Source organism: Benincasa hispida, chromosome 4 (genome assembly GCF_027475165.1).
Source record: "Benincasa hispida cultivar pf3 chromosome 4, pf3_genome.v1.1, whole genome shotgun sequence".
NCBI lineage: Eukaryota > Viridiplantae > Streptophyta > Magnoliopsida > Cucurbitales > Cucurbitaceae > Benincasa > Benincasa hispida.
In genome coordinates, this window is record NC_143481.1 from 70249088 (window position 1) to 70321176 (window position 72089).

Below are 72089 nucleotides of genomic sequence, written 5' to 3' on the forward strand. Positions count from 1 at the left end.
CAATAGCAACTTGATTGAATCAAACTTCAATAACATCTATATTGATTAACAAAATAAGTTTATTGTTTACAAATCACGAGTTTTAGAACATAAAACACAATAGTCAATGTGTAAAAATCACCCAAAAATTGTTCTTTTAACCATATCTAACTGCCATCTGGTAAGCTTATCCTTCACAATCTTGTTGACATTCGCAATGTGGGCCAGACTCATTATTTGCCTGGAAAACCTATCAATTTCACGTATTTTTAAAGCTTTTGACATCTTAAATTACTCCTGCATGATATGAACATTCAATCTATCAGTTATCAGGTTCTTTAAAAAAAAACAAAACAGTAAGTACACATATTGTTAAAGTCTTGCTATAGTTGTTCTCGCTTGTCTCGCTCTAGCTTATTATTCTTTTGTCGATCTCACTCTAGCTTGTCTCGCTCTTACATATATCGCTCTCACCTATTATACTCTCCCCCATTTCGCTCTTACTACTCTAGCTCTCCTTAGTGTCCATCTCGCTAATCTTGCTCTCGTCTGTATCGCTCTAGCAAAACTCGCTCTCACTATATCTTCTTTGTCCTTAATCCATGCAGAACACATTGAAACCCAAAATAAAAACAGATGTGGTCGATTACTTAACCCCAAAACCCACAAAACATGTCGGTCGATTCCAACCCAATGAAACCTAAACTGACACAACACAACATGCACGACAAAGTTTAAATTCACTTACCCAAGAACTTCGATTGTGGTAGCAGATGGACGATGATTTTGCAAAGCGAGATTGAGCGACACTTCCACACGGTAATTTCGAGCAACACCTTCTGGGATGACCATTACGTTTGAAGAGAGGGAGAGATATCGTATGGGAGACAAAAGGAATGACCATTTTATAATATCATACCGTGATGATGCCAACAGAGGGTCAGTTAACATTTTTTTTCGGAAGAAAAAAGATCATTTGACATTATGGACTCAGATTTTAGGTCATCAGTCCAAATTTCCTACAATGGTTGAAGAGAAACTAAATTCTAAAAATGGTTTAAGAGAAAGCGTAGGCGGCTAGGGTTGAATTGGTATCTATATAAAAAATGCGTCCAATATTTCAAAAAGAATTGAGCGCCACAACATCTTTGTCAGTTTAGAGAAATAATGAAATTCGCTGTGAAGGCATGGAGCAACGGCAAGGCGCGCACCGGATTTCTGCAGCTCGGCAACTGCCCTAACGCCATTGAAACTCCTGCGTTACTTCTCTCTACTCGCAAAGGACTGCCTAATTTCATCTCTCCTGATCTTCTTCCCTCTCTTCCTTCCCCTGATTCTCACCTCCTCCAATTTAGTCCTCTTCACTTGTAAGTATTCTGCAGTATCCATATTCCTTCAGCTCCACTCGTGTTCATTCTGTTTCTAAATTGGAGCGCCTCGCTCTACTTTGTTACATGGATTTTCTTTTCATTTATTCGAGGACGATTCCACGACTAGAAAACTATTCTAGAATTATGAGAATACGACGGGCTAAAGCATGAGATGAGGTGTTCATACTTAGTCAAATCGTGTGGTGCCTTTTGAAATTTTCTAGAGGAATATGTCGTGGCGGTTGCCACTCATAGTACTATGTGTAGCCGTGTAGGAAAGGACGCTTTTGTATGGCAGAGTGGCGGCGGATGCAGAGCGTGTTATCATGGAAGTTCAAATGATAACTAGACTCTTCGGAGATAGTTTATCTATGGATTTTTCTTATAATCCTTTGTATGCGCGAACAGCAGTCAAGTAATTTTTGGAATCCATTTTTTTTATCTGTCTTTGGTCCTTGATTCAGCTTCCGTACGTAAATAAATTTTTAACTCTATATGACTTGTGACGAAAATTTGGTTCTGTTTAGAAGTATAAATTGAGTCCAATTTTTTTACTGGTAGTTGGTTCATAAATTGATTCTGAAAGTTGTTTCTCGATGTTGATGTCTGTTTTTCTTTAAACACTTGTGCTCTTGTTATAGCTGCCTTGTTTCGGATACGATTTTCATTATTCATACCATCTTGTATAAAAAATCGGTGGTCCTTCACTTTGTAGTCAAGAAACAATAAGTTATATTCATTCCATCTTAATGTTTCAGTTATGACATGAAAATTGTTTTTCTTAATTGATAGTGCTTTGTTGTTTGTCACATTGACCATTTGGCCATTTAAATATTAGCTTGGAAGGTCCTTCATCGAAAACAATATCAAGGATTGGAGGGCTCCAACATTTACTTGGTTTACATGAATATGGATTTGTCGCTGTAGCAAGGGATTCTGTTCAGTGCCTTCCAGAATGTGATGCGACAAATAAATTTGGAGCATCTTTTGAGACTACTTGCGGTCGTCGTTTGGTAATGGAATCTCGTCTCTTTTTCATATCAACTTTTGCTATCCCTTCCTTTATAATGTAGTTTGGAAAAAAAAAATATTCTAAGTTCTCTTTGTAATTGTAGATTAGACCTGTTGAGTACATTGAAATGATTTCATCCATGAAACCAGACATTTGGGCATCCTTGGCTGATGAAGTGCCATCATGGGTTTCAGATAAAAGGAATAAAACATCAGTGGATCGGACAGTGAAATGGTTGGATGAATGCATCACTTTGAACTCAGTAAGAACTCTAGAATGTTCCCTTTATGATATTAGTTGTATCAACATCTTGTCTGGTTTTAAACTCTGCTAGATCTAGATGCCTAATGTTGAGAAATGTCAGTCAATGGGCACCATTTATAAGCATTTGGATAAGCAGTATATAATTGCTCTTTCCTAGTGTGCTGTGTGTTTTAAACACAACACGTGGCTAGGCTCAAAGAGAGAAAATAAGTTGGGAAAAACAGCTGATTAGAAATTATACTTATAACTAAAATTATGCTTGTGCAATCCTACATGGAATTTTATAGCATAATAATGATTAGATAGGGGAAACATCATGGAGCCTAGAATGTTGGCTAAAATTTCCAAAGCAAGCTGCTTAAAGGAGGGAAACAAAAATTCTGGCCCCTTTTAGATTGGTAGAAATGACATAATTCTATCCAAATGAGGAAATGGTGAAAAGTTGTGAATTTTTTTGAAACCTGGTAATGTTAGGTGACCATCAGAGATTTTCCAAAATCTGGAGTGGTTGGATGGACAGGCTTTATTTATATTTTTAGGAGTAGATTCTCAAATGTTAAAGGGTTAGGGTGCCTAAAGTCTTCTGTACTAGATGAGCCTATGGGTGAAGTTTTGAGAAAAGGATGGAGCATCTTGAAAAACCTGATTCGATTGTAGTTTCCCATAGTATTTCAGAAGTGGTTGTTAACAAATGCACAGATGAAACCTACATTTTCCTTATCCCGATGGCTTCTAATTCAAGCAGATTCATTCATTTATTTATTTTGTGATTTTAGTAGCTTTTAGTATTTTATTAGCTTTTCCACCTAGGTTTCTGATAAGAGTCCTATGATCGATGTGTTCAAAACTCATTGATGCAAAGGCAATATGGGAATGCTGTCATGACTCATGATCAAGTGATTGTATTTGGTCCTTTTTATATTTTTCTTTTCCTAATCATGTCATGAGTGATAAGGAACAAGCAACTTATTATTATAATGAAGACAGGTGGAGCTGTTTTTGGAGCAATTGTTGGTGGCAATGATATAGAAGAACGCCAAAGATGTGCTGTGGAGGTGGTTAAGCGTAATGTATCAGGTTCATTTGCATGTTTTTTCATATTTAAGGTGAAATAATGTTAATAAGTTCAAGAATCCATACTTGGAAAACTAGTTTTTGAGTGATGTCAATTTCTAGCTCTAGCAGAACTTCTCTAGACTACCAATGTTCTTATAGTCAGTTTGTATCATGTTTCTTAAGACATTCAAATTATTAGCATAACCAATAAAATTTTGAACAGAATATCAAGATTTACATTCCTCATGTTTTCTTTTTATAACATCCTTGGTCCTATCTAGTATGCAAGGAATGATTGTTTTCCCTATGTATTTGGTTCAGTTAAATTTATCATTTCTATCTTAGCTTTTAGCTTCTTCTAATTTCTCAGTTCGAACAAACAATTTTTGGTAGGTTACTGGATTGGAGGTTTTGGGTCTGGAGAAAGCATGGAGGAACGTCCTGCCCTTCTTGATGCTGTTACGGTAAGGATTTGGCTCTACTGTTATTAGGTATTGCCATCCTTTTCTTGCACCAACTAAGAATGTGGATGTTTGTATGTGTACTAATTTATGATTTGAACTTTGAAGCTTAATGTTAGGATACCTCCTAACAAGAGAACTCAAGAACACAAAAACAAACAAACAAAAAGATAGAATTATATTGTAATATCAATGAAGAAATTACAATATACTATAGCCTTTCGAGAGGGCCACTCTCTCCAAATTTCTTACAAGAAAATGCCTACCAAATTCTTCACACCCCTCCTCCTCTCAACCCACTTCCTCTATTTAAATCTAAAATCTCTAACAAACTTACAATCTAATTACTAATATGCCCCTTTTAATATTCTTATTAATAACCTCATATAACTCTAACTAGGTCCCTTACACTTAATAGTAGCAAGTTAGATTTGTTTGTGTAGTCTCTCTGTTAACAATTTGTTGGAGCTTGATCTTGATCTTTGAGGTCTTTACTATTCTCTTTACGTTCACAGTCCTTGATGATTATTTATTCCATAAAAAAAAAAAAAAAAGCAACTGTGCTGTGATCTACATTTTACTTCCGTATCCCTTTGCTTCTCTCTCTGTCTCTGCGTCATTTTCCTTCAGTTTCCATTTCCTTTGTCAACAATTTGTTGGAGCTTGGTCTTGTTTTTGAGGGTTTTTTCTTCTTTTTCTTCTTTTTTTTTTTTTCTGTGTTCTAAGTAGCTCTATCCAAAGCTGTGTTGCCTTGCCTCCACTTTTATTATACATTTTTCTGCCATTTAGTTCCTTTTAGCAAAGTATAATAAACCAAATCGAACTTTTTTGTTCTGAAAAGGAAATGTACTTCTTGTAATTCTTTCATTACTTGCACAGGATGTTTTACCAGAGGAAATGCCACGTATGATCTGTGGGCTTGGACTTCCAGGTATAGTTTTTCAATCTCTTAGGTTGAGCTGCTTGACCAATACATCTTGTTTTGACTTTTGGTTGGATTTCTGTGTCCGGCCTATGGAAGCTGAAAATATATATTTTTAGTATTTTAATGAAACCTAGACGTTTAAGTGATCTTGGTTTTTGGTTTTAGTAGGCCTAAATTTTTGTAGTTGACTAAGAATTTTAGGTTTAATCATTTTTTTCACTCTTAATGCAAACTTGATGATCCTCTCTGTAATTATAGTTTGAGTTTTCTGTTCTCTGGCTACCAGGAAGAGCGCGTTTGTCAAATTAACCTAAATGTCATTATTGTTAATATATATAAATTTATAGTTGTAACTTTAAAGGTTTCAAAACTGTGTAGTTTGAGTTCCTATAGTTATTGATACCATGAATATCATTATTGTAAAATACACATCAAATCAATTATAAGCTCGATAACATAATCACATACTATACAACACAATTAGGTTTTCGTCCTGTGACAAATTATAGGATTAACCGGTCATATAATCTTGGTGTGTCCCCATCCTGGGATGAATCCAAAGGTTTCTATTTTACGTTAGGTTCTTGCATCAAACTTTAATTTATTTATATATATGTTTAATTTGATCTTGCAGAGGAGATCTTGCAGGGCATTGCCACGGGAGTCGATCTCTTTGACTCTGCGTATGTTAATCATTTTGAATGTAGTTTATTTTTCTATGATTGTATCTCTATAAATAGTTCCATTACTGTGTTGCAGGTACATATATCATTTAACCCTTGGAGGCTTTGCTCTCACCTTCCCACTTAATGGAATTGTGGAGAAACAACCTGCCGCGCACCTGAAAGATAAAGCATGTGATATGACAAAGATTAACCTAAGAGCAACACTTTATCGGTAAGTTTTCAATACTTCAGATCTCTATTATTGCTTGAGTATTGATTTGCCAATATTTAATCCTTTTTATTATTTTACTCATGGATCCTAATTTGCATTCTGTATGTATTTGCCAAAAATGATTTATTTCTTTTGTCAGGAAAGATACATCTCCAATTCTTGAGGGGTGTAATTGCTATACTTGCCTGAATCATACGAAGGCTTATATAAATCACTTACTGAATGTCCATGAAATGCTGGCTCAGATACTGCTGGAGTTGTAAGAACGTTTCACAACTTGAATTGTTTACTTGGTCATCTCAATTTTGATTCTCACAGTTATTATTCTCACAGTTATTATTCTCACTACATTGCAGACATAATACTCATCACTATTTAGGATTCTTTCGATCAATCCGAGAAGCAATCAAGGCAGGCAAATTTAAGCAATTTCATCAGACATTTGTTGAGGTGAGGCGTAATCATCTAGCCTTGCCAACATCAGCACTCAGCTGCTGACGAGCTCATCAAACAAGTTATTTCATACTTGAAAAGAATATAATATTTCATTAAATTATGCTATGAATCGATCCATAATATTAACAAGTGTGTACCTTAACTTATTAAAGAAAGGACATTTGTGCGGTTCTCTTGCACAAAAATACCTAACTACTTTAAAAGCATGTTTAACTTAGGTTGCATTGCTTCACAGGTAAGACATTTAATGTTATCGTAAACCAAAACTAAAAAGTAGCTTCATAATATGTTTGGAATATATGAGATGAAGTCTTCATGTACTTGCCATTCATGATACCACTGTTGGGATCCATAAAGTAGGATACCTGGTATTTATGATTTGGATAATTAGTGGCACAGGCTAGGAAAGTAATAGTCAATGAGCATTATGTATAAAGTTTTGAAACAATATAGCACATAAATTATACAACGTACGGTTAACAAGAAAATCCAATGGAAATCCCCATACATTGATCGATCCATCTTGATTGATATGAACATATCCTATGATCAAAGATTTATCTTGCACAGGCATGACATTTACTGTTATTATAAAACAAATCTACAGAGTAGCTGTAGAATAGGTCTGGAATATATGAGTTAAAATCTGCTTGTAGTTGCCCGTCTTAAAACCAGTATTGGGATCGATAAAGTAGGGTACCTGATATTAGACAAGGGAGGTAAAAGTTAATGAGAACCATGTATAAACTATTGAAATAAATATAGCACGTAAGTCATACAATGTAAGATTTAACAAGAAAATCCGATGGAAGTCCACCAAGGATTACATTGATTGATCCCTCTAGATTGATTTGAATATGATCAGTCTCGTGTAAACCTCATTAAAAAAGAAAGAAAAACAACGTGAATAAAGAAGAAACACATTTCACCGCTCGCTTCCTTTTCCATTCTCTCTCATGGGTGGAAATGGATTCTAAACGGGAGGCTTCTATGGAACTTAGTTTAGGATTTTGGTCTGGGATATACGTCTTTGTTTTTCACATAGTTTAGGTGGCGTTCAATGGTTGGAAATAGAAGGCTACTTTTTCTTTTGAGAAAATGTTCTGCTCGGTAGTTTTTTAGTGTAGCAGTTTGATTTTGAACTTGCAAAAATAATTGGAATAATTTAGATCCTGAACTTGCAAGAAGATCAGTTGGAAGTTGACCCTTGAACCTATGAACAAAAAACGATCAATCGGTTTGGCTTTTAACCCATAAGACAATTGTGGAGACTCATCCATGGTTGGGAATCGGAATGTGGCTACTTTAGCTGGTTGACCTTCCATTGATCTTGGCTTGCTTCATGACATTCATGAATTCTTTGTTTGATTCTTTGGGCTTCTTTGGATCCGCTTGACATCATTTTTTTACGATAAGAGTATTTGGAAAGTAGAGTGATATTTCCAAATCACTATAAAAACATTCGTTCTTTTCTTCCTCTTTATCCACAATAAAAACAAGCTTTTTGAATTAGTTTTTAAAAACAGATTTGTTTTCTTGAAACAAAATATCAGTAGAAAGTGAACTATAAAATATGGGGGAAGTAGTGTTTATATCCTTAATTTTCAAAAACTAAAAATCAAATGGTTATAAAATAAAGTTAAACTTTAATTTCAATTGGAGGCATTTATTGTTATGTTTTTTCTAATGGGATGTATGAAAAAAATCATGTTTCTTGAATGACAAATATTCATGACAAATATTCTCTCCGTGTGAATTTTATGACCAGGCAATCTCAATTTTTCATAAAATTCACCACTGGTACTATATGTTTAGGGAGGAACTCGTACAATTAACCGATTAAGAAAGATGAATGAGAAAGACAGAAGTGACGATCAAATACAAATTGGCGTGTGAAAGAGCGGCCTCGGGAGGGTTTGTGTTCAAATCGTTGAAAGAAGAGGAAGGTAAAATATGAACCCATAAAAAAAAAAAAAAAATGGGGAAGGTTATTAATAGGTAGTTGGCTGTGATTTCTACTGGAAGAAAAAAAAGGCAATTGGTTGCATGACTGGAAGAACGTTGTCAAAGAAAACAAGTTGGAAAACAAAATAAATGGAGGCTTTTAATGAGCAAAAATCGAGAAGAAAAAATGAGTAGAAATGGGAACATGGAGAGAGTATTAATTGCGTCTATAGGGTTTGCCAAAAAGGCAGTAATAGAGGTGAAGTCTACAAAATAAATAAATAATAAATTAAATATACCATTAAATGACATGTCAAATAATGAATGAAATGATATGATAATATGGTAGTGCTAAATTTTTTTCATTGGATAGATTGAGCTGATACAATCATTGTACTTAAGAAATATGCAAATCATTCTAAGAAATGAAGAGAGACTAAATTTTCAAAAACCAAAAACATAAAAAGAAATGGTTACCACACGGGTATAATTTCTTACCTTCTGAAAGTTATAGACCTTATTATTAATATTATATATTTGTATGTGACTAATTAACTATATATATATATATATATATTATGGATAATATTTGAGATATCATAGATATATTAAACTATGATATTGATGTCGAATGCTCTTATTTACATATGTATTTGACAAATATTTAAAGCAAATATCAATTTGTACCTTGAATTTTAGCGGTTGTATCAATTTAAATCTTGAACTTTGAGAGTTGTATTAGTTTAAACCCTAAATTATTAAGTGTATCAATTTGCACATTCTTTTAGATTCAGTCTAAACTTATAAATTGTTATAAGTAAACCGATTTAGAACCTGCATTAGGATTATATTTAAAAATTGTCAATGCACAAATTCTTATACGTGTGTAGACTTCTATAAATGTTCATTTAACAAATTGATTATTATAATTTGATTGGACAATTTTCAAATAAATGTTAATTGAGAGTCTAAATTGACTCCCTTGTGTAAGTTTAAAGATTTAATTGATAAAATTACAAATCTTACACGATGTTTATCTAAATAAAACATAATAGAGGGTTTAAATTGATACACTTATCAAAGTTTAGGGTTTAAATTGATACAACCTGAATAGGAGTGATGCTTTTTGGAAATGAGGATTAGCCGGACTTCCGTAATCTTCTCTGAAGAAGCCCCAAAGTTTAAAATTTAAATTGATACAAATCTCAATATTTTAATCATTTAGCTGAATAAAATGTTAGAGTTCGATGGGACTATATAACTTAGATATTCGGAAGGAAAGGTCTCTTAAGAAGCCTGATAAAATTGGAACAGGGTACAAGGAGGAAGCTGGAATACTTTAATTTGAATTTTTGTTTTGGTGGTAAGTTCCAAGACTATTTTCAAGTTGAGGTTTTTCAAAGATATGGAAACGGGATGGTTCTCAATGAAGAGGTGAATGAAACACCCACTAGGGAATAGTTTCATAGACTATTTGAAGTTGGGTTAATCTCAATTCCAATTCTGAGATGGGATCGATCTGTTTCTCAACTCCATTTTTAATTCAGAGCACGTAGGAAAGAATATAACCACCTTCATGAGGTCGACATTCATTCAATTTTGACAACACCTGGGAAAGAATATTACCTTCACATCAGGTACATAGGCACGTACACATGCTCTAATTCTAGGCCAATTAGGAATGCGAGTCACATACACTAATCCTCTCCTTATCCACGCAATTTTCCATATATATAAAGGGAAGGTATCGATTCGACTCTAAAATTCTAAATAACGAGGTGAATAAAATGGCCTTAAGAGCATGCAGAAATTCATCCAGACGAAAATCATAATTATCATAGTAAATAGTAAAGTGAGTTATGTAGTCAGTAGCGAACCTCTTTTGATCCGGAAACGTCAAGAAGTAACTTTGACCGTAGAGATCCTTCTCCCACGTTATGAAGGATGTAAGGAAGCTCCAACTCACATAATGCCTCGCGCACAATTCGAGCATACTGCAAAGTTTAGCAATATTTATTTTACCTCAATACATCAAACTTAAGTATAACAAAATACTATGATACTAGAGTTTATACTCTTAAATATATGTCAGCATTCGTTGATCCATTGACATTCTTCGACCAAGATATAACCAGAGAGTATAATAAGGTTGGAAAAGGTAATATATACAGATAGTGCAATCCAATCCTGCAGTTTGAGAATGGAAGGTATTGTGCCACTTACCTTGATACTCAGCATATTCAGGGGGTATGAATAGAGTACTAACCCAAGCCAACTACTATATAGTTGCAAACTTCCAACCTAATGGACACTAATTCTACCAATAAGAGACCACCAACAGAAAAGAAGAACAAAACAGAGTAATTTAGATGCTGATGACGGGTTATCTCCGCAGCCTAAACTTTAACATTACAATAATGAATCGTAGCTACAGTAAATATGTGGAGGTTATAGATGAAATTGAAAAGGTGAGATAAACACGGTATGCAATATAAAGAGGATATCTCATCAGCCTACCAGATTGTTTTCGTATGAGAAAAGTTCCAGCTTTTTCGGCGGTGGATCTGTCGAGGTCTTTTCCCACAATGTCATTCCTCTGCCAGCCCTAAGAACTGTTGGCATCCACCCCGTAAACAATGTACTACATAACACAAATATTTAGATCACGAAATTAAAAGAGCCAACATGGGTTTCCATATTAAACGACCGCACACAACATCCGTGATATTGGAAAATCGTTTCTTTCCATGCATGTTAAAGATAGTGAAAACCAACATGGGCTTACGACACTGTTTCTTTTCAAGGCTAAAAATAGCCACATAGAAATCTCTTTCAGCTGGGAAACGTTTGATTCATTTCAATGCGAGAGAGAGAGGAAAGAATGCTGTAAGGGGTCCAGTTACCTTCCTAAAAGCCCCGTTGAGGGGTTTCTACCATTTCCATACTGGCGAAAGAGGTATTTCACGATATCACCTACAAGCATAAAATAGAAACCATGCATGTTATAGAATAATCAAATAGCACAGAAGCTGTCCAAGAAAAGTGAAAGATAAGAAGACAAACGCAAGAATATTTTGAAAGCTAAACTATCTAAACAAATATTATCCATGATGTTTAATGGTTTCCGACCGGTATATTGCTCAAGTCACGGTCCAGTTTGCTTCACTTTTCTTATTCATGGAACTTAAAGTCTCCATTTTCTACCATTTTTAACTCATTTTGAGATTTATTAGAGTGATGTCAGGAACAGCTACCATTGCAAGTGGCGATCATTCAATGATCTGGGCTAACAAAAAATGTAGAGTACTATAAAGTGCAGTCCTAAAATTTGAATAATCAGCATTCACACTTGGCTTGGATTAAACTTATATTGTCATACGGACACGTCAACATGCATTTTTTTAAAAAATCTAGGATACGGACACGACAAAGATGTTTATTAAAATATACATTTTTTAAATAGATATAATTTTTATACAAGAAAATTCAAAGTCAATGAATTCATGCATCTATATGCTTTAATAATTAGTTTGATGTATATTGCTTTCAAATTTTTGTCATACATGTGTCTATTTAGTATGCTTAACGAGTGTTTAATGCATGTCCTAACAAAAATTGGATCCTACTTCAATTTTGTAGAACTAGTGTCTAATACATCTATTACACTAATGAATGTTCGATGGAGTGTCCAAATATCCAACACATGCCATATATGAATACACTAACCAAACCAATGTGCTTGTACTCCTTAACTCTTTGTAATATGCCTATTTATATTCTATCTTTATTGCCTGCCAAAATTGCAAAATCAATTGAAAAGATCCTTGGGGTTCTTCTTTGGGAAGGAGCTAAAGAAGATGGAGGAATGCACAATGTTAGTTGGGACAAAACTCAACGTCTAGTGAGAAATTTTACACTTGGCAAATGTTACATGGTCGTGTTAACACTTTGGATCGGCTTGTGAGGAAGTTGTCCTCATTAGTTGGCTCGTTTCGTTGTATTATCTGTCGGAAGGCAATAGAAGACTTGGATCACATTCTTTGGAGAGGTGAGTTTGTGAATTCTGTTAGGAAACTGTTCTTTCAAACTTTTGGCTTTTCCCTTGCTCCGTACAGGGACATCAATGAGTCGATTGGAGAGTTCTCCCCCTTTTTCCGCTGTTATAAAATACTCTTATGCCATAAGCCGCCGGCGTCGAGCTTTCTCCGCCAGCTTCCTTTCATTCGCTTCGCGGGAGCCGCACAGCACATAGGTGGAAGTCAGAGGGGAGAACTAATGTAGCTCCCCCCCCCCCCCCCCACATTTTTTGTGATAAGGGAGGATTTTTATGGTTTGTTGGGGTGTGTTCTATTTTGGGACCTCTGGACGAGATGAACAATAGAGTGTTTAGAGGGTTGGAGAGGAAGTCTAGGGAAGTTTGGCCAGATGTTAGATATCATGTTTCTTTTGAGTTTCGATTTTGAAGATCTTTTGTAATTACTCTTTAGATGTTATTTTGTATAGCTTCCTTTAAGGGGGCATCCGTTTGTGGGGTTGGCTTTTTGCATGCCCTCGCATTCTTTCCCCCCCCCCCCTAATGAACTCCTTATTCATGTGGGTAGATTAGGCATCGGAAACCTCAAGGCTCAAATAGCAAACTAAGGCTCTATTATCAAATGGATTTGGAGATTTTTTTTTGTGAGGAAGGCAGAATATTATAACAGCGAAGTACTACAACTTGGCAGTTAATCAACATTGGCCAATCGTCTTCTGTTGTAGGCTCTTTCAGGGCTTCTTGGAGGTGCATCTCAGCACGAAACAATATTTGGTAAAATCACATATTCGAAGAGTATGAGGCAATGGCAATTTTCTCTCCTTTTGGCATGATGTATGGGTATGACAATGACTTGGCTACCATGAATCCAACGCTCTACAGGCTTTCCAATCATACCAATGCAACTGTGGCTGATATTTGGAATTTCCAAAACAGAATCTGGGGGTTCTGGGTCTTAGACTCCTAAGGATGATGAGATTATGGAATGGGTCTATCTTTCCCATCTTTTACAATCTACTTCTTTAACTGACGTGAATGATTCATGGAATTGGTTCTTAGATTTATCTAAAAATTTCATTGAGCTTTATGATTGTTTTGTGAATCCACAAGGCCATGTTAATACATCCTTATTTGCAGCAATCTGGAAAGGGTTTTATCTCAAGAAGTACACTTCCAAAGGTTTTTCTTTGGAAGCTTAGTGTTGGAATATGTATTATTTCTGAATATTTGTGTCTAAATATTGTCAAAATATTTTCCCATTATTGCCTTTTATTCTTTCCATATTTGTAAGAGCTTCTCCTATATCTCCCTCTCTCCCTCAATCTGCTTGTTTTGCCTCCACCATAGCGAAGACTCCCTTCACCTCTTCTTTACTTGCCCCTATTCAGTTTGGTGCTGGGAAAAACTGCTGTGCTTCTCCAACCTGTCATGGGTTTTGTGCAATGACTTTAAAGGCAATGTGCTGCAACTTCTTGCTGGTATAAATCTCCATAATCCTAGCCGTCTTCTTTGGTGTAATGCAGTAAAATCTCTCTTGGCAGACTTATGGTTTGAAAGGAATCAAAGGATTTTCCACAATAAAGCTCTTGGGTGTCAAGATCGCCTCGATTCTGCCAACCGTCAAGCTTCTTCTTAGAGCATCCTCTCCAAACCGTTCAATGCTTATAGCCTGATGTTTGTTTCTTCTTATTCTAGTACATTTAGTCTTCTCTAATTACAACACCCCCCCCCCCCCCCCCCCCCCCCCCCCCCGCTTATAGGCTTGGTTTCTTGGATTTGTCCCTCACTTTGTTTTCTCTTTAGTGTTCTTTTCTCTTTTTTGGTTCTATTGGATGTGATGAGGGCGCTAAGGGGGTGTCAACCTAGTTGAGATGCCCGGGTGCGTCTCCTAATCCTAAAGTCTTAGTATTTGCTTTGCTTTGCTCATTGTATAACCCTCTTGTACTATGGGCTTTAGCTCATTTCTCTAATTTATAATATAATGATTCGTTTCCTCTAAAAAAAAAAAAAAAAAAAAAAAAAAAGAGCTTCTATATAAGAAGACCTAAATTGCACATATTCAATAGAAATAATGTTTTAATCCTTCAAATTTAAGATGGTATCAAAGTAGGTGGTTTAAAAGATCTTGTATACAAACCCATGCAATGTTATTTCCTCTCTAATTAATATTGATTTCCACTAGTTAGATGATAGATCTTCTAGAAGTGAAAGAGAGTGTTAGATAATATATTATTAATTTTCCTCAGCTAATTTAAGCTTTTAGATCAATCAGTGATTTAAGGGTCCGCTCCATTCACAAATCACACATACTCCATGGAATATAAGAAGTTGATATTAGTATCTGATAGCAGTGGGTACTCGCAAGAAAACTGATCAATGGATAAAAATGGATATGATGGCAACTTTCCATACTTTAGCAAGGAAATTAACGATAACCCCATTGTTAAAATTTGGGACTCAGAATTCAAAATGGATGAGTTGACATACACGATAACATACATGAAAAACAAGAACGATTACAACCAAAAATGAGAATTAAAGCATTTGAAAAGTCGAGTGGATATTGTAACAATCAAAAGCTTAATCACTTACCACTTTCATACAGTGAAGTATTGGTATTTGGATCAATAAGAAAAGGAAACCTGCATTTACAAGTTTTACTTGAGAATAAATATGTTAAAAAAAATAAAAGCATATCATCGCTTCTTATGATATTTTATAGTTGGTTAAAATCCTAAATAAAGTCGCAGAATAAAACCATGCCTCCTACACAATTGAAGGAACTAAAAAAGCTGATTCAAGAAGCGTTAATTACAAAATGTATATTTTGTTGGTTAAGATCGGTAAATAAAGTGGAAGAATGGAACCATTTCTTCTTATTAAAATGTGTATAATTGCAAAAGCAATAGCATAAGCCAAAAAAAAAAAAAAAAAAAAAAAAAGAAAAAGAATTAGCTACAAGCAATTTCATTGCATTCCTTGTCCAATTTCCACCTTATAAATTCATCTTTGTCATTCTAACTGGATCTCCTAAATCACGGCCTTGAGTACATGCTCCAAAAAATTTCCACCTGCCTATTGAAATTGTGCACATTCGTAGCTGCTCTATGATCTTCCCAGCATTTAAATGAAACAAATCACTGAACTTAGCTTTCTCTTTGATCATATGAATCTATTTTGGAGTAAATCTATTGCGGGCATTCAAAGATTCAAATTATCTAGATTCTCAAAAAACAAAAGGCCTAAGTGTCAAAACCAACAACACATGAACTAGTCAAAATGGACAATTGCTGCACCATGCAATGCTCAACATTAAAGAACTCACAGCATTGCTGAACCGGTGAACTCAACAGTAGGGACTCAGAGGCTACTATAATTTAAACTCGTGATTTCAAAGGCATTTGGGCTTACAAGTTATCCTTCGACTGATTCAAGGTAGTTCATTTGAAACTCTACATTAGTAGGTCGGAAAAGAAATAGACAACTGGTTAACTTTTATGTTAACATTTTAACATACCTTTTATCAGAATTCATTCATTCTTTATGGCACCTTAAAATGATCTTGAATAAACTGAAATATGGACTAAATAGAAAGAACCACGTACTGCTCTTTGCCACCACATTTCTTAACTATGTTCCGGTGTCTAATGGAACCCTTAGGACAAGGATAAACCTGCATAATATGCTGGTAAGTTTTGAGCAGCTAATACATTGAGCTAATAGTTTGACGCAAGGCATTAACTGTAGACTTAATATTCAAAGCAAACAGAAAATGATAGTTTGACACAAGATTGCAGGGATCAGTATTGAAGTCAATTAAATCTAATCATTTCCTTAACTTGACCTAATAATGAGTAAAATTTACAAATATCAATTTAGAAAGATGTGGTGTCAACTGACATATATATAAATTGTTACATGTCAGCTAGCACCTCACTCCCACCAATTTAGTTTTGAATTGGGATTTCTTTTGACAAGAGACTTGGGACTTCAAACTGTAACTCAGTGAGAAGGAATAGACCTCAGGACCCCACAAAGAACCAGAGGAGGAACAAGCCTGAATCATCAATAAATAACTCTATAGAAACTCCAGCGAATGATTCTAACTAGGAAGTTCAGGCAAACATATCTTCAATAGCATTGAATCATGCTGCTTTCACATTTAAAAAGAAAAAGAGGAGAGAGAGAAAGAGGAGGAGGAAAGCCTGCTGTAAGACAGTTAAGATGGAGTATCTCAAAAGATAAAATTTGTTCCTGCTGATGGAGAAAACTAACTAAAATGCAACTTCCATAACCTTCCTGAATCTTTATTCTCAGTCGAATAATATGACAGAACATCATAAAGCTGATAAGCAGGAAAGATAACTAGATAAGAAAGTATGCACACGCAGCCACTTATCCTTCTCAAATTGGATTGCATCAGATGGTCACACATAGCATATACAACATCAGTGATAAAAATTAAGCAACTTCTTTTAGAAGTAAAAGAAATCAGAAAGATTGTTGTACAAGTGGTGATAGAGAAACTTGATACTGAAATAATTGAATCATTGAGCTACAAGAAGTAATTAAAACCAGTTTCTTATGCATCTTTTTCATCAGTGAAGTAAAAGCGTGATATCAAACCATATTCTAAGAAAACAGTCTACTATCAAAGCAAAACCAATTGAATTTGCATGAAATAGATCTTCTTTAAGGTATCGGGACGATTTTAAAACAGTCAAAAATGGACTAGAGATGTCTATAAAGTATAAAGGTCAGCCAAATTCATTTCATACCTCCACTAAAAGATCCAGTTCAGTCAAGGCCTCTCGAACCCTCCTGCAAAAGGGGCATGCCTCTGCCGACAAGTAATATTTGAAATGAGAGAACTTGGTAAATACTGCTGCTCATTAGCTAAGATTAAGATCTCCAGAAAAAACTTGGAGTAGCACATAAGTTTATAACACTTCTTTCTAGAATTCCACGATAGTACATTTCAAAACTGCATTCCTTATAATTTATAACTAATTCAATAAGCCACTTTGACTCGGGATATCTTCCTTCCATAAAAATCATCCTCCTTAGTGAGTAACATAAATTTTATTTCAATATAATCTTTGCTTTCTATCAACATTGCATTCCATAAATATTAAACCCCAAGATATAAGAAGAAAATGTTATTTGGGCTTCCGACATAAGATAACTCCAAAGTTAGAAACAGACATTACCAAATTCATAGAGTTGCAAAGGCAACGTAGGTTCCAAATTAATATTCCTATTGCTGTGAGAATTATCCGACAATGTTCTTGAGCCCCATGGAAGCCTTGCCAATGTAGATAAGGAAGATGTGGCTACCTGCTCTTTAGTAACAAAATGAGAGATGTCATAGAAGGATACTAGATTACTTGCAAGCTATTCGGAGTTCATGATTGAGAAAAGCAGGCAAACGCTTGTAGCAACAAATAAAAAGGTGGAGAGAATATGAGCATTTGCATGACCAGATAAATACTTGTTTTACCCTAAACATGTCATTAGTTACCAGGTTAAAGTTTCGCTGATGCTAGAACATAATGGTATCATTAGTTACTAGGTTAAAGCGTTAGGGAAAGCTTGAGATTCCAATTACAGAACATAATGAAGAACATTTCAGTGCAGATAGGCTATATCTAGTTAATCCTATGTGTGAATATCAGTCTGTCATCTACATGCAATTATGTAATAATCAGTAACAGAATAGTCGTGTGTAAAACTGTCGGTTCTACTTATTTGCATTGATATAATATATAATCTTAGCAACATAACGAGAACTGTACCAGCCTAAAATATGTTCCAGAAATAAATTAAGTACTGTAGAACTAACTATGAAAAAGAGGATATCAACAGTTATTGTAGAAATAAAGATGAAACACAAAATTAAAGAAACGCATTGAGCGGGAAAAAAAAAAAAAAAAGAGAGAGAGAGAGAGAGAACAATCCAGAGAGGTGGTTATGAATTAAATAAAGAGCGAAAAATTATTGCCTCCAAAGTGAAATTCCTCTCTCTCGAAGGATCTCCTCCCTACAATTGAAAAAGAAAATGAAGATGAAGATTATAAACGTGAGGAGGTAAAGTTAAAGGAAACGAGAGATAATGATTTTTGAGGCCGTTCTCTGGACTATAAGAAATCGAATGAAGAGTACAAGAAACACGCGACAGTTATTGGACTCTTTCGGTGGATATCAACATTAAGTAATCAAGACAAATTCAACGGAAACGCTAACTGATAATCATATAAACGTGCAAAATTATATGCGCACACACATATACAATTTACTCACAGCGAAAAGCTTGAGCAAGGGGCAGAGAAAAGATAGAAAACTTGTAGAAAGATTGCTTCCATTGCTGGAAACTGCATTAGTTTCGGGCGAATGCTGAGTTAGAGGTTCTTCAGTTTCGGCGCCTAAGCGAACAGAGTTGGCGTGAAACCTGCGTCTGCGTGAAGAGATGCTAGAAAAATGAGCAGAAATCGGGAAGAGATTCCGATTCAGAAGGACGGAAGTGGCAGCTTGGTTGAAGCTCTGTTGGGAATGAACGATTGTAGAGCAGTGCAGAGAGGGAGAAAATGGGGGAGCGAAAGAAAACGATGACATTCTAATTGTAATTGCTTAACCTTCAAACTGAAACCTTGCCTGCTTGGCTTCAAACCTCAACTGCCGTACTCTTTTAGCACTAGTATTTTTCTACTTTCTTTGTTTTTTTTTTCTTTTTAGTTCAAATCGTATTACTTGAGTTTTTAGTTTATTTTCGCCTCTATAAATAAACACTTTCAACTTTGATTCATTTTTATCTTTGTATTTAAGAGTATTCAAAAAATTCGAGCATTCGAAAAAAATCAATTAATCCAACTCAAAGTGATGCGGTTTGAATTGGATAATCAACTTTAAATTGAGTCTCAAAGTGATGCAGTTTGAATTGGATAATCAATTCTGAATTGAGTATCAAAGTGATGCAGTTTGAATTGGATAATCAACTCTGAATTGAGTCTCAAATTGATGCACTTTGAATTGGATTATCAACTTTGAATGCGGTTTGAATTGGATTATCAACTTTGAATGCGGTTTGAATTGGATTATCACCTCTGAATTGGGTATAGGTTCAAATAAATGAAAATTTTATGGGTTGAATTTGTTCATGTCCTAATATAACTCAAACTAATCTAAACTTATTATTAACTTTAAAATGTATACTTTTTGTTACTTATAATACAATTATTTATACATATATTCATTTTAGTTTTATTTGATTGCATTGTTTTTTGAATAATTTATTCTCCAATAACTTTTAAAAATAGTTTCTTAGCATTTTGAAAAGAAAATTTTCATTATATAAACTGAAATTGAGTTATTAATCTTAATTCAATATATGAACATAATTAAATCAAATTTTTACATATTTCATATTTAGGTTCATTTTTAATAAGAGTTATTTGTGTTGAAGAAAATTTACAATCAAAACCATTGGATTTGGTCTAAAAAATTCTTCAATCCAATCAAACTCAATCCATGCACACTCTGCCTGTACTTTCAAAATCTTTATTTTGGTTCTCATACTTTCAACTTCAATTAATTATAGTCCTTAAATTTTCAAAAAGTCTCCATTTTAATCTTTAAGAAATGAAATGCAAATGAAAATAAAGGAACCAAGATGGTCACTCTTTCAAACTACAAAGATCAAAATAGTAAAAAGAACAAAATCAACTAAAACCCAAAATATAAGGACCAAAGTAATATTTAAACATTTCTTTTTTCTCTCTTTTTATCAATAAATACTTTTTAGCATTTAATATTCTCATCTCATCATTCACTATCATCACATACACATATATATAAGAAAAAGTAAAACAAATATGTAACAAATTATGATCGAATAATTTGATGGAATGCACAAAGATACTTTTTTATATTTTCATTTTAAATTTAATTCTAGCAAGTTTAATAAATATGTTGAACGTAGATCTTAAGAGCAAATTAGTTAAATAATAAAAATAATTTTCATGTGAAAGAATGTAGATGGTAGGTATATTTTCAGAAGTGGAAATAGATGCTATTTATCGTTTTTCTAAGAATCAATCATACAAAAAATTTTAAAGAAAAAATATTAGACGTTAGATTGTACCTATCTATTGTGCCGTGCACTCAAAAATTGTAATAGATAAAAAAAAAATACTATTTTATTTTAGTATGTAAAGATAAGAAGAGCATGAAATTAGAATGTCGTTACTTAAATATTAGTAGAGTCAAATGAGAATCATATATTTATTTTCATGGTTGACATTTGATTAGGAGTCTACTTTTTGCAATGGCTTTTGGATGGTCACACTCACGGTTTGTTGCATCCGATGCTCAACCATTTATTTAGTCCGCACCAATGGCATATTCAATTTGTTGCATGAATAGTAATTCATTAATAATGTTTAATCAATACTTGGTATTTAATGGTCGTGAATAATATTGGATGATTCCAATTCTTTTATTTTAGGATGATATACAAATTTAGAGGCAATACTCATTCGCAATATGTACTAGTTTTAAATTAAATATCTAAATGTTCCTGTATGTTTGAAGAAATAAATAAGTTGGAGCAATTGAAATGGAAAAGGAGATAGAAGAAAGGAATTGTAAATTGAATCGTACTTTGAAAAGGGGAAAAATCAAAGTGAACAATCAATGAAAAAAGGAACTCAAGGAAAAGAGCTAAGCTAAGCAATTTCCCTCCCAAACAAAAAACCATTGGAAAGAAATTAGAATAATATATACAAACAAAATCAAATCCAAAAAGCAAAAGGTCTAAGAAAAAATCTCATAGGTCTTGAATGAAAGAATAATCTGTCGAAGTCCACCAACTGGGGTCAGCACCGCTATTGCTAATCCAACGATGGTCGCCGTCTGCAAATTAACCATGAAAATATATTATTAAATTAATAAAATAGCTTCCAATGGTTCTCAGTACGACTAACTTACCCAAGATGCAATCCAATGGAAGCTCCATGGTTTGGGGCGTTTGATCAGCAACCACATGATGCAAGGCACCTTTATTCAATTCAATTCTTGGTTATTTTCAATTTTATTATTATTTTTTTCAATAATATATATAAAAACTTACGAAATATGAGGTGGCAGCAAACACTAGTCCACCGAAGAATCCAAGTAATCCTCCAAAGAATGGAATGCACATCCCCACAAATCCTACTAGCGCTGTGCAATGCCAATATTCCAATCAATTCTTTTTTATATACAAATATTACTTTTTTTTTTTAATTATTATTACTTACCAACATAACTGCTACGAGCAATTAGTCGCAGTGTTCGACTTGGCTTGAACTCGTACTTTTGTACTAGAGCCGATTCTATGGTATCGAACACCGGCATTGCAAATACCTGTGGTATAGGATAGAGCAAAGGGATGTGATTGAACGATTAGTTATAGGCAATCCTAATCAATTAGGTACAAAATTGTAGTATTTGACCTGATAGCTTCCAATGACGTGGAGAAAGACCATGAAGTTGGCAGCAGCAATGAGCCAATTAGGCTTCTCCAGAGAAACAAGAACGTCGTCTTCAACAGCGATCCCAAAGGCCCAATATCCTGAAACAGAAACGGAGATGTAGCAGATGGCAACAATGATGTAAGCCACCAAAACCCCGCGCCACATGGGGATCTTGGAGGGCGTCTCTTCGGTTGAAGGAATGGTGGCTTGTATTTCTAGAGCCACGCTGTGCCCCGCGAAGGCGAACGCGATCGTCCCGATTCCATTCAAGGCATCGAAGGTCCGGCTTGCGGTGGTGTGGGATCGAACCCCATAGGTGACATGGTGGATGTGGTGGTCGGCTGTTCCTTTGATGAATGATGCAACGCAAGCTACCATGGAGTAGGCGAAGGACATGATTGCAGCAAGAAGGGAAACTCCTTTCAAGGAATTGAAATTGGGGCTTTGGGACATTACTAACTGAAACGCCGTGAAGAAGAGGATGAAGTAGGTTTGTCGGATTTTATTGAACACCTCTGGAAACATAAGGTCGAATGACTTCTTCAACGACTTCCCGCCGGTGACTGTGTACACAATGGTGGAAGCCACTTGAACTGTGAGTTGAAGAGGCATTATAGTCCAATAACCCAGCTTTGGCCCGAACGCATACATCCCAAGTTCATGGTAACGGTCAAATCGCCGCCCGGGAGCCGCCTCGTGCAACTCCACCAGTTGCCACAACGAGTAGAACGTGATTATCCACGACATCACAATGGCTGTCACTCCAGGAGCCCTATATATATATATATAATTATATAATTATAATTAAATAACACCTCAAACTTCAATTAACTTAAATCATTTCATGAAGGATGATAAAAATATACTCTTTCAACTTTGACAAAATGACAAAGTTAAGAATATTATTATTTATAAAAATTTAAAAAAAAAAAAAAAAAGTGTATAAAGAAAAGGAAATAAACAAACCATCCAAGCTGAGAGAGGGCAAATGGCAGGCCGAGAACGCCGGCGCCGACCATGGCGGTGACATTGTGAAAAGCGGAGTACCACCATTTGGCTTTCCTGGAGGCCGTGATGGGCAACCAGTTGCTGAGCTGGGATTGGGGCTTGTCTTCTTCAGGCGGTGCAGTCGTAGTCGTGGCCTCGGTCGTAGGCGTAGTGGTGGAACCCACCGGCTCAATATTGTCAACACGGACGATGTCGTTGTTCTCTGGTTCCATTTTAAAGCTGAGGAAAGGAGGAAAGGAGGATGGTGATGGTTGAATTGTGATGGAAGATTGAGGCATGGGGGTGTGTATATATATACAAATATGTGTGTAGTGGGCGAGACAAAAGGAGTGAAAGTGGATAAAACATTGATTTGGAGATCCTAGAATCACGTTGGTCTTTTGAACCATTCCTCATTTTCCACGATCTCAAATCTATATGTATCATCACATGTTTCAGATCCTAAAGCGAAGCCTTTGGGAACTCAGATAAGGATAATTGTCTCTTTTCCCTCGTTGGTCCTTCAAAAGTTTTCTTCACCATGCATTCCTTTTCCTCATCTCTCTCACGTTTTTTTTCTTTTTTTTCTTCACATCTTTTTCTACCATAAACAATCATTTTTCTCCTAAATGTCTCTCTTTTCTTTCAACCCTAATTTCTCTGATTACATAATGATATAAGATGTCATGCATAAATGGGGGCCGACCTTAAGGCAACCCAAATTTTATATTTTGCTTTACTTTTATAAAACATTTTTTTTTTTTTTTTTTTTTGCATCTGCTAATTAATCCCATTGTTTCTACAATAATCTATATTATTTATTTACAATTTTGTCAATTTTATGATCAAATGGTTCGGCTTAAGAAATTTTGGAAGTTTTCGTAAGAAATGGATTTTTCTAATTTTCTGAAGCAAAAAATTAACCTCTTCATTTCCTTACATACTTTTAAGTCATTTAATTTCATTCATATTGATCTTACCAAACTGTTTGGACCCTAACTAAAATAATTTTTTGTTAATTTAGGTTGTGAATGTCGTTTTCTGATATTTGATATGTTGCAAATTTTGTGTAAGTTAGGTTATTTTTCTATGATCTTATGTTTTTCTTAATCTATGTTATTCTATACGTTGATTAGTGAAAGCACTTATATTTAAATAATTTCTTATGTATTTTATTTTATTTTAAACACGTGCAGTGCACGTTAAATATATTAGTTTTAATTTAAATTATAAAATAGTATAAAATGATAATATAATTTTATTTTATAAAATGAAAATGTTAGTTTTTAATCTAATTTTTATTTATATAAACGTTTTATAAATTGACTTTGTTTCTAAAAAAAAATCTTGGAATTAGCTGAATAATTTTCTTTTTAGTTTAAATGAATTTTAAATTATTGATTACAAATTTAAATAACAAAGAAGAATCTACCCAAAAATTGACTTTGTTTCTAAAAAAAAATTGGTTTTTATATTACATTTTGATTTTCTTTTTTTAGTTTTTTAAAGAAAAGGAAAGAAAAAATTGATATCTTTCCAAAATATATACTTCTTTTGATTCAATCTTCCCAAAATAAAATTTTAAAACCTATAGAATATTTTCGTCCAAACTCATAAATCATAAACCTAAATTTGAAATACAAATGTTGAAATAGAACTTTGAGCAACAAAGAAATAATCTATTAAATATGAAAATTTATTGAATGTTTATCATCTTACATAAATAATTATTTAACTAAAGATTTTTATACTAAATAGATAATAATAATAATAATAAATAGGTACTTAAATGTGGAGTTTAAAAAGTTTGTAAAGAAAAAAGTTTAATTTAAAAAATTAGAAATCAAGTAGATTTAATTTTGCATAAAATATGTCATTATGGTTCAAGTAAAAACTGATCACATTTTTTTAAACAACAAATAATCATAAAAATTTAGAATTCAATAATAAATATATAACATAATAATTGAAACTGAATCTAAATTAAAATTTTGAAATAGATCAAATTTAGCAAAGTTTTCATTTTCATTTTCACGATTTTATTATTTTCTCAATTTGAATCTTCAATTTGAATTTTTTAAAAAACTACCTTTTTAAAAATTCGTGATGCCTCGATGTTTAATATATATATAAAATTTTGTAATCATTCTTCATTAGTCAATTTTTTTATTTATGTTTGGATGGTTTGTTTATCATAATACTTTCAATTTTTAATTTAAACCAAAATATTGTTTTTTAATTTGAGAAAATCTAAAATCTTATGTTTTGTAAGAGTATATTCTTAATTTCAACTTTATTTCAAACAAAATCGTGTTTTTTTTTATAAAGAGGTAAAATCTAAACTATTATCATTTGTCTTAAGAACATGAATGTTTAGTCCGGACCACGAAATGTTTAGTCTCATTATATAACGCCGTTTATAATATAGACTTGCATTTCACCATGATGACCATAATTACATGACCTGAATCATGAGTGAGTTATGAACTTCTGCCTATGAGGGCGGTCAAGATTCGTCTAATGGGGAGCTGGAAACACAGCTACACAAGATGAAATTCACTCCTTCCTCGAGACAGATGTAAGTAGATAAATTGCTCCCTTAAGGGTTGATTCCGGGTATTGAACAATGTGGCGCCACACCCTCTCCTGGCCCGAGAGGGGTTTAGTCATAATTGGACTATAATCTATTGTTCATTAGAGGGATCAGTGGTACTTAAGGAGTTAGATGTAATTACAGGGGCAAAACGATAAGTTGACACAACTGTACTTACGAACAATTTGTGAAGGCTCATCATACTATTGATTGGATATATCCAATGGACATGAAAATATATCTGTAGTGCGAAGAATATAACTATCGGTCTTTAGTAGAGTGCCCGACAGTTAACAGATGGTGAATAATGTAATTAAAAAGTTTAATTAATTATTCATGTACCATTGGAGCTTCAAACTACAGGTCAATGAGATCCCTTTGGTAGCTCAATAGAATTTAGTTGAGAAACAGTTTTTGGATTAATTTGATTGTTCTTCAGTTACAATAACCGAAATTGATCTCCCCACTATCGTACGATTCAGAAGAAATTTCTAGCCAATTATCATATAACCGACTAATTAAATAAATAATGAATATAATCATATTATATTCTTAACCTATAGTGTAATATCATATATCTACTATAGTAATTTCTCCTCCACTTGATATAAATCATATTTATATCAAATTTTCTCTAAAATAATGTATCTCATACATTTAGTCAATTATATCATATATATAATTAAACCAGTTTAATTATGTCATATATAATCGAACTTCCTCTTGTTAATTTGAACATTTCAAACTAACCCAAAAACTGATTCTCAACTTTATCCAAGCTACCAAAGGGACCCTATGGACTTATGGCTCGAAACTCCAACAGTACATGAATAGCTAACTAAACTCTTTAGCCACGAGATCCACCATCTGTTAACTGATAGACATTCCACTAAAGACCAACAACTGAATTCAGATATATTTCTGTGTCCATCAGATATAACCAATCATGAGTATGATGACCCCTCATAGATGCTCGTAATTACAATTGGGCCAATTTACTATTTTGCCCCTGTAGTTACATCTCACTTCTTAAGTACCACTGATTCCTCTAATGAACAATACTGTTGGGATTGGTGTCCTAATTCTCCTGAAGTCTCGTTGTTTTATAAAGATACACATTGTTCAATGAATAAAATAAGTGTTATTTAATTCTGACATTTACTCATATCCAATAAACAAAGCTCCTTGGTTATCTTATGTGTACTTATGCATGTATATGTGATATACAAGTGGATCATGCCTTAACTGATAACCTAAATAGGTATGTAGTATAAGGATTAAGGTGGGATACCTGATTCTTATGACATTACGAATACGATACGCTTTGTAGAGGTTTGCAAATGTTGTAAACTACTACAGATGGTTGATTCTGACCATTCATGTGGAGACGTTGAGTGGGGGTGTCCTATACAAAGAGTTTGTATAAGACCTGGACCACGAGATGACTAGACTCTGTATATAATGTCGTTGATACTAAAGACTTACATCTCACCTAAACAACCATAGGTGACACGACCTCAATCCTGAGTGTTTTGGGAACTCCTGAAGGCGGTCTTTTGATTAGTATGGGTGGCCAGATTGCCAACTCAACATGCCTACCTTTTTGGGGACTTGTTTGATCTGGGAGCTGGGAACTCAATCCACAAGATGGAATTCACTCCTTTCCTGAAGCAGGGATAAGTAGAGAGATTGCTCCCTTAAGGGCTGATTTCGGGGCTTGAACATAGTGGCCACAACTTCTCTTTGGAAGAGAAGACTCAGTCATAGTAGGACTATGACTTATGTTCAATAGAGGAATCAGTGGTACTTAAGGAGATAGATGTAATTATAGGGGCATAACGGTTATTGGCCCATCTGTACTTACGAGCGATCTGTGAAAGGTTGTCGCACTGCTCATTGGTTAAGATGGACACATAATATATCTATAGTAAGGAGAGTTCAGGTTGTCGATCTTTAGTGGAGTGCCTAGCAGTTAACGAATGGTGGATCCCGTGAATAAAGAGTTTAATCAGTTCTTCACATACCGTTGGAGCTTCGAGCTACAGGTCCATGAGGTCCTCTTGGTAGCTCAATAGATTCAGTTGAGGATTAGTTCTTGGTGTTGATTTGAAATGTTCAAATTTACAAGAGGTATTTTGATTATATATGATATAATCGGTTTGATGTATGAGATAAATCTAGTGGAGGATTGATGCAAATGAGATTTACATTAAATACCATGGAATAGAAAAAGAACTATGGTTTATATGTTTTATGAGATGAAATATTAAAACTATAGATTATAAATATAGTATGATAAGTTGGTTATCATTTATGTTTATAATAATATTAATTATTGGATAATTAATTCTTTTTCTTTTAAATAACCAAAGTAATGGGTAATTATTGAATCATGGTAACCGTGAGTTTAAAAGGAAAATGGTTTTCCTATTATGAAAAGAAGTTTTTACAAAAGATTGAAATTCTTTTTGAGTTTTCTCTTTGCACAAAAGAAACTCGCGTAGTCGTCAAGTAAATTCAAATTTACTAAATGACGGCTGGGCGAGCTAAATAATAGTGCAGTATTTACTAAACAATCGTTGGCCCAAAATAAATGATCGTGTAGAGTCTGTAGGCGATAGAGTGAGCTAAATGATGAACTAAACGATCGCTTAGCTTTATTTGAATGATTGGGCATCGGCCTATACGATGGGTCTCCGCCATCTCCCACCTGCCCAGTTGTGGACGCGATCGGTGTTTCCTCCTTCGTCTGCCTTATACCAAGTCCGAACAGAGCCCACCCTCTGGATTCTCACACCGAGAATACCAAGATAGCCTTATTGGTGGTGTCAGACTCAACTCGACACCGTTGAGTTTTTCTAGGGGCCGTTCGTGGTGCTGTGGAGGCCGTTTGCTGTTGCAGAGGAGTTCATGACCGAGGCGATCGTTAAGGAGTTCGTGACCGAGCGCGATGTGTTCGTGCGGTATTGCAGTCGTGTAGATCGGGCGTTTGAGGCTGCTGTTTTTTGAGTGTTTGTGCGTAACCGAGCATGGAGACGCTTCTGCCATTGTGCGTAGAGTTTGATCTCTTTATACATTTGTATTATTTATGCTGTAATTTCTGCATTTGAATTGTTTAACCGTTTGTTTTGAAGTCGATTGTAAATATATATTCATTCATGATTGTAATTTGGACTAGTCTTGTTCCGCTGCTCATGGAAATCTCGCTTCTGATTTTCTTCAAATATAACATAGTCCAACTATGTGTGAACACCTCTCGGGCCAAGAGAAAGTATGTGGTGCCACATCGTTCAAGCCCTGGAATCATCCCTTAAGAGAGCTATCTATTTACTTACCCTTGCTCTGGGGAAGGCGTGAATTCCATCTTGTGTAGCTGAGTTCCCAGCTCCCAAATCAGACGAGTCTCCAAAATGGTAGGTTTGAATTGGCGACCTAGGCATCTTGTGTAGCTGAGTTCCCAGTTCCCAAATCTTGTGTAGCTCGCATGTCCCCAACACGAATGATCAGGATCAGACCCTCTGTGACAAGTCACAACACTTGTGACCATTCCACAAAGCGGGCCGAATCCGTAGCGTTACCAGGATAAAGTTTTCCTCCTATATCCATATACTACAGACCATTTTGGTTATCACTCAAGACATGATCCACTTGTATGTCACCAAATACATGTTTAAGTTACATGCAGATAACCAGGGATTTTATGTTTATTGGTTTGTGGTAAAGCAAATAAAATATACAACTGAGCAAAATCAAGATGTGAAGTAAATATCATATATTATACAACACAAGCGTTCGTACAAACTGTAACATCCACACCTTTTTATTTATTTATTAATAATGTAAAAATTTTTCCTTTTCAATAATTGTCCTTAGTTGAAGGGCATGTTTGGAATTCTGAATTTAAAGTATAAATGCGAGGATTTAAGTGTTGTCGTGGAATTTATTCAAAAATTATTTAATTTGAAAAGTTATGGCAAGAATTCATTATTTTTGGAAAAAGGAAAGGAATTAAATGGTATAAAGTGGATTAAGGAAAGGATTTAATTAGAGTTATACTATTTTCCTTTTATTATTATTATTATTATTTTTTTAAAAAAATAATAATAAAAAAGCACATCTACCCTTCTCCCTCACGCAGACCTCTCGCTCGAACGGCCCCCTCCATTCGCCGCACGAGTCGATCGCCACACCTGCACCCTCTCTTCGCCGCACGAGTTGGCCGTCGCACCTGTACCCTCTCTTCACCACACGAGCCGACCGTCGCGCCTCCCTTCGCCGCATGAGTCGGACTGCTGCCGCTCCCGTTTTGGACCACCGCCCTGTGCCATTTTCGCCCAGGTCAGAGCCCAGCCACCGGATCTGCACGTCCGCCACCCCGCTGCGGCCCTCCGTTCGCCGTCCGCCACCACTGTCACCTTTGAGTTCGCCGGATCTGGCAGTTTTAAGTAAGCCTTTTGTGAAGTTGGGTGGAAGTTTGGGCCCCATTAAGTTTGGAATGAAGGTTAACTTATTCGAATTATTTTTGGCCTTTGTTTTGAATCGAGGAAACTATTAGAGTGGATGTCCAGCGTGTTCGAGATCGTTCGACAAGAGTTTTGGTAAGGATTATAGTCTTTATTGTTGGTTTGTGGGCACGCTCTGATTTCTAAACTAAGTTTGACTTAACCCTTGTATCTTTAAGGTTCTAAGTTGTCGTCCTTTGGGGAGTTAAAATCTGTTGGAAGGAGATTTTGGAGTGGTTGTTAACCAAGTTCCTTGGGTAAACTATTGGGTATTGTGGTTTTGAATCTGAGTTGTCGCAATTATTTTTGGACTGAAACTTAATGGTTGTATTCATATGGTAGGGTCGTTTCTTCAAGCTGCAGCCACCGTTTGGTTGTTTGAGTTTATCTGTGGATTTTCGATTAAGGTAAGTAATCTTACTACTGGAACTGCCCATGGGCCAGGCTTTAATTGTATGCTAGCATGATAAGCGCATGTTATGGTAAATGTTAGCATATTGATTGACAGTATGACCTGAATCAAAATATGTTCTGGCACGAATTCTGATTTGTTTACATACACACCTAAGTACTTGATCATTAGTATGTGATAGTATGTGTTTTCATATGTCGATGTCTGATCTGCTGGTGTTGAGGCATACTTGTATGTTGTGGATTTATGATGTAAGTTAGGCATGGATGATGTATAATATGTTGTTAAGAAATATGTGTATGTGATGAAGCCATGGTATCAAGGATTTTTATGTATGTTTTAGAACTGTACAATGTTGAATCTTAGCACGTTAAGACTGTGTGAATATCCTTATTGATTAGTTAGATGCTCACTAGTTTGTGTTTCCTTCTGGATTCACCAATTTTGTGTTTCCTTCGGGATTCACTAGTTTTGTGTTTCCTTAGGGATTCACCAGTTTGTGTTTCCTTTGGGATTCACCAGTTTTGTGTTTCCTTCGGGATTCACCAGTTTTGTGGGCATACTTAACTACAATAGGACAGGACTTAGTCTCTTATTTGTTACATGTATTTATGTGCCATAGGTGGGTATCTAGAGGACATAAATGCCTAGCCTGACCCCAATGGTGGGTTTACTTACTGAGTATTTCATACTCATTCTTTCTTATGTTGATGTTTCAGGTAAGGGTAGAGATGCACCGGCGATGGCGCAGCGGAATTCATGATCGAGCCACTGGGACTAGTTTTTACGCTTCCGCATCATGAGATTTAGAGTTCTTTTCATGTTTCCCTTAATGTTTAGTTTTGATGTTTGAAACTTATTATTAAGAATTGTTTTTCATATGTATTTATTAACCTTTATGATTTATGGGTACCCTATTATTGTTTTTAACGATTGCATTTAATAAATGTCTTTTGAACTTCTCTTGTTTTTAATTAGCATTTATTTCAAATGACTGAGCGTCGTTTTAACTTCTTTGCATGCATTTATTTTAGTAACGGCCTTACCTTGGTCCTAGGGGGTCGGGTCATTACACAAACTGTTTACAAACTATAGGATACAAAACTTTAAGACATCAACCCAACAATCACCCACTTGTCCTAAAGCGAAGTGGGGTGTACATAAAAAATAGTACAAAACAATAAACTAGGGCATAAAAGCCCAGTACAATCTCCCACTTGCCCTAGTCCAGCCGCAGGTGATCCTGTAGACCCATGCTCCGTAGGTGACGCTCAAACATTGTAGCCATGAGAGCCTTCGTAAACGAGTCAATAACATTGTGCTCCAAAGCGATCTTCGTGACGATCACGTCCCCTCAATGCAGTATCTCACGGATCAGATGATACTTCCACTCTATGTGTTTTCCGCGCCTGTGACTCCTCAGCTCCTTGGAGTTCGCCACTGCCCCACTATTATCACAATATAGAGTAATGGTCCTAGACATATCTGGAACAACTTTCAGTTCTGTCAAGAACTTCCTAAGCCAAACGGCTTCTAGCAGTTTCGCAAGTCGCTACATACTCTGCCTCTATAGTGGAGTTGGGGATGCATCGCTGCTTAATGCTTCGCCACACTACAACCCTTCCGTTAAGAGTAAAGACTGACCATGGTATGGACTTACAAGAGTCTTTATCAGTCTGAAAGTCAAAATTCGTGTATCCACTAAGGATCAAATCCCTAGATCTATACACGAGCATGTAGTCCCTCATTCTCCAAAGACACTTGAGGATGTTCTTCACTGCGGTCCAGTGACCCTAGCCTGGGTTAGACTGATACCTACTCACTATGCCCACAGCGTAGCAGATGTCTGGACGAGTACAGAGCATCACATACATCAAACTGCCAACGGCAGACGCATATGGGACCCGTCTCATTTCCTCAACCTCTTGAGGCATTTTAGTGTTTGGGTTGTGCCATAAAGTCTCGTGTCCTGTAGTTTTTAAACAACTTTGTACAAACACTTGTGATGTATAATATAAATGATATTTACTTCACTACTTGACTTTGCACATTTAGATGTTTTTATTTTCCACAAACTAATAAACTTAATATCTCTGGTTGTCTTTATGTAACTTAAGCATGTATGTAGTGACATACAAGTGGATCATGTCTTAAGTGACAACAAAAATAGTCTGAAGTATATGGATATTGGAGGGAAACCTTATCCTAGTAACACTATGGACGCGACCTGCTTTGTGGAATTGTTACAAATGTTGTGACTTGTCATGGATGGTCTAATCCTGATCATTCATGTAGTGGACATGCAAGCAGAGGCGTCCTATACAAAGAGTTTGTATAAGACTTAACCTCGAAGTGTTAATGTCTTGTCATATAACACCGTTCATGACTGAGACTTCACTTCATTAAGATGACCATAGGTAACATGACCTCAATCCTGAGTGAATTAGGAACTCCTGCCATTGAGGGCGGTCCTTTGATTTGCATGGGTGCAAGTGGCCAGAACGCCGACTCAAACCTATCATTTTGGGGATTCGTCTGATTTGGGAGCTAGAAACTTAGCTTCACAAGATGGAGTTCACTCCTTCCCCAAAGTAGGGGTAAGTAGATAGATTGCTCTCCTAAGGGCTGATCACGAGGCTTGAACGATGTGGTGCCACGCACCTTCTCATGCCCCAAGAGGTGTTCACACATAGTAGGACTATGTTGTATTGTTCATTAGAGGGATTAGTGGTACTTAAGGAGGAAGATGTAATTATAGGGGCAAAACGATAAATTGGCCTGCTGTAGTTACGAGCATCTGTGAAGGGTTTCGTACTGGTGATTGGTTATATCCAATGGATATAGAAATATATCTATGGTAAGAAGAGTTCAACTATCGATCTTTAGTGGAATGCCTAGCAGTAACAGATGGTGGATATCGTGACTTAAAAGTTTAGTCAGCTATTCACGTACCGTTGGAGCTTCGAGCCATAGGTCTATAAAGTCCCCTTAGTAGCTTGGATACAAATTGAGAATCAATTTTTGGGTCAGTTTGAACTGTTCAAATTAACAAGAGGGAGTTCGATTATATATGATATAATTGAACGAGTTAATTAAATATGATATAGTTAACTTTATGTATGAGATACATTAATTTGAAGGAAATCGGGTATAAATATGATTTATATCTAGTAGAGAAAAATATTATAATTAATATATGATATTAATTTATATGTTATGAATATGATAAGATCACATTCATTGGACAATTAAAGGAAATGGGAAGGCGTCTCTTTTGTTCTAAATAATGGATGAGTGCATTATAAATAGCTGATGTTGTGTTGATCTCGAAAGGCGCGAACATTGTGTTAAAGAGAGTGTCATCGTTTAGAAAATCAGTGCCTATACGATAGTGACTGCACGATCGCTTACATATACGATATTGCTAAGTGATCGCTTACCGATTACAACGTCGCGCACTATTAACTAAACGATCGTTTAGCTCTCGATATTTACTAAACGATCATATAGACGATCAATTAGTTTTTCCTACGCGATCGTTTGGACGATCGCTCACCCTTTTCCTACACGATCGTTTATACGATCGCTTACCAACGATCACTCACCTTTTTCCTACACGATCGTTTATACGATCGCTTACCTTTTCCTACACGATTGTTTAGATGATCGCTTACTTTTTCCTGCATGATCGTATACCTCACCTAAACGATCCAAGCATCTTGTCTATGCGATAGACGACCTCGTCTCCCACTTGCTTGATTATTGTGTACGGTCTGTCTTCCTCCTTCCCTTTACCAAATCCGAACAAAACCCACACTTTGGATTCTCACTCCAAGAATACTGAGAGCTCTGAGTGGTGTTGTCTTCTCCGTTTCCTTCTGTCCTAGTGGTGATTGTTCGAGGTAGACGGTTGGGTTTTAGACTCGCTTTTGAAGAAGAAATCTTCATCTGGTATGATCTCTTGATCTCTTTAGCATTATGAATGCATATTAGTATGTTTTATGTATATGCGGTAATTCTATCACGATGAATTGGAAAGATCCGCTTCCGTTCATAGGTACTCTTGAGTAAGAGTTCCTTCACTTAGGATACATGTCCTTAGACAAAGTGACTTCATGCCTGAATGGCAGTAGGTCCCTCTTGGAGTTCTGCATCAAGTACTTGAGCAACATCTTGTCAATGTACGATGTCTGAAACAATGCTAGCACTTTGTTCTTACGATCCCGAAAGATCTGTATGCCTAGAACAAACTGAGCCTCTCCCAAATCTTTCATTTGGAATTGGGTCGCTAGCCAGTTCTTAACTGCAGTCAGTAGACCTACATCATTCCCAATGAGTAGTATATCGTCTACATACAACACTAAGAAGACTACTGAAGCGTTGATGATCTTCTTGTAGACATAAGGTTCATCAATGTTTTAGTCAAAGCCATACGACTTGATCGTAGTATCAAACCGTATGTTCCAAGATTTAGATGCCTGTTTCAGCCTGTAAATGGACCGATTCAACTTGCAAAACTTTTGCTCTCGACCTTAGGTTATGAATCCCTCAGGTTGCACCATGTAAATGGTCTCCTTAAGATTGTCATTCAGAAAAGCCGTCCTTACGTCGATTTTCCAGATCTCATAATTATAATAAGCTGCAATGGACAGAAGGATGCAGATCAACTTTAACATGGCAACAGGCGAGAAAGTCTCCTCATAGTCGACTCCCTCTACCTGATTATAACCTTTTACCACAAGTCGAGCCTTGCAGGTTTGTACCTTCCCATCAGCACCTTGTTTGCGCTTGTAGATCCATTTACAACCTATAGCTCTTACCTCATCAGGCTGATCTACAAGATCTCAGACTGAGTTGAAGTACATCGACTCCATCTCGAGATCCATGGCCTTAATCCATTCATCCCGGTCAACATCCTTCATTGCCTTCTGATAAGACAACGGATCCTCAACGTTGCCAACTACTATCATAGCAAGGATTTTCGTGAAACCCAAATATCGAACGGAAGGGTTCGCAACCCTCCCACTTTGTCGAAGTTCCCTTAACTGTTGAGGTGGAACTTGTTGGGGTTGATGCCCTAAAGTCTCGTGTTCTGTAGTTTGTAAATAGTTTGTACGAACGTTTGTATTGTATAATATATGATATTTACTTCACATATTGATTTTGCTCAGTTGTATGTTTTATTTTCTTTACCACAAACCAAAAAACATAAAATTCCTGGTTATCTATATGTAACTTAAGCATGTATGTGGTGACATACAAGTGGATCATGTCTTGAGTGATAACCAAAATAGTCTGTAGTATATGGATATAGAAGGAAAACCTTATCCTGGTAATGCTATGGATGCGGACTGCTTTGTGGAATGGTCACAAATGTTGACTTGTCACGGATGGTTTGATCCTGATCATTCGTGTAGGGGACATGCAAGCGGGGGCGTCCTATACAAATATTTTGTATAAGACCTGACCACGAATTGTTAACGTCTCGTTATATAATACCGTTCATGACAAAGACTTCACTTCACTAGGATGACCATAGGTAACATGACCTCAATCCTGCTCAATCCTGAGTGAGTTGGGAACTTCTACTATTGAGGGCAGTCTTTTGATTTTTATGGGTGTGAGTGGCTAGATCGTCGATTCAAACCTACCATTTTGGGGACTCGTCTGATTTGGGAGTTGGGAACTCAACTACACAAGATGGAATTCAGTCCTTCCCCGAGGCAGGGGTAAGTAGATAGATGGCTCCCTTAAGGGCTGATTCTGGGGCTTGAATGATGTATGTAGAACCTACTAGATGAACTCCCATCAACAACTCTTGCTGATGTAGCAGGCTCTTCAACAACTCTTGTTGAAGTTTCAACAGTTTCATTGGAAAACTCACGCAATACGACTTTACTTTGTGGACTATGCTCCCTTATATGATCATCCTCCAGGAAAGTAGCATTTGTTGAAACAAACACCCTATTTTGGTTGGATCGTGAAAATAACCCCTCGTGTACCTTTGGGGTAGCCTACAAAAAGGTGTTCTCACAACACTCTTGGAGGAAACATAGTTGAGTATGTATACCGTAGTCTCTACTGCGACACCCCACAACGAGTCCGGTAAAAAAGCGTAACTCATCATCGAACAAACCATGTCCAACAAGGTCCTATTTCTCCTCTCTGATACACCATTTTGCTGAGGTGTACTCGATGCTGAGAGTTGGGAAACGATTCCATGTTCTATCAAATAGTCCTGGAATCCCGAGTCCCAAAACTCTCCATGGCAATCCGATCGAAGTGTTTTAATCCATCTATCTAATGCATTTTCAACTTCAGCCTCAAACTCTTTGAACTTTTCAAAGGATTTAAACTTTTGTTGCATAAGATAAACATACCCGTACCTGGAGTAATCATCAATAAAACTAACAAAATACTCAATGCCACCTCGAACTCACACATTCATAGGACCACAAAGGTCAGAATGTTACTAACTCAAGAGGCTCATTGGCTCTACAAACTTTTCTAGTAAAAGGTCGTTTAGTCATCTTACCTTCAAGGTAAGACTCGCACACTGGTAAATAATTTTCTTCTAACTCACTTAGAAGTCCATTCTTTATCAATCTCTCAATCCTATTGAGATTGATGTACCCTAAATGTAGATACCAAAGATGGACATTTTCTTTTGGAGAAATACGTCGACGTTTTGTTTGGGTTACGACAGTTTTAAACAATTTTGTGTTATGGAGGGAATTAATGGCTAACAGCCTTAGCATATATAAATTATATTTCAGATTTGTTGTATAAATAATAACATCATCTTTATGAATAAACACTTTCTCCACATTAAAAGAAATAGTGTATTTACATTGCAATAAACACTTTACAGAAATGAGATTCCTCTTATGTTCAGGGAAAATATATACATCATTCAAAACTAGAAACCTATTCTGTAAAGCTAACTAGAGCCCTGCCACTGCCACAGTTGAGACGACATGTCCAGTGCCTACTCGCATCATCATCTCACCAGCCTCTCGCTATCGCCATGATCTAATCCCCTGAAAAGAAGAACAAACATGGTTAGTCACGCCCGAATCAATTATCCAGGTAGAATCATCATCCTCTACTAAATAAGTTTCAAGTACAAATAAATCATATTTACCTTTATCTGCCTTGGCCTTAGCCTTGGTGGCTTTTTTCTCTTTTAGATAGCGAGGACAGTTCCTCTTCCAGTGTCCATATTGATTGCAATGAAAACACTTTCCTTTTTCAACCGGTGGACGCCTTCTTGGGGCGACAAGTTGTGGGTTAGCAGGCGTATTCCCTTTTCCCTTACCACCCTTCTTCTTCTTCCCCTTTGCAGAGTTAGAAGTAGAAGGTGCAGACTTCGTTCCTAAGGTCGAAACTCTATGGAACGTTCTAGAGGATGAAACAACATTTGCCTCACCCTTCTTTCTCTCCTTACTTTTTAGTAAAGATTGATATGTCTGCAACTCGTTGTAGAGAGTTGTAAAGTTATATTTCACTTTGTTAAGAATCACATTGCTAACAAAGTATAGGAAGCTCTCCGGCAATGAATGTAGGATTATGCTAACCTAGTTGCCCTCATCGATGGTAGACCCATTCAACTCCGCCACATTGAAGTGGACCATCATGTTAAGCACATGTTCACGAATAGAGGTGCCTTCTTCCATTTTGGAGTTGAACATATATTTAAGAGCCTCATGCATAAGCTGTTCAGACGGTTATCCAAAGATCCCCTGCAAGGACTCCATGATCTCACGCGTTGAGACCATAGGCTCATGTTTCTTGGCCAAGACTTCAGAAAAACTTGCCAAGATGTAGGCTCGAGCCTTCTCATTCGCCCATGTCCATTGCTCGTATGCCTCCCGAACATTTTGAGCAGCATTTGAAGCTGGAATAGGAGGATAGACCTCCGTAAGAGCGAACATGAGATCCTCAATGATTAGGATCGTCGTGATCATATGTTTCCATGTCGAAAAATTGTCGCAAGTTAATTTTTCAGCGCTTAGCAAAGCTAACGTGGTATTGGGTTTTATGTCCTAAAAACTCGCAGTTTGTAAAATGATAAACATTTTCTATTATCAATATACTTGTTATTGATCTCATAAATTGTATGAAAGTTTAAATCCAATAAACTAAGACCCATGACTATTGTATGAGTACTTAAACTTTATGTGGAGACATAAGAGTGGATCAAGTTTGAGTAAATAGTCAAAATGATCTATGGCACATGAATGAGATTGGGTACCTTATTCTGGTAATACCATTGGATGCGGCCTACTATGTAGTTATTACAAAGAGTTGTAAAGTGCTACATACGATGTGATCCTAATTCGTACATGTTATGACATGAAAGTGGGGGTGTCCTATGCAATGAGTTTGTATGAGATCAGGACCAAGAAATAAGTCACTCTTACTTTATAACGTTGTTTACTGTTTAAGATTGACTATTTCACCTAGATGACCTAGGTAACTCGATCTTAATCCTGAGCTAACTATGAACTCCTATTTATTTGGGATTGCCCTTAGATTTGCATATTTGAGGGTTGACTCAACAGCGCGGGCTCAATAAGACTCCCATTTCAAGGGTAAGATCGGATAGATAGCTGGGGACATAGGGTGCAAGAAGAAGTTCACACTTACCCAGTTTAGGAATAGGAGAAAGGTTATTCTCTCAAGTACTGAATCCAGGTATTGAACAATGGGCCTTACCCTCTCACTGGGCTGAGAGAGTTTGGTTTGGTGATTGGATCACAAACCAGTTGTTCATTAGAGGATCAGTAGGGACTTAAGGATGGTTTGTTCATTAGATGATCAGTAGGGACTTAAGGAATAAGACGTAATCTTGGGGGTAAAATAGATATTTGACTCAGCCGTTATTACGAACAACCTGTGAAGGGTCGACTTGCTGATTATGATTAAATCATGTGGACATAATATATCTATAGTGAGAGGAATGCAACTATGGGTTTTAGTGGAGTGACTCATTAGTTAACAAATGAGGATTAATTTGGTCGAATGAGTTTAGCCAATTAATCTCGGATCGTTGGAGTCCATGATCTGTAGGTCCGCAAGGTCCCTCTATTAACTCGTAATGGACTAGCTCTAGAATAGCGTGATAAGTTAATTTGAAACGTTCAAATTAGAATTAAGGGAATTAGTAATTATATGAGATATAATTACATGTTTAATTTTAGAACTAAACGGAATAGGAGAATTTTTATATTTAAATATGATTTAAATATATAAAGATGGTATGTGTTAAAATTAATTTAATATTTGATATTAAATTAATTAAATTTTATTTAATAATTAATTTATGAAATTAATTAAATTTTCATTTTTAAAATCAAAATAGATTTATAAAATCAAATTTTGATTTTTAGATAAAATTAGAAAAATTGGAAAACAAAAACACAAAATGGAAACATGGTTTTTTCCATCATCCATCACCAAGTAGCTCACACATAAAACAACATCTTGGCCTTCTCTTCTCCTAGCATGAGCTGCAACTCATGCAACTTTTCTCTTTGCATGTTGATCTGCAATATAATGAAGAGATTGGAGTGAAAATCGGACATGCGATCAAAAGAGTTTTGAGAGAAAAACTGGTTTGAAGAAAGGTTCTTCAACAAGGTTGCAGTAGTGAGCTTTTCTCCTTCATCCCTTGATTCAAGCTTGTTTTGAGTCCCACAACTCAATCTAGAGCACCAAGAGAATAGTGGGGAAGATCTTGAGGTGGTCTACAATAAGATATGGAGAAGATTGCAGCTGGAGAAGGAGTTTTAAAGAAGTTCTACAAGAGGTATGTCTTGAAACCCATTTTTTTTGCAGAAGCATACTTTATATTATGCCAAAATTAGTGAATTTGAGTGCTTAGATGATCATTGTATTTCTGCTGCTGTTGATACAATCTTACACATGGTTGTTGCTATTTTGAAAAAAAGTTGTTGCGGAAAATACAAACAAAACTTTATTAGATTTTGCTAAACCACTTTTAACCAATTAGTTTTGCAAAACAGTTTCAAGTACCCTAAGTGATAAACTTCTATTTTGCAATGATTCCTCAGTGAGGCAGGGCAAACGTCACCGGTGGGGTGATCAGATGCCCCTTCGCTGGGATGAGATATTCTCAACCACTAGGTAGAACCAACTCTTGGAACTGAACTTAACAGCCACCATTTTTTGGTCCAGAACTGTTAACCTTTAACAATTCTGCATAAGTGTGACTCCTCGCTTTCGGTGCCAAAGTCCTGCCCTAATGAGCCCATCGTAGGGAAGAAGCAGATGAGGACAAGAGACTAAGTTACCTTATCCTCTTACAAGAGATCAAATAAAGTAACGCGCAAAATTGTCATCCTTTAGGGGGACACTCCAGGGTGCCTCGAGGCGATGCGTAGTAATTTTATTCAACCTAACGAGGGAGACCGAGGGATATGTTGTAGCACTTCCCGCTCCTATTTACTATGAACACTCTCTCCATCCACCTTGATATTGACCTACCCAAATACCATCCGTTAGGGGGACACGCCAAAGGTGCCTCGAGGACGAGGGTAGATCTCACGGTGTAGACTATTTAGGAGAAACGTGAAAGGTATAAGTGAAGCATCTTATGCCCCAAGTACCTCCCACTGAATGTTCTACCTAGGGGTTCATTAACCTAGACAATTCGACTATTGATTTTAGTCTAAGTCGTCTTTTTAATTCCCGCTCATAAACAACGTTTGACTATGAAATTTGAACAAGTTCAAGTAGTCACATTTAAACACTTTAATGGATTGTCCTTAACTTGCATGCATGCATCAAATCTATCTAATTCACCTTTCCAGGTAAGTTCCCAGGTAAGGGTGCAACAATGAAATTGGAATATCAGAACCTGTCTCTGATACCAATTGTTGAAACTCTTAACGAAGAGCATCCATGAGCGCATTCAGATCTTTCCGATTTCATTGTGACCGAAATTACCACAGACACATTCTATCAAAAAGTTATGCAAATTCACACTAATTAAAGGCATGCTTCGAATAATGAAATACAAAAGAAAGAGTTCTCATACCAGTTGAAGACCCTCTTCAAACGTTGATCTTAGATGCAGCGGAAGAACCTCTACACGAACTGTATCGCCCAGCAAACTGTTGGGGTTGATGCCCTAAAGTCTCGTGTCCTGTAGTTTGTAAACAGTTTGTACAAACGCTTGTGTTGTTAATATATGATATTTACTTCATATCTTGTATTTTTTGCTCAATTGCTTGTTTTATTTGCTTTACCACAAACCAATAAACATAAAATCCCTTGTTATCTATATGTGACTTAAGCATGTATATGGTGACATACAAGTGGATCATATCTTGAGTGATAACCAAAATGGTCTGTAGTATATGGATATAGGAGGGAAACCTTATCCTGGTAACGCTACGGATGCGACCCGCTTTGTGGAATGGTCACAAGTGTTGTGACTTGTCACAAATGATCTAATCCTGATCATTTGTGTTGGGGACATGTGAGCGGAAGCGTCTTATACAAAGAGTTTGTATAAGACCTGACCACGAAGTGTTAATGTCTCGTTATATAACACCGTTCATGACAGAGACTTCACTTCACTAGGATGACCATAGGTAACATGACCTCAATCCTGAGTAAGTTGGGAACTCCTATCATTGAGAACGATCCTTTGATTTGTATGGATGCGAGTGGCCAGGTCGCCGATTCAAACCTACCATTTTGGGGATTCGTCTTATTTGGGAGCTGGGAACTCAACTACATAAGATGGAATTCACTCCTTCCCCGAGGCAGGGGTAAGTAGATAGATAGCTCCCTTAGGGCTGATTCCAGAGCTTGAAAGATGTGGTGCCACACACCTTCTCTTGGCCCGAGAGGTGTTCACACATAGTTTGACTATGTTGTATTGTTCATTAGAGGAATCGGTGGTCTTAAGAAATGAGATGTAACTACAGGGGCAAAATGGTAATTTGGCCCAGCTGTACTTACGAGCATTTGTGAAGGGTCATCGTACTCATGATTGGTTATATCCGATGAACATAGAAATATATCTGTGTTAAGAAGAGTTCAGCTGTTGGTCTTTAGTGGAATGTCTGACAGTTAACGGATGGTGGATCTCGTGGCTAAAGAGTTTAGTCAGTTATTCACGGACCGTTGGCGCTTCGAGCCACAGGTCCATTAAGTCCCATGGGTAGCTTGGATAAAGTCGAGAATCAGTATTTGGGTTAATTTGAAATTTTCAAATTGACAAGAGGAAGTTCGATTATATATGATATAATTAGACTGGTTAATTATATATGATATAATTGGCTAAATGTATGAGATACATTATTTTGGAGAAAATTAGATATAAATATGATTTATATCAAGTAGAGGAGAAAATACTATAGTAGATATGTGATATCAAACTATAGGATAAAAATATAATAAGATTATATTTATTATTAATTAATTGGTTAATTATATGATAAGTAAGCCAATTTTTCACGTTCAGACGTGGGTTAGTGGGAATGCATCGGTTATTGTAATCGATGAAATAAAAATAAAATTGTTTTATTTTGATCGTTGGTTCAGTCGTCGTCCGAAAAAGTGAGAGGAGCGCGCTGGTGAAAAAATAATCGATCGCTTAAGTATTTCGAGAGCCTATATAATAGTCACTCTTTGCCTAAATGATCATCCACCTCGTGCCTAAACGATCGCACACTAGTTCCTACACGATTAGATAGCTTCCTTAAACGATCGTATACCATTTCCTAAATGATTATTTTGTAAAACCTAAACGATCGTGTAGTTTCTTCTAAACGATAAGCATCGTGCTATACGATAGCGCCTTTTTCCCTCGCACTTGCTTATCGCCTACACGATCTGGTCTTCCTCCTTCCTCTACCAAATTCACCCAAGACCACACTTTGGGTTCTCACTCCGAGAATACCCGGGGCTCTTTTTTGGTGGTGTCGTCCCCATTGCAGTCGTGAGTTTGAGGTTGTGCGTGCTGCTGCATTGATGATCAGGTAGAGTTTTTCGCTGCATTGAGTTTTGAGGTTTGAAGACTGTCTTCAACTAGTATGGCAACTTTCTCCCTCATTTATTTCTTATTCAAAGCATGTCGTTAATTAAGATTTGTTTGTATAACTGTGCGTTTGAATGTATATTGTTGTATTTCAGTCACTGTGAAATTGGAGCGATCCGAACGTGCTCATGGAACTCTTCGGTAAGAGATCCTTCACAAACTAGTCGACTGCAGTAGCATGATCGTCAACATAAACGACAGCAACACGAATAGTCACGAATAAGTGAACAGTGGGAACGACAGCACCAATTGAAGCCCATGGTATTCTCGGAGTGAGAATCCAAAATGTGGTCTTTGTTGAATTTGGTAGAGGTTAGAGAAAGAACAAATCGTGTAGACGATAAGCAAGTGGGAGAGAAAGAGCTATCATATAGCTGTGTGCTTATCGTTTAGGAAAGCTAAGCAATCGTTTAGGGATGGGCGTGCGATCGTTTAGGCGCTGGTGTGCGATCGTTTAGACGATGATCATCTATCGTGTAGGCTCTCAAGCTAAGCGATCATTACGTTTTCACATCGATTGCGAATTTTCGAACTTTTTGCAAAATGAAACAAATTTTCATTTTATTCTTTGGTTACAATAATCGACTTCGGATTCTTCCACTAACGCACGACCGAGGAGAGGTTTTTGGCCAATTATCATATAATTAACCAATTTAATAATTAATGAATATAATCATATTATATTCTTACCCTATAATTTGATATCATATATCTACTATAGTAATTTCTCCTCCACTTGATATGAATCATATTTATATCTAATTTCCTCCAAAATAATATATCTCATATATTTAGTCAATTATATCATATATAATTAACCAATCCAATTATATCATATATAATTGAACTCTCTCTTGTCAATTTGAACATTTCAAACTGACCCAAATACTAATTCTCGACTTTATCCAAGCTACCCAGGGGACCTAATGAACATGTGACTCAAAGCTTTAATGGTACGTGAATAGCTGACTAAACTCTTTAGCCACGAGATCCACCATCCGTTAACTGCTAGGCATTCCACTAAAGACCAACAGTTGAATTCTTCTTACCATAGATATATTTCTTTGTCAATCGGATATAACCAATCATGAGTACGATGACCCTTCACAGATGCTCGTAAGTACAGCTGGGCCAATTTACCGTTTTATCCCTATAGTTACATCTCACTCCTTAAGCACCACTGATTCCTCTAATGAACAATACAACATAGTCCAACTATGTGTGAACACCTCTCGGGCCAAGAGAAGATGTGTGGTGCCACATCGTTCAAGCCCTAGAATCAGCCCTTAAGGGAGTTATCTATCTACTTACCCCTGCCTCGGGGAAAGAGTGAATTCCATCTTGTGTAGCTGAGTTCCCAACTCCCAAATCAGACGAGTCCTCAAAATGATAGGTTTGAATCGGCAACCTGGCCATTCGCACCCATACAAATCAAAGGACCGCCGTCAATAGTAGGAGTTCTCAACTCACTCAAGATTGAGGTCATGTTACCTATGGTCATCCTAGTGAAGTGAAGTCTTTGTCATGAATGGTATTATATAATGAGACGTTAACACTTCGTGGTTTGGTCTTATACAAACTCTTTGTATAGGACGCCCCCGCTTGCATGTCCCTTACACGAATGATCAAGATCAAACCATCTGTGACAAGTCAACATTTGTGACCATTCCACAAAGCGGGCCACATCCGTAGCGTTACCAGGATAAGGTTTTCCACCTATATCCATATACTACAGACCATTTTGGTTATCACTCAAGACATGATCCACTTGTATGTCACCACATACATGCTTAAGTTACATACAGATAACCAGGGATTTTATGTTTTTTGGTTTGTAGTAAAGCAAATAAAACATACAACTGAGCAAAATCAAGATGTGAAGTAAATATCATATATTATACAGCACAAGCATTCGTAAACTATTTACAAACTACAGGACACGAAACTTTAGGGCATATACCCCAACATAATGAACAATACAACATAGTCCTACTATGTTCGAACACCTCTCGGTTCATGAGAAAGTGTGTGGCGCCACATCGTTCAAGCTCCGGGATTAGCCCTTAAAAGAGCAATCTATCTACTTACCCCTACTTTGAGGAAGGAGTGAACTCCATCTTGTGAAGCTGAGTTCCCAGCTCCCAAATCAGACGAATCCCCAAAGTGGTAGGTTTGAGTCGGCGTTCTAGCCACTCGCACCCATGCAAATCAAAGGACCGCTTTCAATGACAGAAGTTCCCAACTCACTCGGATTGAGGTCATGTTACCTATGGTTATCCTAATGAAGTGAAGTCTCAGTCATGAACGGAGTTATATGACAAGACATTAACACTTCGAGGTCAGGTCTTATACAAATTCTTTGTATAAGACGCCCCTACTCGCATGTCCACTACATGAATGATCAAGATCAGGCCATCTGTGAAAAGTCACAACATTTGTAACAATTCCACAAAGCAGCCCGCGTCCATAGTGTTACCATGATAAGGTTTCTCTCCTATATACATATACTACAGACTATTTTTGTTGTCACTTAAGATATGATTCACTTGTATGTCACTATATACATGCTTAAGTTACATAAAGACAACCAGGGATATTAATTTTATTGGTTTGTGGTAAAATAAAAAACATCTAAATGTGCAAAGTCAAGAAATGAAGTAAATATAATATATATTATACATCACAAGTGTTCCGATAAAGTTGTTTACAAAGTACAGGACACGAAGACTTTAGGGCACAAACCCCAACAATCTTCCACTTGTCATAAAGCAAAGTGGGGAGTACAAACAAATAGGCACAAAACAATAAACTAGGGTATAAAAACCCAGTGCAACAAAATCTCCCACTTTCCCTAGTCCAGCCGCGGGCAATCCCCTAGACCCATGCTCTGAAGGTGACCCTCAAACACTGTAGCCGTGAGAGCCTTCATAAACGAATCAGCAACATTTTGCTTAGAGGCGATCTTCATGACGATCACGTCTCTTTGATGCACTATCTCGTGGATCAGATGATACTTTCGCTCTATGTGCTTGTCGCGCCTGTGACTCATGGTTTCCTTGGAGTTTGCCACAACACCACTATTGTCACAATAGAGGGTGTTGGGCCTATTGGAACAACTTCCAGCTCTGTTAAGAACTTTCTGAGCCAGACGACCTTTTTAGTAGCTTCACAAGTCGCTACGTACTTGGCCTCTATCGTGGAGTCGATGATGCACACTAGCTCAGTGCTCCGCCACACTACAGCTCCTCTGTTAAGAGTAATTACTGACCCTGAAGTGGACTTTCGAGAGTCCTTATCAATCTGAAAGTCAGAATCTGTGTATCTATAAGAATCAAATCCCTAGACCCATGTACGAGCATATGGTCCCTCGTTCTTCGAAGATACTTGAGGATGTTCTTAACTGCGGTCCAGTGACCCTAGCTTGGGTTAAACTGATACCTATTGACTATTCCTACGACATAGTAGATATCTGGTCTAGGGCAGAGCATTACCTACATTAAACTGCCAACGGCAGATGCATATGAGACCCGTCGCATGTCCTCAACTTCTTGAGGCGTCTTAGGACACATGTCCTTAGACAAAGTGACTCCATACCTGAATGGTAGTAGGCCCCTTTTAAAATCCTGCATCGAGTACTTGAGCAAGATTTTGTCAATATACGATGTCTGAGACAATGCTAGCATTTTGTTCATATGATCCCGAAAAATCTGTATACCCAGAACAAACTGAGCCTCTCACAAATCTTTCATTTAGAATTAGGTCGCTAGTCAGTTTTTAACTGCAGTCAGTAGACCTACATCATTCCCAATGAGTAGTATATCGTCTACATACAATATTAAGAAAGCTACTGAACTGTTGACTATGTTCTTGTAAACACAAGGTTCATCAACATTTTGGTCAAAGGCATACGATTTGATCGCAACATCAAACTGACTATTCCAAGATCGAAACGCCTGCTTCAGCTCATAAATGGACCGATTCAATTTGCAAACTCTTTGCTCTTGACCTTGGGCAATAAATCCTTCAGGTTGCATCATGTAGATGGTCTCCTCAAGATTGTCATTCAAAAAAGCCGTCTTGACATCCATTTGTCAAATCTCATAATTATAATAAGTTTCAATGGATAGGAGGATGCGGATCGACTTTAACATGGAAACAGGTGAGAAAGTCTCCTCATAATTGACTCCCTCCACCTAGGTATAACCCTTTGCCACAAGTAAAGCCTTGAAGGTTTGCACGTTCCCATCAGCACCTCATTTGTGCTTATAGATCCATTTACTACCTATAAGTCTTACACCATCAGCCTGATCTACAAAATCCCATACCGATTTGAAGTACATTGACTCCATCTCGAGATTCATGGCTTTGATCCATTCATCTCGATCAACATCCTTCATGTCTTTTTATAGGACAACAGATCCTCAACGTCGCCATCTACCAGCTAGGATTTCTGTGAAACCTAGATAACGATCAGGCGGGTACGTAACCCTCTCACTGTATCGAGGTTCCCTCAACTTTTGAGGTGGAACCAACCTACAAGATGAACTATCATCAACAACTCTGGTTGATGAAGTAGGTCCTTCAACAACTCTTGTTGAAGTTTCAGCAGTTTCTTTTGAAAGCTCACTTAACACGACTTTACTACGTGGATTGTGCTCCCTCATATGATCCTCCTCCAGAAAAGTAGCATTCATGGAAACAAACACCTTGTTTTCGGATGGATCATAAAAATAACCTCCTTGTGTACATTTGGGGTAGCCTACAAAAAGGCATAACCTCGATCGTGATTCCAACTTTTTGGGATTTGCCTCAAGCACATGGCTGGGCAACCCATATGAGAAAGTGATGTAAACTAGCTTTACGTCCGTTCCACAACTCCAGAGGTGTTTTTGCAACACTCTTAGAAGGAACATAGTTGAGAATGTATATCGCAGTCTCCACTACGAAATCCCAAAACAAGTCCGGTAAGGAAGCGTAACTCATCATCGAACGAACCATGTCCAACAAGGTTCTGTTTCTTCTCTCTGCTACACCATTTTGTTGAGGTGTACCCGGTGCCAAGAGTTGGAAAACGATTTCATGTTCTAATAAATAGTCCTGGAATTCAGAATCCAAAAACTCTCCACCTCGATCTGATCGAAATGTTTTAATTCGTCTACCCAAAGCATTCTCAACTTCGACCTTAAATATTTTGAACTTTTCAAAAGATTCAGACTTTCATTGCATCAGATAGATATACCCATATCTCGAGTAATCATCAGTAATACTGATAAAGTACTCATAGCCTCCTCAAGCTCGCACATTTATAGGACCACAAAGGTCAGAATGTACTAATTTAAGAGGCTCTTTGGCTTGATAACCTTTTCCAGTAAAAGGTCTTTTAGTCATCTTACCTTCAAGGTCATTCTTCACCAATCTTTCAATCCTATTGAGATTGATGTGCCCTAATTGAATGTGTCAAAGTTGGACATTTTCTTTTGGAGAAACTCGTTGGCATTTAGATTGAGTTACGACAGATTTAAACATCTCTATGTTATGGAGGGAACTTAAGGCTTCCGGTCGTAGCACATACAAGTTATTTTCCAGTTTAGCTGTACAAATTTCAATAACATTCTTATGAATAACTCTTTATTCAATTAAAAAAAAAAAAAAAAGAGTGTAATTGCATTGTAATAGACACTTTATGAAATAAGGTTCCTTTTTAGTTCAGAAACTATAAAAACATCTTTTAATATAAGAAACCTATTCTGTAAAGATAACTGGATGCCTCCCACTGCCACAGTTGAGACGACGTGCCCGGTGCCTACTCCCAACATCATCTCACCAGCCTCTAGCGGTCGCTAGGATCTAATCCCCTGAAAAGAAGAACATACATGATTAGTGGCCAAATCTATTATCCAAGCAGAATCATCATTCTCCACTAAACAAGTTTCTAATACAAGTAAATCATATTTACATTTGTCTGCCTTGGCCTTAGCCTTAGCTGCCTTCTTTTCCTTCGAATAACAAGGACAATTCCTTTTTCAGTGTTCTCCTGGTTACAGTAGAAATATTTTCCTCTTTCAACCGGCGGTGGACGCTTCTTTTGGGTGACAGGTGGTGGGTTAGCGGGCGTATTCCCTTTCCCTTGACCACTATTCTTATTCTCCTTCCTCTTTCCAGAGTTAGAAGTTGAAGGTGCAGACTTTGTTCCTGATGTCGAACCTCGATAGAACTTTTTAGAAGACGAGACAACATTTGCCTTAACTCCCTTTTTCTCCTTTCTTTTCAGCAAAGATTGGTAAGTCTACAACTCGTTGAGGAGAGTGGTAAGGGAGTAGTCCACTTTGTTAAGAATCGTATTGCTAACAAAGTGGAGGAAGCTCTCCGGCAATGAATGTAGGATAATGCTAACCTAACTGCCCTCATCGATTTTAGACCCATTCATCTCCGCCACGTTAAAGTGGACCATCATATTCAGCACGTGTTCACGAACAGAGATGCCTTCCTCCATTTTGGAGCTGAAGATGTGTTCTAATGCCTCATGCTTGAGCTGTCCAAATGCCCGTCCCCCGCAGGGACTCCATGATTTCACGTGCTGAGACCATGGACTCATGTTTCTTGGCTAACACGTCACTAAGACTATCCAAGATATAGGCTCGGGCCTTCTCGTTTGCCCTTGTCCAACGTTCATACGCCACCCGAGCATTTCGAGTAGAGTCCTGAGGTGGAATAGGAGGACATCCACAATTTATAACTATCAATGATAGTTCTAAAATTTTGCTTTTTTTTTTTTTAATATTTTCAACAGTTTTATCATTTGAAATAATTTTTCATAAATTTATTTACCATAAATTTGAGTTTTGTTTTGGAGATTAAAATACTACCATACAAACTCACAATTTAAACGGGAAAAATATATTTTAAATGTCCTAAAAAAGATTATCATCTTCATAATCTTTTCAGTGGACTAGAAATTTCTTTCTTTAAAATTTATCCACAACTTCGAAAATATTTTTCACTTACTAAGTTTGACGTTTGTTTCAATTATATTCTATACCATGAAGAATTTCATTTTTTATCCTTGAACTTTGAATTTTGTTCAAAAAATACTTCTAGAGAGTACATGTTATTAGTACTTATCTAAATCAAACTCCATTGTCTCCATAGTGTTGAATATTTCTATGAGATGATATGGTTAATCAATTACAATGTTATGGAACTTTTGTTTTAACTTTTACAATATATTTGTTTTGATTTCCAATAATAGTTCTTCATAAAAGCTTTGTGTCATATAATTGCACTATCACTTTCATAACTTATTGTTAGATGATTTCAATAGTTGTTGTTCCATTTTTTAGAATGTTATTTTTGAGGTGAGGGTTGTTCATATATGACCTGAATTTTGTTATGAGTCAAGGAATCTTCGTTTAGCTATATTAACTGTGATCTTAGTAGTAGATATAGTCGTTGACTAGTTATACAACCTTCCACCTTGGTCGTACGTGAACCGAAAATTTATAATGTTCTTTAAGTTTGTTAAAAGGTTTGCATTTGTGTTTAGATGTTCTCATCTTTTATTTAGAGTAATGAAAATATATATGGCTCAAAGTACTCATCGAATACAAAAACCTGTTGCCAATACAACATAGCTCCCACAAATGTAAATAAAATTGATTTATAATCAATTAGTTACTATTACATGTGCATAACAAATCTTAATTATTGTTATTTATTTCTAGGTTTCAGTCCCTTGCCAAAAAGGTAGCGTGGAATGTGGGTATTATATGATTTTCATGAGAGAGGTTTACATCATCTATATACTTTTATCAGTTCCTTTGTATGTTACTATTCTAACTTTTTACATATTGTAAACTTAGTAATAATGAATTTATTGTGATATTTGTTATTTTCTTTGATGTAGTTTAATACTAAGAACCCTTTTAGCCAAGAAGAATTCGATGAGATCCGAGTTGAGTGAGTGGAGCATGTGTCAAACTACACTTGATCGGATTGCATGGTACCACAATATATATTTGTTTGGCTTTCGCTGAACTTTTGGTATCCCTTGGACATTTTGTGTAACTTTGTTTGGTTGTAAAATTGTTTGAGAGATTTCGAAAATTTTGGTAGATCTTATACATTTTGTATAGGTTTGAAACATGTTGTATAGCTCTACATTGAAATTCAACCGTGAATTGATCATCAATATGAAATGATATGATATATTTTGTTTTCTAGAAGTTCGTCTTTGTTTAGTTGAATATTTGTGTGGAGCAATTAATCAAAACAGATGGATGAGAATTATTAGTATTATAAAAATTGTTTAGGTAGGATTTGGATTCCATATTTTGCTAATAATTTGTTGCATGTGATATCAGATATGATGTCGATGTTAAACTAATATCGTAGTATACAACAATAACAACTATCAAACATCATCTAAACCAAACAACCTTGATTAGAATCAATGTTAATTCAAAACTTTCTTCCATGACCCATATATATTCAAAACTGACATCGTACCTAATCATCATTTTGTATGTATGATGGATGTAGGGGTGGTCATTCAAACCGCAAAAATCGAACTGAACCAAACCGAAAATAGTGAAACCGAAAAATTCGGTTTGGTTCAATTTCACTTTCGAAAACCGAATTTGAAACCGAATCGAACCTTTTTAACTAATATATATATAAGAGTAAAACTGAATTTAAAACCAAACTGCTTTTAATTTAAAGAACAAAACCGAATTTAAAACCGAACCGAACCGAACCAAACTACTTTTAATTAAAAAAATAATATAACATGGATTTTTTAAAAATGCCAAAATCGAATTTGAAACCGAATCGAACCGAACCGCATATACGCGGTTCGGTTCGGTTCAGTTTGAACCAATAAATCGATTCGGTTTGGTTTGACCACCAAACCGAACTGAACCGAACCGTTTCCATCCCTAGATGAATGAGTATGATGTCAGTCCTAACCGTCATCACACAAAACTGCCATCGAATGTCTATGATAGGATGTCAGTTCACAACCACTATTATAAGTAACTGCCATTGTATATATATGATAATGGAAGAGATTATGGTAGTTTTAAACCGCCATCAAAGATGATCCACCATCATATCGTAAGATGACATGAGATATAATGACGGTTTGTGATCCGCCATCATACTATACAATGATAGTTCAGAACTAACATCTAAAGCCAAAATTGTTGTAATGATATCACATAAATACGCCAATCTCTTAACCTGAAAAAGAATAAATGGTGGGTGATCAATCCAAGCATAGATTCTAAGCATAGAAATTTAAGCACATTCAAGAACCACAAACATTCAACAAGCAACCTGAATTAAACTATGCCCTCGCAATCCGAACAATGGGTCTTTCCTACTCCTAAGCTAGAGAATGAACCTTAGAAACCCCAGGATGATATCATCAAAACTCGTCACCATTTGGCTTAATTACTAAAGAAAGACGAAAGAAAAGCTAAAAACTAATATGGTAGATGGATAGATGGCAAAAAAAACAAAAAATAAAAAATAAAAAACAAATAAAATGGAGTAGTCAGTCTCCTTAAACGATCGCTGGTTCAAAAAGTTATGACCTAGTTACCGAAGTGTAGATTTTTAGTAGCACAATAGTGCCATGGCGTTGTGACACTTGGTGTGTGACATTTTTAGTAGCACAATAATGCCATTTTTGTCCAACGTCGTGGTGTTAATTTTTAGTAGCACAATAATGCCATTTTTGTCCAATGTCATAGTGTTGAGAGGGTCTTTCACACGATGGTGTTGTGACACTTGCATAGCTTTTGAATTTATGCGTCGTTTAGCGTCGAGCTACAACGTTGTGGCGCTATACCCAAGGGCATTTTTGCTACTTTTTCTTCTCACTTTGATTTGATTGCTTTGTTAGGACTCCAAATAGTTTATTTTTTAAAACTTCATTTACACCTCAAAGTGCTCTAAACGCTACAAAATCACCAATTAAACATATTAAACCTGATAATAAGCCCAAATTAAGATGAACTTTTATGTGCTGTGTTTGCAGCTAAACATCATACCAAGTAAGGTTTTTTTTCTTGTGTGGGCCAATTGTTCAATTCCTCCCAAGCATTACAAATTTATAGTTGAGACCAAATTTCGGTATCAACAATTCACTTATAAACTTTAGAGGGTGTTTGGGACAAAGAGTTGGTTATTATAGTTATAGGTTATTAGAGTTAGATTATAATAGTTTGTGTTTGGAGTGTAGATTTTATTTGTTTAGGTTATAACAGTATGTGTTTGAGGTACAAACTATTTTAGTTTGAGAAGAAAATAGTAAACACTGTAACAAAGAATAAAAAAAGATGAATGTAAGTTAAAACTGTAGCAAATAATAAATATTGTAGCAAACTTGAGGTTTTGAAATAGCATTGACTGTAGTTAAGTGAGGAATACAAAATAGTATTTACTGTAGCAAGAGGAGATTAATATAGTCTTAGGATAACTATTGTCTCAAACACATCCTTGAAGTTTAATTTGATACAATTATTAATTTAAAATTTAAATGGATATAATGGTTAAAATTTTAGGAGCATAAGTTAATATGGAGCCTGATAATTTAATAAACAAATAAACAAAAGATGTGTGAACTAGTTGAACTCACACACCAACAAAGAGAGAGGAGAAAGAAAAAAAAAGCATGTATATGTGAACGGGTAAGTAGAAATAATTGAAATGTGTGCAATAAATAAATATTTTTAATGTACTAGGTTTTTTTTTTTTTTTTTTTGGGTTAATTTTTTGTCCCTTTACTGTTTACGTTGAACTGGGTGCTGAAGTTCCATTCGCACTTCGGATGGAAGAAAAAAGAAGGAAAAGGAAAAGAGCACGTGCATCAATTTGTGTCTATGAAACTTGAATAGAGATATTTTCTATTTGTTTTTAGAACTACTTACTTTTTCCATTGGGTATTTGTTATCATATTAAATAATATATTATTTTATTTCATGAATCCCACTCAATTTTACAAGCAATTCGCAACTGATTCTCTTATAGAAAACATAATTTTTAATTTTTATCATAAAATTTTAATTCCATCAAATTGAACAGTTTTAAGTTTAAAAAATTGAATTTCAGAAGAAAATTACTCGATCTTTAATTTTGTATTATGTTTTGACCAGGTGCATTCAATGAGATTTGACCAATTGTTGATATAATTAGGTATTTGTTTGGTGACTGGGTCTATGAAGGGACCACTTGTATGGGAATGGGGAGGCCGACATTAGTAAACCACTTTTTGCGTATCTTCTTGTACACAACTTGCATTCATCCTCACAAATTCGCCTTTCTATCTCATTAATTGTATTCATATGTTCCTCAACCTATATGCATATGCTTTTTCATTTCTAACCATACGTCAGCACACATATGCAGGTCACAAACCATATAAGTTTTATATATGTCACCACAATTATGTTCCACTATAAAATAACCTTAGACTTTAATTAAACCTAAGAAAAATATTAACTTACAACCCTAGATTTCGGATGGTATCAATTTAAACCATAAATCTTCCTAAGTTTACCAATTTACACCATTATATAGACTTACGATTGTTTCAATTAAACTCTTAAATTTTACATAAGTATAACCGATATAGAACTTTGTATTAAGATTACATTTGAAAATCATCAATGTTTCAATTCTTACACATGTGTAGAGTAAAGTGTCGAACTAATTAAAAAAATGGACGACTAAAGAAAAATCCTAACTAAGAGTTCATATTAATTTGATTATAAAAAAATTTAGGAGTTTAATTAATAAAATTATAAGTTTTATATGATATACAGATGGAACGTAATGGATTATTTAAATTGATAAACTTGCAAAAATTCAAAATTTTAATTGATATAATTGTTAGTTCATGATTTTAACTGATACCATCCTAAGTTTGTTTGGTTCGGAAGAGACCTTCTCCTTTGATTTGTTGGGTTTCTTGCTCTGTGATGCCCTCAATAAATTGCAAATTAAGAAATTGGTTCAACCATATTTAAGAAACTATACACGGGAGGTAATTAAAATCTATTTAAATTTAAGGGTAAGTTGTGCAATTTTTATTTTTAGTTTAGACAGATATGGAAACAATTTAAAATTTTGGGAGTTGAAATTCCTCTCATATTCTGTAATTCGATTATCGTAAAATAGTTTAATATAATTAGCATGAATTAAAAACTCACTCATCTCTTATTTATCTCAAATTATCCAATAAATAAAAAAATAATTTTTTTAATTTTAGTTTTATTAAATAAAAAAAGAGGAGAAATTAGCACAATATGACTATGACTTTTAGTATATATCCATACATTCATGATTAATAAGAATGATTTTTAGTTAAAAGACATATCTCAACTTGTATAAAAATATCAACTTTCAAATTGGGTGTTTGATTTTCTATCTCTATATTGTAAAAAAAAAAAAAAAAAAAAAAAAAAAAAAAAAAAAAAAATGATAACCACACATTTGAAAGTGAGAACCAACCTCCCTCTCATAGTTGTGACATTAGAGGACGGCGATTGGACGGAAGGGATGACGTGGCTGGTGTTCGCATAAATTAAATGGTTCAACACGTTTATTGTTGGCGGAGCGGAGACGGAGGCAGGCAGTCACTTGTCACATATATAATTTCATTTCTTGATCTCCCATTCTTAATTAAATTCTAACAATAAAATACTAGAAAATTTACCCCTCTTTTTGCTCTGACTTATATATATATATTATATAATCTACTTTTGACTTTGACTTTGAAAATTTTGACCAAAACGCAATTCAATTGGATATGCTATAGCCTATATATAATATTTAATTAATATTTTGAAATTGACTTTGATCTTACATTTCAACCTATAAAAACCCAGAAGACTTTCTTCGTCTTCCCCACAGGCTTCTTCTTCCTCAAACTCCAGCTTAATCCAATAATATATATATATATATATTATCCATTACTGTCAGTTCATCAAATATGGCTTCCAGTTCCAACAGTCTGGGTGAGACAAAGAAATACAAGGGCGTACGGCGGCGTAAGTGGGGGAAATGGGTGTCGGAGATACGAGTTCCAGGCACTCAAGAGCGGCTGTGGCTAGGTTCTTACTCGTCGCCGGAGGCCGCCGCAGTGGCTCACGACGTGGCATATTATTGCCTGAGAAGACCCTCAAACCTGGACCACCTGAACTTCCCGCCGATGGTGCTGCCCTTGACCAACCACCTCCTTATCCGAGACGACATGTCGCCTGGCTCCATTCAGAAGGCGGCCTCCGACGCCGCCATGGCTGTGGACGCGCAGTATATATGCAACAGCTTGGCAGACCGGGGCAGCACCGGCCCGGCAGGAGATTACAACTACACGGCGTCCGATGATCAAGATCTTTCCGTCCAAGATTATCTGTGAGCCTTAATTTTGGGGTCCTCATTCTCACATCAACGGCTGGGATCTTATGATGATTTTATCAAGTGCCGATCAACAACCCCACTGATTTAATTGTATATATGAATTAAATCAAAATATTGAAAATCACTGGGGTGATATCCTAAGAAAATGAATGTTTAATTTGCTTTTAAAAGCTTTTTCTTCCCTTTCGATCAACCAACGTTTTCTTTTTCTTATTTTTTACCGTATGGCTAATTTATCTAATTCATATACTTCCCACTTCTCTTTAACACACAAAAAATTAAATAAAATAAATAAAATGATTTTTAAAAATAGAACTATCACGATAGTATTTTATTGGATTATGTTTAGAACCTATCAAGATTTAGTCTTTTTAACTTTCAATTGTCTAATTTTAATCGTTTCATTTAATCTTAAATCTAGTCCTCAAATTAATTTTAATGATTAAACAATAATAATAGTAATATTTTTTTATGTAAAAAAATATAATATGTAAATATATTTTTAAAATTTAGAATAAAAATGTCAATATATAATAAAAAGATTTAAAAAAATCAATAATAATGAAAATGTATTTTGTTGTACTATAAAGAGTAGAGGATGAGAAAGATAGAAGGATAAGGTTGAAATTGAAAAGTGAAAATGGACGGTGAAGGGAAAGGGTAAATCATGTAATGCTATCACCGAAGACTTGCACATTGCACGTTCAAAGTTCAAAGTGGGAGTTGCATTTATATTTAATATTCCATGCCCAAAACTAAATCCCCATACTACATACTATGCCTACCATCCTCTATTTTTTATTTTACACCTCTTTAAATAATTTATACATTTATTTATTTTATCGACCCTACATAATTCATCAACCTTATTTTTATGATAAATATTAGGTGAAATTTTAATTTTTAAATAAATAAATAAGGTAACCAATCTTGATTGAAAATCCTACATTTATAAATTTTAAAAGGGGAGTCTCTTTTTGTACTTCAACATTGGGCTGTGAGTTTGAATACCCTTCTGTTTTCGCATTTTTTACCAAGGTTTTGGGCTCTTTTATCCCTATTAAAGAGAACGAGTTTCACAACTAGTACTAAAAATTTTCACATTCCAAATACCTTTTTAAATATTTAATTTTAAAAAACAAGTCATAAATACAAATTAAAGTATTTGAAAAGTATTTAAAATAGCTTTTGAAATATTTTTAAAGTGTATTTTAAACCTTTTTTATCCCAAAAATTTAAATAAAAATAATTTTAACTACAATAAAACTATTTGAAAATCCTAGTTGTCTAGAGTGTTTTCTATTTTGTAATATCCTCTCTCCTCATTTGTAATCCAGACTAAAATAGTTTCCACATCAAATATAGACTACTGTAACACAACAATTATAGTGACTAACTTAGCACTTCAAACAACTACTTTATTTCAAAAATACTCTTGAACTTTCAAAAGTTTTAGTAATACTCGAGTTGTCAAAACAAATAAGTATCTTTACCAGTAGTATATTGGATATAAACTTCCGTTAGTACCTAGTTTCAAAATTACACAAACTTTCAAAAGTTGCATTAGTTGCATTAGTACAGTTTAGTTTTAAAAAAGTTCTAAAATGTTTTTATTGCCCGTATGATCATTTTTTAAAATAAATAATTAAAAAAAAAAACTAATGTGAAACTAAAAGCAATTCATATAGATGCGTTAACTTTTTTTCATATCCTCAGTTTTTTGCATTTGTCTAATTCTTGTACTGATTTTTTTTAATCATGCATAACTCCAAATTCAAATTTAAAATATAAAATCCATATAGTGCAAAAATAAAATTTTTTCTCAAAAAAACTTAGCAAAACTACGAATCACCAAATACAAAAAAGTCGAATGAACTAATTTGAGCGTTCTTAATTGACCACAACAAATAAATTAATTTGAACTACAAAAAAAAATAAAAAAATCTTAATTGAAGGAGTACTTATAAAGATATGAGGCTGGAAGAAGAAGAGTAAGAGGGTATTAAAGAAGAGAGTAGAAAAAAAAAATGTAGTTCATAGATTGAAACAAATGAGAGAAAGAAATTAGAAGAGTGAGATTAGTAGGTGTAGATAAATGATGTTCTTTCATATACTAAAGGTATGAATATTTTTTAACTTTTTTTTTTTAAAGGTTAGGATATGTACCAACATAATTTTTGAAAGTTCAAAATTAATGCGTTATTAATGATTTTTGTCCATATACTAATAGTAAGAGTATATATTTTTTAAATTTTCTTTTTTAAGATTTTATTGAAACTTTTGAAATTTTATATTGATAGTAAGAATATTTTTTATTTTTGTTTTTTTAAAGTTTAAGGATCTTTAACTTTTGAAAGTTTATGAGGACGTTGAAACAAAATAATGGTAACTTATCTTTTTATTTTATTTTTGTTGGGAATGACTAATCAATTAATCATTTGCTCGAGTGACTAGTCATAAAATTAGTTAAAATTTCTAAATGTATTTTCATATTTATTTTAAATTTGAAAACAATTTTCTATATTTAATTTAAATATGAAACGGTTTCGTATTTGATTTAGATATGAAACGTTTTTATATTTAATTAAGATCTGAAATATTTTCTACATTTAAATTAGAAAAAAAAAAACGTTTTTGTTTGGATTCTTATACAAAGAAAAAATTGTTGTTTTAATCCTAAAGGGTGAGATTTGAGTTTGACATGATATTTCTCTCTATTAAAAATGACTTAATTTAGAGCCAAGTTTTCACTCGATTCCAATTCTTCTTGTGCATGCATGAGAAGGGTGGGAGTAACCGGCTTCTCGCGATTTAGCACTGAGGTCGCATCGATTTTACTTTTAAATAAGTGAATCTTCCACGATGCAACAATGATTGAGATCCAAAATTGACGATGACTAACAATTTCATTTCATTTGTTATTATTATTATTTTGAGATTTTAAAGGTAATTATTCGCACTTATGAAAGTTAATTTTGAATGTGGGAGGTTGAAAGAATTTTAGAGTTAATTCATTTTTATTGACCGTGTTATCAAAAGCTGGAATAGCTCAGTTGGTTAGAGCGTGTGGCTGTTAACCACAAGGTCGGAGGTTCAAGCCCTCCTTCTAGCGGTCTTTTCTTTTTCTCACTTTTTGATTGTTTTTTACTGGGCAGTGTGTTGCTTTTCTTCCAGACAGATCTACAAGGCTACAATTCCTTTTAAGTAATCGTAGACAAGTAAAAGAATTTTGTTATGATGATGAAAATCACTCCTACATATTTGATTTATCTTGCATTTCAACAAGTTATCCGCGGTTCATAAAACAAACATAAATTTCTGGAAATTGCCCATTCGTGTAAAATTAAGTTTTGTTAGCATTTTCATTTTTTTTTTCTTTTCTCAAAATGAAGACTATAAAACGAACAAAATAATAAGCAAATAACTTTAGTTTTTAATGACAAGAAACAACACCAATAATAATAACGATCAGACGTAGGCATATTCTAAAAAGCTATTGAATCAAGCAAATGTGAACAGAATATACAAAAATTACATTTAGAAGTAGCTATAAAAGGTCGTTTCGTTGTTGTCCTTAATGAAAAAGATGACGTCTGCTAAATTTCAAAAGCCAGCTAACTTCTGTACATTTGGCTTTCAGCTTTTATGGCTTTTAACGTAGATTACACATTTAACTTGGAATTTTTTCATTGTTCCTTGGGATAAACTACATATCTTGCTTAGGCTTTCTGCTCAACTCTGAATAGTGACCACCCATTAACTGCAAAATCTCCTCCCACAGTCCCTCTGATGAGGAATCTGATGCGCTTCCACCAATTAGATTCGAGCTACAAGCTGCCACATACCAGTAATCTGATTCGATCTCCTCCCTCAATTGATCCAGTTGCCAACCAGCATAACCCACAAAGAATCTAAAGTCCTGAGGTTTAAGGATTCCCTTCTTAACCAGCACTGCAGCTTCATCGAGGCTGTTTCGAGCGCCAAAGCAGAGGCCTGGGATCACTTCTTCAAAGCCATGGAGTTTCGATTTTTCTCCTGTTTTCAGCAAAAACATGCTCGCCTCAAGAGGCCCCCCAAAATGTAGAGAGCACTCAGAAAATGTAGTTGCTAAGTCATTATTGGTTGGTTTCATATGCTTGATCTTTTTGTGGAGTGGGCGGTTTATCACAACACCAAACGGTCCCTCATGAGGATGTCTGCTTCCAGATCTGAGGAGAAGGACGACTGTTCGCTCAAAAGTGCGAACGCCATCCAATTTCTCAGTGGCAATGAGGACACAGCCAGTCTCGGGTATTGGAATAGGATGTGCCCACTTCAGCCCGAGAGACTTAGACTCGCGAGCACTTGCAGTCTGGGCGTCCACATCGGCTTCAACCTTTTCTGCCTGCAAAAAAATCACAGCACAGAAAATAGTTGCATTGGATTCAAGGAGTTTCTATTTCTTTTATTGACCTCGTTTTGTTTGCATTCATGTTCTTCAGCAATCTGATAATAATACTAGAACAACGAAAATTGCATGGACACCCACAATAGAAAGCAGGCAAACTAACAAATACAACAAAAGCGGGAGAACCAGACCCAACAGGAGAAAATTTTGAGAAGAGAACTCTTATTCACAATTTGAAGTTAATTTCTCCATGTTTTTGTGTACCATTACTCATAATCACATGACGCAAACAGCTTGTACCACTAAATATAACATTCCAGGGATACCCACAGGAACATTCAGCTCTTTAATAATGCTCTTAACAAGTCATATTTTTAATTAAGAGGGTTTCTACCCTGAGTTTTACCATTTATACCTATTTCCTAGTTAGGAGTATCATCAATTTTGATTTCAAAAAGGAGAATGTAGAATTCGGCAAAAGAATGAGAAATCACCTGCTCACGAGCAAATAGGTTTGCTCTGAATTCTCGCCAGTCCAAATTTGTGTGATGCAATTTTTGGGAGGAAGTTTCATTACTTTTGTTGCCATCAGAAATATTCTTTGATTCATCGTCGTCATCTCCAGGAATTGAGTGATCTCCATTTTCTGCACTTAAGAAAACAAAACAAAACAAAATGATATTTCTCATGGTAAACATAGTACTTGGAGTCCTATTATCAAGTATCATAGGGCAAAAGAAATAGTTATCTGCCTATAGTCTCTCTGGATTGTGCAACAGTTCACTTTAATTTAAACATCCAGAGTCTCTCCAAGGGGTCGGTAGCAGCTAACTTTCACAAGTTGGAGAAGCCTGTTCTTTTTTGGCTACGTAACCTTCCCTTTCTTAGACAATCCCCATGCATCTATAGCTACCTCCACCATAATACTAAAGTAACATCTATTAAGATACGCACCACTGAGGTAGGAACTAAACGATAAACTATGGGATCAAGTTAATGTCACCATTAATACCATCACTGTCAGAAGCATCTCGTTCAACTAGAAAGGGAGGTGAAAAATATATTTTTCTCTTTTTTACAACTTTTCAGCTGGTCAGTTGAAGTATTCACGGCTTGTAATGTTTCTAAGATTCCTTAATTCCCAGAGCAATTGTTGAAGGACAAGGCACTTATCCTCGAAAGTAGTTAGCTTAAGGTTGTAGGTGAAAAATCACATGTAGTACAGAAGAAAAACAAAGAAGAAGAAGAAGAAGAATACCCTCGACATGTACAGAACCAGAGAGGAAAAAAACATAACAAATGAAATGGCAGTGACAGGAATGGAAGGACAAAAAAGGAAACCTCAGACGAACCATCTATAAGGAGTACTTTTTAGGTTTTCCATTTTGTAGAATGTGAGTGGAACTCAGAACTGTAAGCAGAAAAGAGGATGAGCACACCAGTGTGCCATGAACCCAAATTCCAGTTTTAGATTAAAGAATCGAAAAGTAACGAAAAAAATACCCCTAACATCTGATTTCCATATGCAATCGTCTAGCGAAGCAGAAGTCTAACTACGGTTACCAATAATTAGGTTAAAACAAGTTTTCCACCCTTTTGTCAATCATTGAAATTTCAAAAACTCCTAAAAATAAAGATCCAAGAGTAGCTTTATACAAGTATTAAACCTCCTTGATCATTACATTCCTACCATCAACAAGATAGTAAAAATTACCACTGCCGCACTATTGGGATATCTTCCTTCCAAGCATCCAGCAGCCTAAACCAATACGACAATCACAAGTACCAACTAGATATCTAGAGGATCCCATACTTGTTAGAATTATTTGCATTAATTTTTTTCAAAATATCAGTTGAAAGAGGAAAAAAGAAGACAGTTCAAGAAGTGGATAATTTTAAACAACAACAGAAGACAGTAAATAAAATGAGAAGAATAGAGGAGAATGGTAATAATAAAGAGTGCAGGCCAAAGACTCCGAAGAAGAGAAGAAGAAAGTGCGGAGGACCAGGAAAGAACATGAAAGGAAGGGGCAAGAAGTGAAGAAGTGAGGAGAAAAAGAAAAGTACCAGGAGATGGAGAATTGTCGTGATTGTTCTTGGCAGTGGCTCGCACCAGGTTGGGCTTGAAAACACGGATCTCGAGGAGGCGAAGAAGTTGGGGGGCAAAGGGATGTGAAGAAGAGAATGTCCTCGAAGTCCTCGCCAAAGAGCAAGAAAAGGGTCTGTCAGGAAGAAGAGAGTGTTTGAGGGAGAAAGGGGAAGGAGGGGCAGTGTTGTTGACATTCGGAGCAGCGAACAGATCCATATCCAAATCCACACCAGAGGACTCGGGAGGAGAAGAGAAGAGAAGAGAAGAAAAGAGAGAATATTTTGAAGAGCAGATTAGATTGAAAGAAACCCAAATTTCCACAAACTATGAGCACCTGAGGGCACAAACAGAATGAAAATTGAAAACCCCAATGTGCCACTATTTAACGGACTTATTATGTTCCTCCTAACAAATACTCAATGCATACTCTACCTCACTCCACCTTCTTTCATCTTTACTCTACATCCATACTTCATAACTTTTTTCTTTTCTTTTTTTACATCATCATCATCATATCATCATCATAATAATACCCAATAATATTTTTTTTTATTCAAAATTAAAGTCTATATCTATTATCACCAATATACAATGATAGAAGTTAATCACTAATATACTTTTTCATTCTATCACTTTCTATTGTTGAATTGAATTTTGTTTGTTACTTGAAAACTATTAGTGGCAGTAGTCGATAATGTTGAAATAACAACAAAAAAGAAAAAACAATCAACCATAGATTTTTCATCTATGAGATTCTATAGTCTATTTTAGTCTATCAATCATATACTTATAATTCTATCATTTATTCCAAAATTACTTAACTAAGATGAAATCTAAAAATTAGATTTCATTTGACCAAAATTAACTTCTTTTGAAAACATGAGCTGTTACAGTAGGTCATACTTCTATATAATTTTAATAGGGTCTATCAGCATATTGTAAATTTTGATTGTCTCTTTGAGCTCAAATTATCAAGGTAATTACATATAAAGAAAAAATAATAAGTATCACACCACAAACCTCAAACAAATAAAATATCAAATAAGTGTATAAATAGTGATAGAAATAGAATGACCTATATCACTGATGTGATAAATTGTGATAAAAGTCTACCACAAAATCAGGATTTCGGACCTTCCACATTCTGTTGTGCCCTCGATGGATTTTTAGGAAATTTTCTATCAGCTATAGATAAAATTTGCAATTTTGTATTTAGTTTTAAGTTTTGCTATTTTAGCAATATTTCAGTCTGATTTTATTATATATGTAAGGCACCCCTATATTTTCAAATTTACAGTGAAAATACTAATAAATAACATATTTTTAATTAAAAAATCAACACAAAAATCAATTCTAAACTAGTATTATAGACTGAATTTAAAAGTATTGAAAGTACATGGATTAAAATTGGACGTATGAAAGTAGATAAACTCAAATTGAACAAATTTCAAAATATATTGACCAAAATAATATTACTAACCTTTTTTTCCCCTCTTTGTACCATAGCATATCTAGCCACATTGTAATTTCTAAAATTAAGCTAAACATAGTTCAGTAGTAATTAACATGTATTTCTTTTACTAAAATTAAGTGTTCAAATTTGAAACATTTTCTTCCTCTACTAATACAATAAGTATAGGATGAAAATTTAAATCTCCAATTTTAAATGAAGGAATATGGTAATTGAATTGGGTCCATTTTAGCATCTTAAATCTACCCTTTTTGTAGCTGCGTTGGAACTTGGGATTATAAATTTAAAATCCACATCCTAACATTGTTGGAATCTTTACACTTGCCGTTTTCATTCCATTCATAATTGTAGTAATAAATTTCCGAAGTGTGTTTATATAATTGTGATCGTTTTTAAAATTTATCAACAAACAAAGTGCATTTAAAACAAATTTTTTTTTTGAAACATATTGTAGATTTGTTTTCAATAGTGCCAAAGACTTGGTTTTGTCGATAATGTTATACTTCGAGCATTTAAATCCGTCTTTTTAAAGTAAATGAGGTCTAATATAAAATTGTTGTAACTTTTAAAATAATTGCTGAACATTTGTACGAAAAATCAACCATAAAATAAAGTGAATATTTTATTTGCAATAAGATAATTGTTTAAAAATCTACAAATTTTAAATTGCAACCAAAATAAAACCAATCAAAATTTATGTGAAAAATATATAAATATGAAAGGATAAATTTGAGTTGATATTTATTCACTTTTACCCATTAAAAAAATTTGACAAATATCAATTTAGACCCCTAAACTTTGGGAGTTGTACCAATTTAAACCTAAACTAAGAATGATATTATTTAAACTCTGAACTTTTGGGATGTATCAATTTAAACCTCAAGCTAATAATTGTATCAATTTAAACCATGAACTTTCATAAGTGTATCGATCTAAACTATGAACTTTCATAAGTGTATTAATCTAAACCTTGAACTTTCATAAATATATCAATTTAAACCCTAAATTTTCACAAGTATATCCAAATAAAACATAATGAATGATTTAAGTCGATACAATTAAGAAAGTTTAGGATTTAAATTAATACACTCGTAAAAGTTCAAGGTTTAAATCAATACAATTATTAGTTTGAAGTTGTTCTGATTTAAATTGATGCAATTATTAGTTTAAAATTTAAATTGATACAACACCCAAATGTTATATATTTATTATTATTATTTATTTTTGCTTGCAAACACAATTCCAAACTGAGCCCTATACAATGGCAATCGGGAATAAAACAGAGGGTAAACTATGAAACACAAACACATATACGGTTATACGATATAGATACGATCGGATACGGCGATTCGTCAATTTCTAAAAAACTAAAATACGGATACATCTAAGGATATGCCATTTTTTAAATATTTTTTAAATATATATATATCTAAAAAACAAGAATAGTGATACATTGAAGATACATTTTCTTTTTCTTAAAAAAAAATCTAAGATGTAGATAAATTTAGCATACAAGTTAATAATAATAGCAAAAAATAGAATACAAACACTGAAATACAATAAAAAGAACAACATCTAAGATGTTGAAGTACAATAGTTAATAAAATGTAATAGAAAAGTGACTCATATTACAAAGAAGAAGAAGATTAGAGGGAGAAGTATAAAGATAAACGAAGAACTTCTTCATTGAATTGTTGAAGATATCCAAATGATTTATATTTTGATGGACTTTGAGGGGACTCAAATGTGAAGATGAAGATTAGATGATTCTAGGGTTTGGTCTTTTATTTATTTTTTTCCTTTTAGTTTTAGACTCAAGTAGTGAGCTTTTTAAATAGGTTGTCTAGTTTAGATTGGGAAAGATTAGATGAGTTGCTTATCTTTTTCTTTAAAAAAAGGTACGCGTAGATATGTCAAATTGCGTGTCAGATACGTATCTAGGAAGTATCTGGAAGTATCAGTATCCGATACATGTCTAATACAGATTCTTTATCTCACATGAAGTATCTGTGCTTCATAGAGGGTAAATAAACATTAACAAGAATTATAAACCAATAAGTTGAAAATAGTTTTGTCAATCATATCTAGGGATGGTAACAATGCGGGGCAGGCCTAGAAAGAAGGATGCACTCCTACATCTCTGTGTAGATTTTTCACTCCCACCTCTGCCCCATTATAGGTTTTGGGGTCAGAATCACGAAATACCCATTGAGAAATCATGTTTTCTTAAAAAATAACTAAAAAAAAAAAAAAAAAGAAGAGAGAATAGATTGAAGCATAGGAGAGCGGGGATCCCCTCCCATCTCCGATTGAGGACTTGATTGAAATCGTTTGACCTGCGTACCCAATCAAACTGGAAATTCAGGGCAGTACCTTCTAGGATCCGACCCCATAGATGTCACGCCCCCTCCCGAGTCTTAGCCCAAGACCCAGAAGCGAGTGTGAAGACATCCAATTTACAACTAAGATAGCTAATATACCAATATTTCTTTTTTTATGGACTAAGAATTTAGAATGTCTACAATATTCATATAATTTTTATACAAATGATTTAGCTATCCTACTGATTTTCAGCTACCCAATCCGAGTCATGCTCTGTGAGAGATTACCAATTCCTGGTGTTGGTGGTTTGGTGACTTTTCCCTAAATGCTCTGCTGTGCTACCTTGAGAGGGGGGGGGGGGGAAGTCCAGTGAGTGGTGTCTTTAAATAAACAATAACTTTGTCTACAAAAATATACTTTTTGAAAATCAATACATAATAAACAAGAACATTATCACAAGTTAACAATTATTTCTCTAGACCTTACACAAACCTTTGTTTTGATATTGACCTAGTATTGACTTGGTTACCATTCACGTTTTCCCCCAGGTTTTACATAAACCTATGGCTCTGATACCTCACCCCCCCTCCCGAGCCTTAGCCCAAGACCCAGAAGCGAGCGTGAAGACAACCAATTTACAACTAGGACAGCTAATATACCAATATTTCTTTTTCATGGACTAAGAATTTAGAATGTCTACAATATTCATATAATTTTTATACAAATGATTTAGCTATCCTACTGATTTTCAGCTACCCAATCCGAGTCATGCTCTGTGAGAGATTACCAATTCTCTTGGTGTTGATGGCTTGGTGATTTTTCCCTGAACGCTCCGCTGCGCTACCTAGGGGAAAAAGAAAAACATTTGGAAAACATGAGCTATAAAGCCCAGTGAGTGGTGTCTTTAAATAAACAATAACTTTGTCTACAAAAATATACTTTTTGAAAATCAATATATAATCAAAAAGAACATTATCACAAGTTCACAATTATTTCTCTTGTCAGACCGCTGGATTATCCCCAGCTCATCCACTGGTCAAACATTCCCAGCTATACCACTGGTTATTCCTGGCATGATCGTACCTTAAAGCAATATAACAACAATTCTTGCGGAAACTTTCCCTATACCCTATTATCCCGCCAATGTGCACATTGACTATTTTCCCGCTAGCTATGCTTAGGCAACTTGGCTATATTTCCCGCCCGTCGTCACCGACTATGATTTTCCGCCGATCGAAACCGACTATATTTTCCCGCCAAGTGCCTTTTCAAGCATCCTAACTATATATCCCGGGTACAATTTCAGTTTCAACACAAATATACAAGCAATATCTTAACAAGCATAATAACCAGATAAACATGTATCCCTATTCATGCCAGTTTAATGTTATTCCCTATATATATATAGAAGTACATCAATAATACAATAACACAATAACAACTCACAGTTTTTGTAGGGGATCTCCACTACAAGTTCCCTTTGAATTGTTTTATGAAATTCCTCCCATTTCCAATGAAATTCAAAATTAATACCATAATTTCACAAAATAACTTTAAAATATAAAAAAATACCCTCTTATACCAAAATTACCAGCTTACCCTACTTAAAATGACAAAATTTCGGCCAAACCCCTTAAACAGCCCGTTTGGAGGTTATTCTGACCAAATCTGGGCATTGATGCTTATGACAGGGCGAAACAGCACGCACACAGGGGCTGGGCAAGGCGTCCACGACGTCAAACCTCGCGCAGAAGGCACGCGTGATGCGTTGCCTGTGATCGCGGCGTCTGTACGATGCATTGGGTGTGTGTTGGCCTGGGCGACAGTCTGGCCTCCCACCTTGCTAACACAATTCATTTCTCCTCCGTACTCCAAATCCGACGGCAGCCCGAGACCTTACTTTCAACTCACTATTTAGGACTTTAGAACTTGAAACTTGGAAATGGCACGAGTAAAATGCTCACGCCAATCCCCCTATTTATAGGTATCCCGGGCTCCTCTCCACGCAACACCTCAAATCCAAATGCCTTTCCCTCATGCTACCAATGCTAATCCCTTACCACCAAGGCCTTGAGTTGTTTTAACCTTGGTTTGCCAACGCAAAGGGTTCACTTTGCATGTGATATTAGCCTTACACCTCCTACTTAAGTAGATAAGGATTACTTGGCATGTAATATCCTTGAGCCACCTTATCTGCTTAAGGTCTAAGATTTCCCCCCAACAAGTCATATGTCCGGATGATTTAGTATCACCATGGGCGCATTCCACACTCTCATGATCGCAAGCCAAATTGCGTCCATCCAACCACCAATGCGGCCCTCCAACCACATATGCGTCCATCCAATTGACGCAACATACCTATGTCTGGACACCCCCCTTTGACGCATGCGTCCATCTAATCTTTGTGCCTTTGAGGTGTCTTTTTAATCTCACCCTTCTAACCATTACTACTTAGCACTATTCCCCATATGCGACCTACTAACCTTGATTGTGCAACATTTCCTTGTGCAACTTGGTCGCATATGCTTGATGCTTGCAAGGCTCATCCTAACCTTATGGCTTGGCCGTGCACGTCCTTTTCTTGGTTAGCCATCATCAACTCGTGGCTTTCTCATCAATGCATCACTTGAGTCAAAACTCAAGGCATCGCAACCTTGGCTGCAAACCTTTCTTTCCCGCATGGCTTACCTTTGGCCTATGCGTTCGACTAGGATTATGACCATCCCTCTTCCACCGCATACTATTTTCTCAAGCCTTATCCTATGCGTCCACATGCCTTGAATGTCCTCGACACATAGCACATTACTAACACATAACAACCTTTGAGTCGACTTGGTTCTCAACTCAACACCTCATGGTATAGTTCACCATTTCCTAGGCTCTTGCTAACGCCTCCCTTATGACCAATGCATGTATGTCCTTGTTGCTTGTCAACATCCATAGTCTCTTGCTCAAGACCAACGCAACCAATCCTCATAAACCTTATTATCGCAAGCCTTAGCAACGCAAAGACAATTCATCATGTGTTCACCATGGCTTGTCTCCTCGCCTAGCTCATCGTTTAGCAAGGCCGCCGCATAGCACCATTGTATAGCGTTACCGAACACCATCGGGTAGCATTGCCGCACACCATCAGGTAGCATTGCCGCACACCATTGAGTAGCATTGCCGCATACCATCACATAGCATTGATGCACACCATTGGGTAGCATTGTCGCATACCATCGTCTAGTATCGCCGCATACCATTGTCTAGCATCGCCACTTCTACCAGTCTCGAGAATTCTACCCATTCAGCCGTTGCTGTCACAGGGGTTCGGATTTCTTGTCTTAATCCTGCCTCAAATCTCCTGCAGCGCTCCTTCTCATCCCCGATTATGTTTAAAGCATACTTTGAAAGTTCAGTATACTTTAATTCATATTCTACTACAGTCATACTTCCTTGCGCGAGCTGTAGAAACTCATCCCGTTTCGCATCCCGAAGCAAAACGATCGAGGATAGAATCTTTCGAAGAGCGCTTCTCGAAATTCTTCCTAATAAGGTTCTTCTTTATCACCTCTCCTATTTCTTAGCAATTTCCGCCAATCCTCAGCTTGTTTTTGTAATAGAAAGGCTCCAAGACTTACCTTTCTGTCTTCAGGGCATCTCATTACCCCAAAAAATTTCTCCAGTTGATTCATCTAAACCTCTGCATCCGCAGGGTCTGTTGTCCTCTCAAAAATCGTAGCACCTAACGACTTCAGCCGCTTTATCCCGTACTTCTTCTCGGGATCTAGCTGTATGGTTCCCAAACTTTCTTGTAGTCTCTGAGCAAACTTATCCATTTGCTCCTCATCCCTTGTCCTTTCCCTTGGACGACTTGATGCATTTCCACTCTCATCCCCAGAGTGTTGTCTAGTCCGACGTTTTCCACTTCTCGGCATTTTAGCTACAAGCAATCACATATAGATTAAATATACACCCAACATACAATGCATGTTACTTTTTATTTATTAACAAAGTTATATTTTAAGTCTATTTACATTTCTACTGCCTTTTACCCTTTAAAGTTTTCTTTTACTCCCTAATTCCGGTCTCGAAAATACAAGTTCCTAAAATTAATTCGTGGTCTATCATCCCTCCACGGCCATTTCTCCTGCACATGTCCGAGCTCTTTGCAGAAGATGCAGAATTTGTACCATTCCTCTTCATTAGGTCCAGCAGTGGGTCGTTCTTCAAACTCAATTATTATCCGCCGGGGCACGTCCATCTTGGCTTCTCGTACCCAATCCTGGGATGAACTTCCAGCCACATTAGTTCTTTTAAATTCTTGGTCATATGCCAGGTCTGGCATCAACCTTTTGCTTTCACTGCTAGAGTCTGCAGCTATTTGTAAATGATTTTCTTGCTGGAACCGCTCCTGTATTTCCCTAGTTTTCTTTTGGAAATAGTGGCAATTTTTCTGAATATGGCCATATTTACCACAACCATAGCAAATCCCGGTCCCCATTAAACACGGACCACTGTGGTTTTTACCACACCTCGAACATCCTCTATTGCCTCGGGATTCCGATAAATTCATATTAGGCACAGAAGTTTGATGTTCAAAGTTACAGTTAAACTATGTTCAATATAGTTAAACTATGTTCAACCGTTTCAGGGTTTCCCCTTAAATTAGCGTTGCAGATCGATTTTTGCGTTCGAGAGTCCTGATACCACTAGGGCCATAGGTTTACGTAAAACTTGGGGAAAAACGTGAATGGTAACCAATTCAATACTAAGTCAATATCAAAACAAAGGTTTATGTTAGGTTTGGAGAGTTGAGTCTGGTGTGGTACATATAAAACCTAGGGAAGTTGAGAATAAAAATTGACATTAGTGTCAGGACAAGAGTTTATGTAAAACCTGGGAGGGAAAAAGAAAGAAAGTTAAGTTGATGCCAAG

At 35.7% G+C, this 72089-nt stretch overlaps 5 protein-coding genes and 1 non-coding gene across 9 annotated transcripts; 3 read left to right on the top strand and 3 right to left on the bottom strand.

Moving 5' to 3' along the window:
- The first annotated feature begins 1060 nt into the window (after positions 1 to 1060).
- LOC120075581 (uncharacterized) lies at positions 1061 to 6605 on the top strand. Its single transcript, XM_039029114.2, has 10 exons — positions 1061 to 1346; positions 2188 to 2362; positions 2465 to 2623; positions 3609 to 3702; positions 4075 to 4145; positions 5022 to 5073; positions 5702 to 5750; positions 5827 to 5964; positions 6104 to 6223; positions 6321 to 6605. Exons 1-10 carry the CDS (start codon positions 1147 to 1149, stop codon positions 6460 to 6462), a joined length of 1200 nt encoding a protein of 399 aa, XP_038885042.1. The 5' UTR covers positions 1061 to 1146; the 3' UTR covers positions 6463 to 6605.
- Positions 6606 to 6821: 216 nt separating this feature from the next.
- LOC120075582 (Thioredoxin family protein) lies at positions 6822 to 19146 on the bottom strand. 4 transcript variants are annotated; one of them, XM_090312579.1, is made up of 11 exons: positions 18698 to 19076; positions 18399 to 18437; positions 17608 to 17734; positions 17176 to 17237; positions 16003 to 16082; positions 14990 to 15039; positions 11268 to 11337; positions 10882 to 11005; positions 10242 to 10358; positions 9937 to 9973; positions 9315 to 9527 (listed from the first exon to the last, which is right to left on the bottom strand). In XM_090312579.1, the coding sequence occupies exons 1-11, from the start codon at positions 19007 to 19009 to the stop codon at positions 9442 to 9444; spliced, it is 1104 nt and encodes a 367-aa protein (XP_090168705.1). In that variant the 5' UTR covers positions 19010 to 19076; the 3' UTR covers positions 9315 to 9441. The 4 variants fall into 4 exon arrangements, with proteins under 4 accessions (XP_038885044.1, XP_038885043.1, XP_090168705.1 ...); XM_090312580.1 differs by having other exon boundaries at positions 16003 to 16070; positions 18698 to 19075; XM_039029116.2 differs by lacking the exons at positions 9315 to 9527; positions 9937 to 9973 and adding an exon at positions 6822 to 7120 and having other exon boundaries at positions 16003 to 16070; positions 18698 to 19146.
- Positions 19147 to 21031: 1885 nt separating this feature from the next.
- LOC120076584 (Transmembrane amino acid transporter family protein) lies at positions 21032 to 23420 on the bottom strand. Its single transcript, XM_039030456.2, has 6 exons — positions 22873 to 23420; positions 21886 to 22678; positions 21691 to 21796; positions 21522 to 21613; positions 21380 to 21448; positions 21032 to 21304 (listed from the first exon to the last, which is right to left on the bottom strand). Exons 1-6 carry the CDS (start codon positions 23301 to 23303, stop codon positions 21206 to 21208), a joined length of 1590 nt encoding a protein of 529 aa, XP_038886384.2. The 5' UTR covers positions 23304 to 23420; the 3' UTR covers positions 21032 to 21205.
- Positions 23421 to 56364: 32944 nt separating this feature from the next.
- LOC120076470 (Integrase-type DNA-binding superfamily protein) lies at positions 56365 to 57110 on the top strand. The gene has a single exon (XM_039030311.2). The coding sequence runs from the start codon at positions 56470 to 56472 to the stop codon at positions 56893 to 56895; it is 426 nt and encodes a 141-aa protein (XP_038886239.2). The 5' UTR covers positions 56365 to 56469; the 3' UTR covers positions 56896 to 57110.
- A 2825-nt stretch (positions 57111 to 59935) lies between these two features.
- TRNAN-GUU (transfer RNA asparagine (anticodon GUU)) lies at positions 59936 to 60009 on the top strand. Its single transcript has one exon. It is a non-coding gene; the product is annotated as a tRNA-Asn (tRNA).
- Positions 60010 to 60378: 369 nt separating this feature from the next.
- Positions 60379 to 63840, bottom strand: LOC120076339 (electron transporter, putative (DUF179)). Its single transcript, XM_039030145.2, has 3 exons — positions 63352 to 63840; positions 61779 to 61930; positions 60379 to 61281 (listed from the first exon to the last, which is right to left on the bottom strand). Exons 1-3 carry the CDS (start codon positions 63587 to 63589, stop codon positions 60604 to 60606), a joined length of 1068 nt encoding a protein of 355 aa, XP_038886073.1. The 5' UTR covers positions 63590 to 63840; the 3' UTR covers positions 60379 to 60603.
- Positions 63841 to 72089: the final 8249 nt, after the last annotated feature.

Bases quoted from the DNA above. Each gene is read 5' to 3' on its own strand.
- LOC120075581 (XM_039029114.2), top strand. From the start codon at position 1,147: ATGAAATTCGCTGTGAAGGCATGGAGCAACGGCAAGGCGCGCACCGGA. The intron at 2,363-2,464 runs GTAATGGAATCT...TTGTAATTGTAG, and splicing joins CTACTTGCGGTCGTCGTTTG to ATTAGACCTGTTGAGTACAT. The intron at 5,751-5,826 runs GTATGTTAATCA...ACTGTGTTGCAG, and splicing joins GTCGATCTCTTTGACTCTGC to GTACATATATCATTTAACCC.
- LOC120075582 (XM_090312579.1), bottom strand. From the start codon at position 19,009: ATGTCATCGTTTTCTTTCGCTCCCCCATTTTCTCCCTCTCTGCACTGC. The intron at 17,238-17,607 runs GTAATGTCTGTT...ACTTGTCGGCAG, and splicing joins TTTGCAACTCTATGAATTTG to AGGCATGCCCCTTTTGCAGG. The intron at 10,359-10,881 runs GTAGGCTGATGA...TAAACTTTGCAG, and splicing joins TCTCATACGAAAACAATCTG to TATGCTCGAATTGTGCGCGA.
- LOC120076584 (XM_039030456.2), bottom strand. From the start codon at position 23,303: ATGGTTCAAAAGACCAACGTGATTCTAGGATCTCCAAATCAATGTTTT. The intron at 21,449-21,521 runs GTAAGTTTTTAT...AATTGAATAAAG, and splicing joins TTGCTGCCACCTCATATTTC to GTGCCTTGCATCATGTGGTT. The intron at 21,305-21,379 runs GTAAGTTAGTCG...GTTAATTTGCAG, and splicing joins TCCATTGGATTGCATCTTGG to ACGGCGACCATCGTTGGATT.
- LOC120076470 (XM_039030311.2), top strand. From the start codon at position 56,470: ATGGCTTCCAGTTCCAACAGTCTGGGTGAGACAAAGAAATACAAGGGC.
- LOC120076339 (XM_039030145.2), bottom strand. From the start codon at position 63,589: ATGGATCTGTTCGCTGCTCCGAATGTCAACAACACTGCCCCTCCTTCC. The intron at 61,931-63,351 runs GTACTTTTCTTT...TCTTAAGTGCAG, and splicing joins CGACAATTCTCCATCTCCTG to AAAATGGAGATCACTCAATT. The intron at 61,282-61,778 runs GTGATTTCTCAT...ATTTTTTTGCAG, and splicing joins ACCTATTTGCTCGTGAGCAG to GCAGAAAAGGTTGAAGCCGA.